We start from the raw sequence: 71,910 nt of genomic DNA on the forward strand, positions 1-71,910 counted from the left end.
TTTTACATACTTGAAGACTGTTATACCTCTCCCCCACCCCCAGTCTTGTTTTTTCAATCTTCCCTCATAGGTCATGTTTTCTAGACCTTTAATCATTTTTGTTGCTCTCCTCTGGACTTCCTCTAATTTGTTCACATCTTTCCCAATGTGAAGGGCACTAAACTGGACACAATACTGCAGCTGAGGCCTTATCAGTGCTGAGTAGAATGTGGGAATTGCTTCTCGTGTCTTCCTTGCAACATTTCTGCTAATAAATTCCAGGATGATGTTTGCCTTTTTTGCAGCAGTATTACATTGTTGACTCATATTTAGTTTGTTGATACACTACAAACTCCAGATCCTCTCTGCGGTACTCCTTCCTAGGCAGTCACTTCCCATTTTGTGCAATTGCTTCTTCCTTCTTAATTGGAGCACTTTTCCTTTGTCCTTACTGAATTTCATCTTGTTTATTTCAGACCATTTCTCCAGTTTGTCAAGATCATTTTGAATTCTAATCTTGTCCTCCAAAGTGCTTGCAACCCCAGCATGGTATAATCCGCAAATTTTGTAAGTGTATTCTCTATGCCATGATCCAAATAATTTATGAAGATATTGAATAGAACCTGACCCAGGACAGATCCCTGCAGGACCCTTCTTGATATGCCCTTCCAGCTCAACTGTGAATCATTGATAACTATTCTCTAGGTATTTATCAGGGCTTGCTTAGGGACCTCTTTGTGCAATATACTGACTCCTCCATTGTCCTTGTCTTCTAGAAATGAGAGTCAATTTCTGTACATCTGTTACAATGCTTTGAGTTATGGGTAGGGAGGAGCAGGAATCATGTTTAGGAGCATGACTTAGAAGAACTGTAAAAATTTTGGATGCTCTTATTTCTGTTGTCTAGCTGGTCTTTAAAAGCATGTGACAAGAGTTGGAGTGTCAATCTCGGCAAAGAGTGTTCTATCAGCCACGCTTTCTGCATTTTCTTGGAGTTTGTCTATTTTCTGAATAATGGACTTTTTCTTGTTTCGGTCCAATCCTCGACAGGTGAGAACAGCTTCAATATGTTCCTTTCTGTGAAAAACAAAACCAGTGTCATTCTTGGGGACAGGGCCGGCTCTGGCTTTTTTGCCGCCCCAGGCAAAAAAGCCTCCGGCCGCCCCCGCGGGTGGGGGGGGGAGGGCGGCCGGAGCCCCGGGGGGAGGGCGCCGGGGGGGGAGGGTGGCCGGAGCCCTGGGAGGAGGGTGGCGAGCCCCGGCGGGGGCTCGGCTCTCCCCCCGGCGGCCAGAGCGCCGGGGGCAGGGCGGCGAGAGGGCGGCGAGCCCCGGCTGGGGCTCGGCTCTCCCCCCGGCGGCCAGAGCGCAGGGGGCAGGGCGGCGAGCCCGGCTGTGGCCCCGCTCTCCCCCGCGGCCGGAGCGCTGCGCCGCCCCCCTCCAGGTGCTGCCCCAAGCACAAGCTTGGTGGGCTGGTGCCTGGAGCCGGCCCTGCTTGGGGAGTCCAAACAATGCAAATAAACAGCAAGCCACGCCCTAAGGTAAGGTAGAGCAGAAACAGCCAAACAGTTTCCATCCCTTAATATATCTCAGGTGTTCTCTGCCGATTATCCCATAGTCACCATGGGCTAATACAGAGCATTGCTGAGGGGCCTGGAGGCATAAAAACTCTGGGACAATCAGTGATGCTGGTGAATGGGATAGCTTAATGGTCTCTGATCCAGGCAGTTGTGGATAAAATACAACATAGCTGCAAGTGCCCAGGAATGTCTTTTTCACAGTCAGCTGGGAGACTTGCCTGTGTAAGGACTGCTGGGTCAGGGTACAATGTAAGTGTTAGTATAGAATCAAATTCTGCCACCTTTATGTTGATTAATACCTTATTCTGTGAGGAGTCTCATTATCTTCAATGGCCACTCGCCAGGTGGGTTACTACTTATTATGAGTAAGGCTGGCAGAACTGGGCCCCAAGATTTGCAAACACAAGATGGGAGTTAAGTGCCCATCTCCTGTCTGGTTTTCAAAACTTGCTTGGCCAAAGATTATAAGATTCAGCAAGTGCAAGCTAAGAAACAAAAGCCAAGTTGATGAACCTTGAAATCTACTTGTAGTTGAGTTTTAAGGCTAATTATTAAAATTGTCATTGACCCCAATCCAGCAGATTTAAGAGTGTCACATGCTTTAAAGTTAAGTATGTGCAGAAGTCCTTGGGGGCTTTTTTTTTTTTTTTTTTTTTTTAGGGTTAGATTGGTTAAATATTTTGGATTCAGTTTCTGTGTTCGGAGCAATCTGCTAAATTTAATGCTTAAATTAATCTGTGTGCAAATAACATCCAGTGGTCAGGGCCAGTACAAGGAAGTTTCGTGTCCTAGGCGAAACTTCCACCTTGCGCCGCCCCCGCCCCCCAGCCCTGCGGCAGCTCCCCGTCCCCCCTCCACCCTGAGGCGCCCCCCCCCCTCGCGGCAGCTCCCACCCCGGCCCGGGGAGCCATGCGGCAGTTCCCCCCCCGCCCTGAGGCACCCCCCCATGGCAGCTCCCCACCCCCCGGCCCGGGGATCCGTGCGGCAGCTCTGACCCAGGGGTTCCCCTGGGCTGCCGGCGGCGTGCTGACCCGGGGAACCCCTGGGCTGCCGGCGGCGCGCTGACCCAGGGGAGCCCCTGGGCTGCCTGCCGGCGGCTCAGACTCCCTCTCCCTCCCAGCATAGCGGCCGCTGTAAAAAAAAAAAAGGGGGCGCCGCTTTTTGGCGCCCCCAAATCTTGGCACCCTAGGCAATCGCCTAGTTGGCCTAAATGGTAGCACCGGTCCTGCCAGTGGTAACCACACAACATAGTGCAATCACCTGCATGTGCTTTACAAACTAACTTTTGTGAAACATACTTTAAGCTTTGCTGTTTAGTGGATATATTGATGTCATTAAACTCTATTGTTTTTGAAGTATGATAATACAACCAAAGTTCTAGTTCTAGAGAAACAATAACCTTACATGTATCAGACTGCTTATTGAGTCATGGAAAATCAATTGATAGTTTAGAGGGGCCTAAGGATATGAGATCATACCTGACTTGTAGGTACTGTGGACAAGCGCAGTGCTTCAGATTCACTTTGGTGTAAAAGGATGGCCCAAAAGCCCACAACAAAAGCTGAGAAATGTGTATCAGGTTCTGCTCTGTCTGATGTCGCTTTGCCACTGAAGGCTGGATTGTAACCTTACAATCCCCTGGCCAGGTTTGGAAATCTCAACCATAACTTCACTTTTTAAAAACAAAAGACTAAATTCTGCAGCAATCTGGGGCCCAGGAGAAATGCTCAATATGCACCTACCACTGTGTAGTCATAGCCATAGAGTTTAAGGCCAGGAGAGACCAGCAGATTCCAGTCTGATCTTCTATCACAGGTAACCAACACCACCCAGTCAGCCTAGCACCAAGTCCAACAACTAGCATTAGACCACATTATTGCAGCCCTGGCTCCATCCAACCCCTGTATCGATGTTATATTTATATTTCTAGTGTGCCAACCACCATGGCATCTAGTAGCCAAATTAGGATATTATTTATCCTATAATCCTGGAAGGATACATATTCTCTGCCTCACCCTCAGTAGGGTTGAAATCCATACAGGAGGTTTTAGAGAGGAATTCGCCCCCACTTAGAGAGGAAGATGCCCTTTCTTATCCAGCTGCCATTCCACACATGGGTTTTTAAAAACAGCCTCCAATTTTGCAGGTGCAATTTTGGAAGCACAATAAATTGAGGGCACAAAAGAGAGCATTTAGATGCCAAACTACTGGATTGTGCCAGCAAAATCAGGGTCTGGGATGCGGCCCCTTCAAAATACAGTTAAAATTTTCAAAAGCAGCAACTGACCTTGGAGGCCTCCGTTTTTGGGTGCTCATCTTAAGACCTAGACCAAACCCATTTCCTCCAACGTTGAGCCCTGCAAATTGGCTAGCACAGAGCCTTCAAATAAAACACAGTAAAACAATATGGGATCGGAAATAACTTCTGTGCACCATAAAGTTCAGCTGATTCTGCTGCTACCAACCTGGAAGCAAATTATATAAATATTCAGGGGCAAAAAACCTGAGCTTCACCCTGCTCACAGCACTTTCCATTGAGAAAACCTCTGATATTAACCCCACATACCTGACATCTGGATAAGCCTGACATATTTCCTCAATATATTCCTTGATTTTGTGTTTGTTCTTCTCGGAAATTATGTTTGCAATGTAATGAATGGCAGAATTAAGCCAATCCACATCAGAGCCCTAGAAATAAGTTAGAAGAGGTGAAGTCTGTGATCTGTATTTTAATGAGAAATGTCAACATGTATGATTCACATTTACAGAGAAGTTAACCAACTTGCTCAAGATCATGGCGTGAAGCCATGGCAGTCAGCCTCAAACCTTGTTCTTCTCCTGACTCCTAGTCTCTAACTTGTAGGCCATGCAGCCTCCCTGTGTGACTTTCTATAGAAACAATAACACATGGCAGTGGATGTTACACTGTAATATGATGTCTTGGGTGTATTGCAATGTTGCATAGAAAGGACCAACAGTGAGTCTGTGAAATGAAGGGGAACAGGGTCCCGAGGTTTTAGTTTTTCTGTTGCATTATCAACCGTTTTTAAGGCATTGTTAGTCTCAGTGGTTCACAAAGGGTTTTAAAAGCAAGCAGCTGCTTTCAGGCTCCTTCCTTGGAACTGGGAACAGTGGGGACGGAGCTCTTGTGTGCATGAAGGCCGCTTAGATCGTCCTACTGGAATTTCAGTAGGGGTCCAACTCTGCAGTCACGTGAGTAGGCCCAAGGGGACTGAGTGCATGAGTATGGCCCACTCATGTGAATAACAGTTTGTAGGTTCGTGCCTGGACTAGGGTGACCAGATAGAAATGTGAAAAATCGGGACAGGGGGTGGAGGGGTATATAAGGTGCCTATATAAGAAAAAGCCCCAAATATTGGGACTGTCCCTATAAAATTGCAACATCTGGTCACCCTAGCCTGGACCCTGCATGATAATATGGTAGATATCAAATGCCAACCTCTCGGAAAGCTGATTTGTCTGCATTGCCCTGAGTGGCTATTTCCTCTACCTCGCTTGCCAAAGAAGCACTACTCTTGGCTCACTAATGATCAAAGCTGGGAGGTTTGAAAAGAACCTAAAGCAGTTCGGTGCCCAAATCCCTTGAATTTCAATAGCAGTTGGGCACCCACCTCCCTCAGCCTGGGATATTCAACGGCATCGAAGTGCTTTGAACGTTGGTATCAATGACTACAAAGGGTGCAGTCGGCAGTAACTCAAGCCTGAAATATCACCCATCACAAAGCCCTGGCTTCTGCCTCTCTAGACCTTCTCTGGACGAGGACGGTTTTCCTAAAAATATCCCACCGTTGATCTCTCTGGTTTCTCTCCATCAGTTGTAGCAAAGGTGGGCGTAGTGCTAATGTAGACAAGCTTCAGGCAGCCCCTGGCATTTTAATCACTGCCACCTAAGCCTGTTGTGAGCAGGGTTCGGTGGGGCAGGGCCTGACCCATATTTTCATTTGAAGTCACTGGGAGCTTTTTGAAAATTAGGTCTGTGGTCCTTAAGCTACTAGTGACTGCAGACGCCTTGTCTACACCAGTTCTAGTACTGGTTGAGCTGAACCAGTGATTGCAACAGTGGGGGATTTTAGGAAAACTATGCTAGTGTAGTCACAGCCCTATCGATTGGCTGCTTCTCATGTTGGGTTTCACGCCAGCCCACCTTTCATTTTCTGTAATGCAGCTAAAAAGGCCTTGATGCAGTAGGAGGTTTTACATACCAGCTCTTCGAAGCGGTTATGTATGACAGTAGCTTCTTCCTTCATCTTTTTGCCAACCTTTTCCCGCTTGGCTCTCTTCATTCTCTTTCTCGGTTTGATAGCCTGTGTGATGTACTCTCTCACCATGTACTTGTGAGCATCCCCTAGAAAATCCTGTTTATTTGTTTTAAAAGAAAATATGGAGGGCAATGAGGTGTGAGAGCAGAGGAGCCTTGGAACTCCTTGGCAATGTCAGAAGAGGTAGATGAGAATCCTGGGCTGAGCATCTCTGGGCTAATGAGCACACGTGAAATGCCAGCCCAGGATTCTGTTCTGAATGCCACTTTTCGGAAGAGCACTCAGCGCAGTGCGTGGATGCTTCTGAGCAGGACACATGGCTCATGTTCCCTTCCATCCACCATCTGCCTAGACATGAAGTGAAGATAGTGAACAAAAAGAAGCCATATAATTACTCACTGTCTCTATCCAAAATTGATCCATGATTATATGTTGGTGATTTGGTTCTTCAGTAACTAATGGGGACATGTGGGACTGTTTAATAATAGGTTTGGATGCTGCCTGCAGACTTTAAATTTAGAGCTATTGTTACCTATCCTTGTATTTCGCGAGTGTATAGATCTGTGCAGAGTGTATATGACAGTAGCATGTTAAAGTAACTACTGCAATCTTCTTCGTATGGCAGATATAGATGTAAAGCAACAACTATAATTCTACATTTAGGTGGTTAAGCCAGATAATTGCGTCAGGAGTAGTAGAGTATATCACTGTGATGCCTCCTTTGTATTTGTGAATCGAGCATTGAGTCGTTTTATGTTTCATGATCTGTTCTGGGTGATCACAGTTGCACACTGGAGAGTTTTTTTGTTTTCCATTTGTGCAACAAGTATACACATCTGCCATGGTTTGCATGGATGTGGTTTAGGGTTGCCCATGAGCTTCCTGAAAGATTGAAACCAGGGGGTCTCCTACATTGGATCTTTCACAAGGTACTTGTGACTTCTTGTGAACTTCATTCATCTTTCCAAGCTTCATCAAAGTTGAAGTCACACTATTAAAGGTTAAGCACGTGGGTCCAAAAGGGCTCACATGCCTTCAAGTGGAGGTGGGGGATGTTGTTAAGGTCTTGGTGGATGTGGAGACATTTGCTTCCCTTGAGTCGCTGGACTTCCCAGAGGGTTGCAGCATTGCAGCGAACCGATGGAGGAACAATGTGCAACAGCACTGGCAGCCAGGGTGTTGCAATTGAACAGTAATACTAACCAATGCTTTTGGTTCCTCTTTGAGACCAATTCCCCTATTTCAGTTGTAGACAGGAAGCACTAAAAGGTTATTTCCATGAAAAAGTAAGGGACATACCTTGCAAACTTTCATTTAAGCAATTGTTAGTTATATCAATAGCTGCACTGACGGGAAGGGAGTGACCTTTGCAGGGTCAGCCCCTAGTCTGGAAATAAGATCACCACCTATACTGCTGTAACCTCATGCCAATTGCAATGCATAGGAAAAGGATACATACCTTGTTAACAGGCTGCTCTAAATGTTTTAGGTGTTGGCAAAATTGTACAGTTGCTGACATTATTGAGTCCAGTATTTCACTATTTAACATCCATGCGTTGGTCAGAATTTTCTTAAAGAGTGGCTGGAAAAAGACCAATTCGCCAGCGTTATTATAGTAACATCTTCCAAACCCAAATTACTCAGCAAGCTCTGTGTTTTGGGCACTGTACACAGCATACAGGAAGACCCAGACTAACTCATTCAGAAATATCTTAGGCACTAAGGGCCAGATAATTAAAGGGATTTAGGTACCTAACATGCAGATAGGTACCTAGTGTGATCTTCAAAAGCATCTAAGTGCCTAACTCCCATTGATTTCAACAAGTGCTAGGTGTGTAGGTGCTTTCGAAAATCTTACTAGGTGCCTAAGTACCTTTACCTTAGACTCTAAGTCCCATTGAATTTCAGTGAGACTCAAGCCCCTGAGTGCCTTTTACTTTTGAAAACATTACTCATATGTTTCTAAGTCCCTTAGGAGCATTTGAGAATATTACCCACAGCCAGTAACGTTGAGGCCACTCCTGCTTTCACTGCACACCCAAAGCTCTTACGGAATTCTGCTGGAGTTTTGGGCACACAAGGAATGCAGAAGTGCGTCCGAAGTTAGACATGACCACGGTTCAGAGAAAGACAGTGTGCAGCTGGAGCAGGGCTAACTCTGAAGTACAGCTATCCTGGGGGATCAGTGCTAGAGCAGTGATAAACGTCACGGCGAGCAGGCTCCCACTTACAGTACATGCTTTGTTTGATTAAGGGGATTAAGTGCAGATGCTGTGTTTTTCCTGCATTTTGGTTTTGTGTAATCCCCTGACTCTATTTCTTTAGATAAATAAAACCCTGTTGCATCAGCTGGCAAACCTTATGGGTAAGGAGAGAAATTGAAATGTTAATCATAGAAACCCGAAGTGGAATGTAAGAGCAACTCACTGAGCACTGTTGGAACACAGTGATACTTGTGGTCAGGCTGTTTTCTTGATATATTGTACAAGGTTCAGCTGGGGTCAGTCACCATAGCTCCCTTGCTTTCAGCTGAGCTACACAGATTTACACCAGCTGAGGATGTGACTCAATCCTTCAGCAGCAAACCTGTTGGAAGCTAGCTCCGAAACTAACCACCTCCAGTCTCAACTCTTATCCAGAAATAAATCAAAATGCGCTAGGGCAAATCCCTCCTTTTAGGGAGGCCGTCCCCAGTGTCTGTGGATCTCATGCTGAATCCTCCTCTGCTTGTCACTCTGATCTGGGTGTGGTGGATCTGGCTGTGGGAAAAGTTCCCAGATATACACGCCACCTGTTCATGGTAGAGGTTAAACCTGTAGTGACCCAGCCTGCTCATTAACTCCTTCACATCACCACCCAGGGTACATCTCTGCTGAAATCCTTATCCATGCCCTGCTCCTCTCTTTGACCATTGCAGGTCTCTTCCCTGTGGTCTGCCCATGGCTCTCCAGACACTAGCATCTCCAGAATTATGCTGCCTACGTGCAGTCGTACCAAGAGAAGCTCCGTCATAGCTTAAATGCCTCCACTGGCTCCCAGTGGGTATTCACTTGAGGTTCAAGTTCAGTTGCCCTCCTTCTGAAGATTCTCTTGCAATTTGCCCGAGCTCAGCTTTCTGTCTGCTTCTTTCTACATCTCTCTAAGCTCCTGACCATCTAACTCCTAACTGAGCCTTCCCCCAGTTGGTCCAAAAATCCCTTCCTCTGCATGCCCTGCCATCTGGAACAGTATTCCCATATCTCTCTGCCTCACCAACTCCATGCCTTTCCAATTCTATCTTTAAAACATGCCGCCTTCTCCTTTGCTGGGGCTCTTGGCTCTGCCCCACCCCTGCCTCTGTGTGACAGGCCTGAGACAAAGCTTACTGAAGCCAATGGAAAGACTCCCACTGACTCTAGTGAGCTTTGGATCATGTTGGAGCTGGGCTATGCCCGAATGCTTCCATTTGTTTGCCATGATGTGTCTTTGCACCACTGTTTCCTGTCGTTTATTCTCTGTAACTTACAGAGTGAAACTCCTATCTGACAAACTATAGGTAATTCATCAATGTGGGGCACAAGTCCCAAACTTTCCTCTCATTTCCCTCACACAACTCTGCTCCCTCCTGCCCCTCAGATCCCTGTACTCTCCTTCCAGGTCCATGTTCAATCCATAAACCATCTGTGGTATATCACCGCACAATCCTCTTTCTGTTTTAGCCACATTATGCCTTCTTGGGGGAGATCGCCTGGAGCCAGTGTGCACATAGCATGCAGGCTGTAGAAATCCCTATCAAAGCATCTGGAAAAGCCCTACTACAACAGAAATAACTTGTCATTTCAGCCTCTTATCCCAGATCTCCACTGTAGTGCTGACAGGAGGACTTTGCCCTTCCTGTGGTGAAAGATCTCTTCGGTTTTGCTATGACAACATACTTGAACAGAGCCCCGAGGCAGAATAAACTCATTTCATTGTCACTATGCTGTGATATGCCTTTAGATAGAAGTTGGTAATAGATCAGGGGTCGGCAACCTTTGGCACGCGGCTCGCCAGGGTAAGCACCCTGGCGGGCCGGGCCAGTTTATTTACCTGCTGACGTGGCAGGTTTGGTCGATCACAGCCCCCACTGGCCGCGGTTCGCCGTCCCGGGCCAATGGGGGTGGCGGGAAGCCGCAGCCAGCACATCCCTCGCCCGCGCCGCTTCCCGCCGCCCTCATTGGCCTGGGACGGCGAACCGCGGCCAGTGGGGGACGCGATCGGCCGAATCTGCCGCGTCAGCAGGTAAATAAACTGGCTCGGCCCGCCAGGGTGCTTACCCTGGCGAGCCGCGTGCCAAACATTGCCGACCCCTGTAATAGATCATGATGGCAGACTTGTGAATAAATTAGGCTAAACAAAACCCCTAGAAAGCTATTTTTTAATCAAACAGCCAAATTCATCTCTGGTGTAATCTCACTGCCTTCATTGGGGTTTCACCAGGAGTGAAATTCACCCAAGCTGTTTTAGGATATAGTATGCTAAGAAGCCCCCAAATATACATTTTTGTTTTGTTCCTGTGGCTTAACCAGTGCATCGATGTTTGTAACAAAAAGCCTTAAACCCTAGAAATCTGACTTGGGGTTGGAGAGGGTTAGTACCAAAACTAGACATGCCACATTTTGAAATGATCATGATCTCCTATCCATGGAAAATGGGATGTGTATTGGGGAAATGGCAATAAATCCTGAACTACCAGGTTCAGATCAAGTCCCACAAACATTCCGAACTCTTCTTACCTGCGTTTTTTGTTTTAATTTATCAAGAACATCCTTTCTGAAGCTCATTGTCACATCAGTCAGGACATTTTCCAGTTCTGTAGTGTCAGCGTTAAATGTTGTTTGTAAGCCTCTCCTAGAGAGAGAAGTAAAAGCAATGATTTAATGGTATGAATTCAGGCATAAATCTACTACTTGTGCAAGCACACAGATAAAGTGTGTGTGTGTCACTGCCATTCAGGCCCGACGAACACAGCACATAAGGCCTTGGGGGGTGTTTTTCTCCACCACTCCTGTGGCACATACACGGATTACGCACTGAGGGGCTCAAAGGAGGTGATTTTGAATGGGTTGGGATGCTGCTGAATTCCCCACCCAAGACACGGGGGGGTGGGGGGTGGGATGTCGTGCTCTAACTGCCTGGTGAGGACCGTGCTGGGCTATGTGAACACGCTCTGGGTCAGTGGTTCGCAACCTTTGCAGACTGCTTGGACCCCTTTCAGCAGTCTGATTTGTCTTGCCTACCCCAAGTTACACCTCACTTAAAAAAGTGCTTGCTTACAAAATCAGACATGAGTGTCACAGCACACTCTTACTGAAAATGCTTACGGGCTCATTTTGTCTGTATGGAATTTTAGTTTGTACTGACTTCACTAGTGCATTTTATGTAGCCTGTTGTAAAACTAGGTAACTATCTAGATGAGTTGATGTACCTCCTGGAAGACCTCTATGTACCCCAGGTATATGTACTTCTGCTTGAGAACCACTGCACAACACACACCACCTGTGGCCTGGGTGCTGCATTCACCACCCCAAACCTCACTGCCAGTCGCTGTGGCTTGCCTGCTCTCAGTCCCTCACTGCACAGCCTGCAGGGGAGGAGAAGCCGGAGGGACAAGAGGAGATGGGGGCAGAAGAAGAAGAGAGAAAGGGAATGTGACAGAGGAGAAGGATCATCCCAGGAAGGAGGTCCAGGCCTGGAACTGGCCCAGGTAATGAAGAGCCCAAGGCAGCATAGGAGGGCAACTTTCCTCAGAGCTGATCCTCTCCTTCTCCCTGTTTGGCAGTGGGGGTTGGTTGGGGCATTGCTCAGGCCCCACCCTGTTGGCCATAGATAGGGAGTGGAGGGGCAAAAGGTCCTGATTTTTACTAGGGTAGGGGAGATGGAGGGAGAGAGAACACGGATTCTGCAGGGTGGGGGAGGAGAGAGAAGTCCAAGCAACTTCCTTAATTTTTTTTCTGTAAACGTCCCTGAAAGTTTCCGAGCAAGATCGCTATCTCTGCAATAGCATCACTACTAGAGGTGAGCCAGAGATGAACAGTTCTGATCTGGAGCTAGATATTGGCCCCCTGCATTTCTGTAATCCGGGGAAGTTCAAATGCAGGGTTTTGATTCAGGTCCATTATGATTTATTTGCAGTAGAGCTCACTGACTGGTAAGTGCTTTCCAAGGACGTAAGGAGGACAGTCCCTGTTCTAAGGAGTGTATAGTCTGAGACAAGTAAACAGTGGTCAGGGGAAGGGCAATAACAATAAGCAATTTATGGTAATACAAAGAATACATTATGCAGAAGTCAATTTGATTCCCTATATGCAGCATCTCTTATCAATACGGAATTGAACAATGAAGTGTAAAAAGAGGTGTGCCTGTATGAAATTATGTGACTTTGTTTAAAACACATAAACTGTTAACTTTGGAATGTATTAACATGACCAGAATGGAATGAGTGACAAGTTCAAGGTCAAATGAAGTTTGGAAATTTTGGTGAAGTCCACAGCAGCTTAGACAGGACTTTCTTAACCCCAGACAGAGCCTCTTTATATTTCCCACATTACACAATAGCAATTGTGTAAAGCTCTCTTCAGCAAGTTGAAGCAGCAGCAATAAAATATTTGTGGCTAACCTTACAGCTGTGTTAGAAAGAATGCTTTTCATCTCAAGCCTTCTCTGCACACAGAGCTGTCCTAGTTTAATTTGTGGTGATTATCTTTTTTTTAAACCAACTTAACTGAACTGGTGCAAAGCCTGTGGGAACCCTCTTACTTAGGTTGAAACTGGGCTTTGTTTGTTGAGTTTAAGTTGATTAGGAACAGGGTAAAGCTAAACTAAACTAAGCCCCTCTGAAACTGAAGTTAAAGTGTCCACACAGGCGTTGGACCTTGTTTAACTAAACGGCTGCAAGTACCAGAGAGAGAAATGTGAGATGTAGAAACATATTTGTGGAAATGTGTATATGTATATTTGGGGTGGGAAAAGGCTAGTGTAGACACAGGCTAGGTGGAATGGTCAGCCTCTCATTTTTGTTTCTGCTCTGTAGTATTAAGGGCTGACCTGCTCCGAGCTAAGCCAATGACAAAACCCCTACCGAGTGGTTTTTCAGTGTGAGCAGGACTGAGCCATTAGTCCCAAAGTTTCGTATTTGGATGCATAAAGCTGGACACCTAAATCTAAATTTCAAAGCACCCAGACAAGTAGTCTGATACTTTACAGGTGCTGCGCACTTGCAGATTCTCACCTCCAGGTGCTCAATGTCTTTAAAATCATGCCACTTAAGTGCCCAAATGGGCAACCTGACTTTAGCAATCCGGCACCCCAGTCCTGCAAACACCTGTGCACATGTTTAACTTGATGCATGAATAGTCCTGCTGGCTCCAACTCCTCTATACAGGGGTGCTGGAACTAGGGGTGCTGCAGCATCCCCTGGCTTGAAGTGGTTTCCATCATATACAGGGTTTACAGTTTTGTTCAATGGCTCTCAGCACCTCCACTATACAAATTGTTCCAGCGCCACTGCATCTACATCAAGTTAAGCAGGTGCTTAAGTGCTTGCGGGATTGGGGCCCAACTTTGGAAATGCTGCCCTTCACTTCACTGTCATATGAAATCCTTAGCAAGGAATTCCTTAAGAGCTAGTATCACTTAGAAATAAGAATGAGGAGTACTTGTGGCACCTTAGCCCTGGTCTACACTACGAGTTTAGGTCGAATTTAGCAGCGTTAGGTCGATTTAACCCTGCACCTGTCCACACGACCAAGCCCGTTTTGTCGACTTAAAGGGCTCTTAAAATCGATTTCTGTACTCCTCCCCAGTGAGGGGATTATCGCTAAAATTGACCTCGCTGGGTCGAAATTGGGGTAGTGTGGACGCAATTTGACGGTATTGGCCTCCGGGATCTATCCCAGAGTGCTCCATTGTGACCGCTCTGGACAGCACTCTCAACTCAGATGCACTGGGCAAGTAGACAGGAAAAGCCTTGGGAACTTTTGAATTTCATTTCCAGTTTGGCCAGCGTGGCGAGCTAGTCAGCACAGGTGACCATGCAGAGCTCATCAGCACAGGGGACCATGGAGTCCCAGAATCGCAAAAGAGCTCCAGCATGGATCAAACAGGAGGTACTGGATTTGATCGCTGTATGGGGAGAAGCATCCGTGCAGGCAGAACTCCGTTCCAAAAGACGAAATGCCAATATATTTGCCAAAATCTCCAAGGGCATGATGGACAGAGGCTACAACAGGGACACATAGCAGTGCCGCGTGAAAATTAAGGTGCTCAGGCAAGCCTACCAAAAAACAAAGGATGCAAACGGTTGCTCCGGGTCAGAGCCCCATACATGCCGGTTCTATGATGAGCTGCTTGCAATTCTAAGGGTGGCCCCTACCACTACCCCACCACTGTCCGTGGACACCTGCAAGGGGGGAGTCTCACGCAACAGGGATGATGATGAGGAGGAGGTTGAGGATAGCGCACAGCAGGCAAGTGGAGAATCCCTTCTCCCTGGCAGCCAGGAACTGTTCATCACCCTGGAGCCAATACCCTCCCAACCCTCCCAAGGTGGGCTCCCGGACCATGAAGCCCGAGAAGGCACCTCTGGTGAGTGTACCTTTGTAAATATAATACAGGGCTTAAAAGCAAGCGTGTTTAATGATTAATTTACCATGCCAAGCCAGTAGCAAGTAGTCTGGAATCATTGCAGAACAAAACTTTGCAGCGAATGGGCCCGGGCTTTGGCTGTTTGCCTTTGGCTGAAAATAAATCATCCCGCTGTTAGCCACGCGGTGGGGGGAGGCCCGTTCATGCTGAGCTGTTCGCGTTTGGCTGTCAGGGATCTTCCCTGATACTAGCCACACGGTGGGGGGAGGGGGTGAAGCGATCATCTGAGAGAATTGGGTGGTGGTGGTGGGGGGGGTTGGGTTGTGCTGCACATTCACCCTAAAACCACAGCCCCTCCTTTTAAATGGCCAACCCAACGGGCTTTGCTTGGTATGGGAAAGGAGGGTGCTGCTGTTTGAAACCGTTCCCACATGTTATGAAGGTTGAAGAAGCCGAAACCCTTTGCCTTACCATGGCTGCCTGCAAGCCAAATTCTGTTGCCCCGCCGAGAGTGTGTGATGTCTCACACCAAACTGGCAGGTACTCAACATAAGAGGCAAAATGCGACCTTGTACCAAAAGCACATGTGCTATGTAATGTGAATTGCTTGATTCAGTGTGAAATAATCTTACATTTTAGAGAACAAAGGGATCTTTTTTTAAATACTACTCTCCCTTTCTTTCCTCCTGCAAATGTTTCTACGCCCCCCCCCCCCATCATCTCCGTCCCAGAGGCTTGCGCAGATTAGAAGGTGAAAAAAACGCACTCGCGACGAGATGTTCTCAGAGCTCATGCAGTCCTCCCACACTGAAAGAGCTCAGCAGAATGTGTGGCGGCAAACAATGGCAGAGTCCAGGAAAGTGTTAAATGAATGCAATGAGAGGAGGGAGGAGCACGCTGAAAGGAGGCAGGATGCAATGCTGAGGCTAATGGGGGAGCAAACTGACATGTTCAGGCGTCTGGTGGAGCTGCAGAAAAGGCAGCAGGAGCACAGACCACCACTGCAGCCCCTGTATAACCACCTGCCCTCCTCCCCAAGTTCCATATCCTCCTCACCCAGCCGCCCAAGAACGCAGGGGATGGGGGGAGGCTATGGGCACCCAGCCACTCCACCCCAGAGGATTGCCCAAGCAACAGAAGGCTGGCATTCAATAAGTTTTTTGAACTGTAGTATGGCCTTGTCCTTCCCTCCTCCCCTCATCCACCACCCCACCCGGGGCTTCCCTCCTCACCCACCCCTCCTGGGCTACCTTGCGAGTTTTCCCCCTATTTGTGTGGTGAATTAATAAAGAATGCATGATTTGAAAACAATAATAACTGTATTGCCTCTGAAACCGGTGACCGAAGGGGGGAGGTCGGTTGGCTTACAGGGAAGTAGAGTCAACCAAGGGGGTGGGTTTTGATCAAGGAGAAACAAAGAGAACTGTCACACCGTAGCCTGGCCAGTCATGAAACTGGTTTTCAAAGCTTCTCTGATTTGCAGGGCGCCCAGCTATGCTCTTCTAATCGCCCTGGTGTCTGGCTGTGCGTAATCAGCCACCAGGAGATTTGCCTCAACCTCCCACCCCAATATAAACGTCTCCCCCTTACTCTCACACAGATATTGTGGAGCACACAGCAAGCAGCAATAACAATGGGAATATTGGTTTCGCTGAGGTCTAACCTAGTCAGTAAACTGCGCCAGCGAGCTTTTAAACGTCTAAATGCACATTCTACCACCATTCTGCACTTGTTCAGCCTATAGTTGAACTGCTCCTTACTACTGTCCAGGGTGCCTGTGTATGGCTTCATGAGCCATGACATTAAGGGGTAGGCTGGGTTCCCAAGGATAACTATAGGCATTTCAACATCCCCAACGGTAATTTTCTGGTCTGGGAAGTAAATTCCTTCCTGCAACTGTTCAAACAGACCAAAGTTCCTGAAGATGCTAGCGTCATGCACCTTTCCCGGCCATCCCACGTTGATGTTGGTGAAACATCCCTTGTGATTCACCAGTGCTTGCAGCACCATTGAAAAGTACCCTGTGCGGTTTATGTATTGGCTGTCAAGGTGGTCCAGTCCCAAGATAGGGATATGCATTCCATCTATCGCCCCACCACAGTTAGGGAACCCCATTGCAGCAAAGCCATCCACTATGACCTGCACATTTCCCAGAGTCACTACCCTTGATAGCAGCAGCTCAGTGATTGCGTTGGCTACTTGTATCACAGCAGCCCCCACAGTAGATTTACGCACTCCAAATTGATTCCCGACTGACCGGTAGCTGTCTGGCGTTGCAAGCTTCCAGAGGGCTATCGCCACTCGCTTCTCAACTGTGAGGGCTGCTCTCATCTTGGTATTCCTGCGCTTCAGGGCAGGGGAAAGCAAGTCACAAAGTTCCATGGAAGTGACCTTACACATGAGAGAGTTTCACAGCCACTGGGAATCATCCCAGACCTGCAACTCTATGCGGTCCCACCAGTCTGTGCTTGTTTCCCAGGCCCAGAATCGGCATTCCATGGCATGAACCTGCCCCATTACCACCATGATGTCCAAATTGCTAGGGCCTGTGCTTTGAGAGAAGTCTGTATCCATGTCCTCATCGCTATCGTGATCGCGCTGTCGTCGGCTCCTCGCCTGCTTTTGCAGGTTCTGCACATACTGCAGGATAATGCATGAGGTGTTTACAATGCTCACAACAGCAGTGGTGAGCTGAGCGGGCTCCATGCTTGCCGTGGTATGGCGTCTGAAGGAGAGCAGGAAAGCAGAGCTGCAGCAGAATCGGTGGATGACGACGGATGCCACGAGAATAGATAGTTATACCGAACAACGAGAGGACCTGCGAGGTGGATTCATGGCACCAGGAGAGCAGAGTTGCAGTAGAAGCGGTGGAGGACGATGGTTTGCAGACCTACTGCACCGTCACAACAGCACCCAGGACACAACAGCGGCGGTGTCGGTGAGCTGAGCTGAGCGGGCTGCACACTTGCCGTGGTATGGCGTCTGCACGGAAAAAAGGCATGAAACGATTGTCTGACGCTGCTTTCACGGAGGGAGGGGCAACTGACTACATGTACCCAAAACCACCAGCGACAATGTTTTTGCCCCATCAGGCATTGGGAGCTCAACCCAGAATTCCAATGGGTGGTGGAGACTGTGGGATAGCTACCCACAGTGCACCGCTCTGTAAGTTGATGCTAGCCATGGTAGTGAGGACGCACTCCTCCAACTTAATGCACTTAGTGTAGACATACGCAATCGACTGTATAAAATCAATTTCTAAAAATCGACTTCTATAAAATCGACCTAATTTCGTAGTGTAGACATACCCTTAGAGACTAACAGATTTATTTAAGCATAAGCTTTTGTGGGCTAAAACCCACTTCATCGGATGCATGCAGTGGAAAATACAGTAGGAATATATATACACACACACACACACACACACACACACACACACACACACACACACACACAGAGAGAGAGAGAACATGAAAAAATGGGTGTTGCCATATCAACTATAACAAGAGTAATCAGTTAAGGTGGGCTATTGTCAGCAGGAGAAAAAAAACGTTTGTAGTGATCATCAGGATGGCCCATTTCCAACAATTGAGTAACAGTAGGGGGAATAGTTCTACCTTATGTAATGACCCATCCACTCCCAGTCTTTATTCAAGCCTAATTTAATGGTGTCTAGTTTGCAAATTAATTCCAATTCTGCAGTTTCTCGTTGGAGTCTTTCTGAAGTTTTTGTTGTTGTACTATTGCCACTTTTAGGTCTGTAATCGAGTGGCCAGGGAGATTGAAGTGTTTTCCGACTGGTTTTTGAATGTTATAATTCTTGACATCTGATTTGTGTCCATTTATTCTTTTGCGTAGAGACTGTTGGGTTTGGCCAATGTACGTGGCAGAGGGGCATTGCTGGCACATGATGGCATATATCACATTGATAGATGTGCAGGTGAATGAGCCCCTGATAGTGTGGCTGATGTGATTAGGTCCTATGATGGTGTCCCCTGAATAGATATGTGGACAGAGTTGGCAATGGGCTTTGTTGCAAGGATAGGTTCCTGGGTTAGTGTTTTTGTTGTGCAGTGTGTGGTTGCTGGTGAGTATTTGCTTCAGGTTGGGGGGTTGTCTGTAAGCGAGGACTGGCCTGTCTCCCAAGATCTGTGAGAGTGAGGGATCGTCCTTCAGGATAGGTTGTAGATCCTTGATGATGCGCTGGAGAGGTTTTAGTTGGGGGCTGAAGGTGACGGCTAGTGGTGTTCTGTTACTTTCTTTGTTGGGCCTGTCCTGAGGTAGGTGACTTCTGGGTACTCTTCTGGCTCTGTCAATCTGTTTCTTCACTTCAGCAGGTGGGTATTGTAGTTGTAAGAACGCTTGATAGAGATTTTGTAGGTGTTTGTCTCTGTCTGAGGGGTTGGAGCAAATGCGGTTGTATCTTAGAGCTTGGCTGTAGACAATGGATCGTGTGGTGTGGTCTGGATGAAAGCTGGAGGCATGTAGGTAAGTATAGCAGTCAGTAGGTTTCCGGTATAGGGTGGTGTTTATGTGACCATTGCTTATTAGCACAGTAGTGTCCAGGAAGTGGATCTCTTGTGTGGACTGGTCCAGGCTGAGGTTGATGGTGGGATGGAAATTGTTGAAATCATGGTGGAATTCCTCAAGGGCTTCTTTTCCATGGGTCCAGATGATAATAAATAATAATAATAAATAATAATTAATGGAGATATCCCATCTCCTAGAACTGGAAGGGACCTTGAAAGGTCATCGAGTCCAGCCCCCTGCCTTCACTAGCAGGACCAAGTACTGATTTTGCCCCAGATCCCCAAGTGGCCCCCTCAAGGATTGAACTCACAACCCTGGGTTTAGCAGGCCAATGCTCAAACCACTGAGCTATCCCTCCCCCCATGAAGATGTCATCAATGTAGCGCAAGTAGAGTAGGGGCGTTAGGGGATGAGAGCTGAGGAAGCGTTGTTCTACGTCAGCCATAAAAATGTTGGCATACTGTGGGGCCATGCGGGTACCCATAGCAGTGCCGCTGACTTGAAGGTATACATTGTCCCCAAATGTGAAATAGTTGTGGGTGAGGACAAAGTCACAAAGTTCAGCCACCAGGTTTGCCGTGACATTATCGGGGATGCTGTTCCTGACGGCTTGTAATCCATCTTTGTGTGGAATGTTGGTTTAGAGGGCTTCTACATCCATAGTGGCCAGGATGGTGTTTTCTGGAAGATCACCAATGGATTGTAGTTTCCCCAGGAAGTCAGTGGTGTCTCAAAGATAGCTAGGAGTGCTAGTAGTGTAGGGCCTGAGGAGAGAGTCTACATAGCCAGACAATCCTGCTGTCAGGGTGCCAATGCCTGAGATGATGGGGCGTCCAGGATTTCCAGGTTTATGGATCTTGGGTAGCAGATAGAATACCCCCGGTCGAAGTTCTAGGGGTGTGTCTGTGCAGATTTGTTCTTGTGCTTTTTCAGGGAGTTTCTTGAGCAAATGATGTAGTTTCTTTTGGTAACCCTCAGTGGGATCAGAGGGTAATACAGACTAACACGGCTACCACTTAGAAATAAGAGTACGGACAGAGCTGATTTTGTAAAAAACATAGCTCCTACTTTAAAGACCATGGCGTACGAGTAATTACTGGAGAGACCATGCCATCTAGAGGCTTTCTGATGTTAGTGCTTAATGTGGATTCTAACAAAAAATGCACTGGGGAGAATGGAAGCTGCTACAACTTAAAACTAGAGCTGTCAAGCGATTAAAAAAATTAAGTGTGATTAATCGTGCTGTTAAACAACAATAGACTACCATTTATTTTAAATATTTTTGGATGTTTACTACATTTTCAAATACACCTCTACCCTGATATAACGCGACCCGATATAACACGAATTCGGATATAACGCGGTAAAGCAGCGCTCCGGGGGGGCGGGGCTGCGCACTCCGGTGGATCAAAGCAAGTTCAATATAATGCGGCTTCACCTATAATGCGGTAAGATTTTTTTGGCTCCTGAGGACAGCGTTATATTGGGGTAGAGGTGTATATTAATTTCAGTTACAACACAGAATACAAAGTGTGCAGTGCTCACTTTATATTTTTTTTTATTACAAATATTTTCACTTTAAAAAACAAAAAAAAAATATTTTTCAATTCACCTCATACAAGTACTGTAGTGCAATCTCTTTATCGTGAAAGTTGAACTTACAAATGTAGACTTGTGTACAAAAAAACTGTATTCAAAAACAAAACGATGTAAAACTTTAGAGCCTGCAAGTCCACTCAGTCCTACTTCTTGGTCAGCCAATCACTCAGACAAACAAGGTTGGTTACAATTTTCAGCAGATAACGCTGCCTGCTTCTTGTTCACAATGTCACCTGAATGTGAGAACAGGCATTCGCATGGCACTGTTGTAATTGGTGTTGCAAGGTATTTATGTGCCAGATTGCTAAACATCCATATGCCCCTTCCATGTTTCGGCCACCATTCTAGAGGACATGCTTCCATGCTGATGTTGCTCATTAAAAAATAATGCGTCAATTAAATTTGTGACTGTACTCCTTGGGGGGAGAATTGTATGTCTCCTGCTCTGTTTTACCCACATTCTGCATATATTTCATGTTATAGCAGTCTCGGATGATGACCCAGCATATGTTTGTTTTAAGAACACTTTCACAGCAGATTTGACAAAATGCAAAGAAGGTACCAAGGTGAGATTTCTAAAAATAGCTACAGCACTCAACCCAAGGTTTAAGAATCTGAAGTGCTGTCCAAAATCTGAGAGGGGCGAGATATGAAGCATGCTTTCAGAAGTCTTAAAAGAGCAACACTCTGATGCGGAAACTACAGAACCCAAACCACCAAAAAAGAAAATCAACCTTCTGCTGGTGGCATCTGACTCATGATGATGAAAATGAACATGCGTCAGTCTGCACTGCTTTGGATTGTTATCAAGCAGAACCCATCATCAGCATGGAAGCATGTCCTCTGGAATGGTGGCTGAAACATGGAAGGGGCATACGAATGTTTAGCATATCTGACACGTAAATACCTTGCAACGCCAGCTACAAAAGTGCCACACGAAGGCCTGTTCTCACTTTCAGGTGACATTGTAAATAAGAAGCGGGCAGCAGTATCTCCCGTCAATGTTAACAAACTTGTTTGTCTTAGCGATTGGCAGAATAAGAAGTAGGGCTGAGTGGACTTGTAGGTTCTAAAGTTTTACATTGTTTTGTTTGAGTGCAGTTATGTAACCAAAAAAAAAATGTGCATTTGTAAGTTACACTTTCACGGTAAAGAGATTGCACTTCAGTACTTGTATGAGGTGAATTGAAAAATACTATTTCTTTTGTTTATCATTTTTACAGTGCATATATTTGTAATCAAAAATAATAATATAAAGTGAGCACTGTGCACTTTATATTCTGTGTTGTAACTGAAATCAATATTGAAAATGTAGAAAAACATCCAAAAATATTTAATAAATTTCAATTGGTATTCTATTGTTATAAGTGTGATTAATCATGATTAATTTGTTTTGAATTAATCGCGTGAATTAACTGAGATTAATTGACAGCCCTATTTAAAACCAGATTCTGGGGGCCTATTCTGACCTCACTCACTCACTACGGAGTGTGACTCGATTGATGCTATTAGTTACTCCTGATTTCCAATGGTGGGAGTGAGCTCAGCATTGATATGTGATACATCTCCCATCTCCCATTACCCTTACGGATGTGGAATTTGAGTTCTCTGAGCACCCGGGTAAATAATAAACACCGTGATATACCTGAAAGGGTTGTGTTTTCAAAGGACCCCAGATATGGGTATTTGCAAAAGTTGGCTGCACAAATCCGGTAGGATGAAATTCACCCCGCCTCACAGGGCCAGTGCAAAACCTCTTATGCATTGTGTGGGGTGGGTGGGTGTGGCCAGGCCATGCAGGAGAATCTTTGTACCATCTATGTGCTCGCAACTGACCTAGAAGCAGGGTGTGGGAGAGGCTGTAGATCCCCTGGTCCCAGTGCCTCATGGAAGCAGTAGCTGTTATTCCCGCCCAGACTGGCGTAGCAGCCCCAGAGTGTGAGGCAGCCCTGGTCCTGAGCTGGGGGGGTGGATTTCACCTCTGATGACCTCCATCCGCTTAGAGCCTGAACCCTCTGGCTTTCTACGTGTGGGGTGAATTTCAGCCAAACTGCAGCATGCTGATTCGGCAGTTAGACACGTGCTAATAGGCACATGCACTAATCAGGGGTTATTAGCTCCTTTGTAAAGTGTTTTGAGATCTGCTGATATAGAGCCCTATATAAAAGCTAGGCATTATTATTGATCTGAAAACCTGACTCTAAAGCTACCTTTGACATACACAAATCCCTAAAAATCACCACAGCCAGCAATTACGTTGAGAGTTTCTTTGCAGGCTAAATGTTTTCTATGGAGTTGTTCTAAGGCCAAAGGGGGCAACCATCAGATTATGCTGCTGTTTACATGCTCTTTTAACTTGTTTTTTAAACCATGACCATGTGTCTTTGAAATCTGCAAATGGGCTGGAATCTAAACCCCTCTTCTGAACACCAAACATTTCTGTTACTCCATCCCCATTTCCCAGACAAACTGAGCTTTTATCTGTGTCCCTAACTCTGAGCTAAATTTTACCCTGGGAAATAAGCACTGCTATGCAAATCAGGAGTAACTCATCCAAATCCATCCCTGGCATAACGCCATTGTTGCCCTGCAGTTACTCCGAGGATGATTCTGGCCCGTTGACTCTGGTGGGACATAATTTCTTCCTTGTTTCTTTGCTAAACCATAAGATCCAACAGACATCCTCCCCCCCCCCCCCCGCCTCCAAAATCATAAAGATGTTATAAGGGAAATGCAGACTTACATCAGATCACGGAAGCTGTTAACGTAGGCTACTAAATATGGCACAAACAACAAATCCTCTCTCTCTTTGTACCACTCCACAAATGCCTTCCTGAATCTGCAACAGAAATTTCAGAAGACGTCATTGCTGCTGGTTGTCAATAAAACAGGGTAGAGTTCTTAATGAACTCTTTAACTAATAGAGCTGCAGTGACCTTGCTGCATGTAATGGGGATAAAGAGACAAATTCACTGCTTGCCCATGCCGTTCTCAAAGTACTTGCATTTTTTATCTGCGCGTTATGTGCGTTAGAGGAAGATATACCATAGATAATAATTGTTTGGCTTACACCACACTGACAAAACATGGGGGAATCAGGTCTATATTTCCTATATAATGCACCTTTAAGGACACTGGTGTGTACAGAGACAAGCAGCCACTTTGCACTGAGGTCCATACAGACTTTGGGAGGAGACACACAATGCACACTCTCATGGAGACTTTACTTTTGTTCTTTCTTGTTTTATTGCTCTGTTAGTTTTAGATTAATTTATTCAGACTGACAACTTCCATTTGCATATGCTGTCTAAGAAAACACATAAATTGGGGAGCATATTCCAGTGAGTTATTCAGTCAGGTGCTTATCTTCCCTTGTGTGGGACTCACACTGGGACTCCATTTATAGGAAGGAAGTTTAAAAAAAAAATAAAAGGGAAAGGAACATCCTTAGCTCAATCACTTTTAATGGTGAAACCAAAATATTGTTCTTATTAAAAAAAATCTCAGACAAACTGCTAGTGTGAACTCCCCAGGATTTCCCTATGGTAACTGGGAGATTAGAGATGAGACTTGAGGGATAATTATTGTCTTTAACATATTTTAAATACCTGTCATGCATCACAAAATGCTACAGTTTCACATATTAGAACAGCAATTTTCAGTCTTCCACACTTGATTTTGTAAAATATTTAATAGCAAACTACCCATTTGGCTCATTCGTGAGGTGCTAAATTTCACCAGTTAATGCACAATTATTTTTAGTCTCTGTTTGAGTTGATTCATGCTGAAAGGTCCTTCTCTTTTTTGCAACTTCAGAGTGCTGATCTGAAAACTGGGAACACTTAAATACAACAAACCATGGGCCGTAGGAGGTTTAGACCTGTCCCAAGATGAGGAAATAACTTTTTCATCTATGGAACCCAAATCTTTCCAGGGAGTGTCCCAAATCCGTGTGATGATCTAGAGAACTGAAGAGGACACCGGGACTTGAACGTTAGAGGTATTAAAATATAGGCATTTAGCCATAACCCCAGTGGCTACTCCCATGCAGAAAGTACGTAATTCCACCTAAGAGGCAGAATAATCTCCACTGCTAGAACTGAGTGAAGTTAAGTGAGATTCAGAAGTCAGGCTAGAAATGAGTTGTGCATATTCTGGGCCTGATCCTTTGCCCATTCAAGTTAATGGCAAAGATCTCATTGGTTTAATAATGCAGGATTGAGGCCTGAGTCCCTTATTTGGGCATGCTCAGTACTACGTTTAATTGTTGTCCAGTACTTGCATACCACAGAGATAACTGGAAATCCAGTTAATACTGACAGATAGAAAACCCCTTTTCAGCCATCCCTGTTTACAGAGCTGACATCAGATGTATGGGAGACGTGCTGTATGGGAGACTCATGCACCCATCTGTCTATTTACTATTGTGTATGTTGATTGTTTTGGAAATCTCTCAGATCCTCTGTTAAGTTTGTCAGGCTCACAAGAATTCAGACGAATCCTAATTTTCCTAGAAGCAAGCACATGTGAGCTCGGTGCTAGTGTTTGGCCCACAGTATGAATACTACTACTGAGCGGTGGCACCAGGATACCCATTTTGGCAGGAATATGTTGCCAGAAACAGCACTGACCTTGGTATGAATTCTCTCAGTTCTCTTATGCTGATCTCAAGAGTTGCAGTTTCCAGACTTTCCAAGATTTTGCCAGATTCGTTCTTATGCTGTCCAATGAACTAGAAAAGAGTCAGACGAGAATCCAATGAATGGAAGAACAACAGCAGAAAAGCCTTTGTCCAATGAACTTGTGTAACTTGGGTCAGCACTAAAGTTAGTGATCTGCGTATCTAGGGGGAGAACCACCTGATATTTACCAGACTTATTTTGGCACTTTCTTTTTAAAACAATAATCCAGAATGGACCAAGAATTTATGGTGTGGTAATTCACGTCTAATGTTTCAATGTGCTGTCTAAGCAACCAAAGATGAATTATCAACAGCCCTGAACTGCCTTGATGCAAATCTCTCTCTTCTGAGCCCTTGTTTAAGGCCCAGTTCTCTGCCCAGCACCAGTGAGTAGCTGCTCTGAACACTGGGGAGATGTGCATGGAGCAGTGGAAGGTTTCCTCTCTCCCAGCCGGTGGAGAGCAGCTATGTAGCTCTAACAAGAGTCACAGCAGGGATCAGGGAGCTGCAAAAGTGGCTTGAAGCTGCCTTGACTCCAGCTCACACAAGCTGTACTGAGAGCAGCTCAGGTGCCTTTTTAACTCCAAAATGCTTATTTGTACTTGAATCACTTCCTGTACTGACTATTGTAATTCATTCTCTCTCTCTTCTCTCCCCTCCCCCCGTCATGGTCCCTCCTAATTCCTACTCGCACAACTTCAGCTGTGTCTGGAAAGTTAGACAAGCTACAATCTTGCTCAAATGCTGTCCACGACATCCTGCCCATCTGCTAATCCAATTCAAATCTGTCTTTCTGGTTATCAAAAATGTGCAATATTCTTCTATGGAAAGTGAGTCATGGCAGTGGAATAAAAATCTTTCGTTCTGTTTCCCCCCCAGTATTATTTAATTGAAATGATTCAACCCTTTGAAAGTCATGAAAATGAATCCAAAACCCTCCTGGCTTTATTATCCTGCAGCCCCTGATGCTAGTAGGAGCTTTTTGTTTTTTCTTACTGTTTAAATTGGAGTGGCTGTCACTCTACCAGCACCATTTCTGAGGTTGCAGCAGCCCTGGGACAAAGTAGCTCTTTCAGCAAAGAGGCTTTTCTAACAAACCATTTTAAATCTCTTTGATTAGAATTTTTTTTTTTAAGACTTTAAAATCAGTTGCCTATTATGTCTGTGACACAATTGACAGCAGGTTTAATTTGCAGCTAAGAGGCGAGTGGTAGAACTAAAAGGTGTAATAAACGGCATTTTTTCACCTCCTAATGTATTCTGTGAGCGTGTGACTAACATAAATTATCACAGGAGGCAGCACCTACATACCAGAATGTAATATTTAATAATGTACTTTATACAAGCTAATCAAATACCGTTTGAATATCCAAGGACAGCGATGAGTCGTACTCGGTTTGTGAGGTTTCTGGCTGCTTTTCCTCCTTCCACTTTTTTCTGGTCTCCAGCTTCAGAATGTTATCCAAATAGTGCTTTATTTTCTCCTAAATGTTAAAGGGAAGAGAGGGGAAAGGGATGGAAACTTACAGATCAGCATTAATAAAATAAACAGAGGTTAATAAATACACACTGTGTAGTGCACATCCTGGAAAAGCACAGGCATCCGTGCAAGGGGAGTTTGGAAAGGTTCAAGAAGAGCTCTGCAGCAGACGTTCCTGGGGCTAGACCTTGCCACTGTTGCTCGTGGTGGTGAGTGCTCACTCCCAGGATGGGTGCTGTTGCCTACTGTACATGAGACTCATGCTCACCAGTGTGAGTAGGGGAGGCACAATCTCTCCCTCCTGCTGGCTTTTATGTGGGGGCAGCAATTGAGACCTGGAATATTCACTACAAAGCACATTTTTCTTACCATCCTACAAATCACAGGCACCTAGCTGGTGTGCTGCATTTAGCTATTAGTAACCTGTATAAAACTGACATGTGCAATCAAAAAAAAAATCATATGTTCCAAACCCTTTACAATCTTTATAGAACCCCAATGGAAATCAGGAGACCGTTACTGTTTAAGGCTCGTATTCGGCACTCAGTTACTCCCAATCTGAAATCACTCCACTAATTAGAAAGAAGAGACAGATTTTCTGCAGTGAAGGTAATTAATCACTGGAATGGTTCACTTGGGGCTGTGGTAGATTCTCCATCACTTAGTCTATGAATCAAGACTGGATGTCTTTGTATGAGATATATTCTACTGCAAGTTATAGGCTTGATGTGGGATCAACTTGGTGAAATTCTATGGCCTGTATTATGCAAGAAGTCAGACTAGATGATCATAACAGTCCCTTCTGGCATTAACATTTGAGTTACTCCGGTTTGACACTGGGAGGACTGGACCAAATTCTGCTTCCTGAATATTAAATCTGTCCTCCAGCTGCTGGTGAAACAAAACAGTCCGTAGGAGAAAGGGTTGGAAATGCTGATTTTTAATCATAAAAAGCCACATTCTGATGCCCTGACTTGTACTGAATAATGCCTTGTTCCGTAAGCAGTCCCCCTGAAGTCAATCGGGCCCACTGATCAATTAAGATCCTGTTCAGTGCAAAGACATCAAAATCTGGTCCCCAAATGTTAATTTCAAAAGCATTTCACATTCTGACACGCTGGGGAGCCCTACATACCAAGTGAGCCAAGATACCTGACTGAGCAAAATAGGTGCAACTTTCTTGAAAGGCTTTGCAGCTACGCTGATATAGCTATACCAGCAGAGCCCCCTAGTGGTGGAGTTACAGCTTACACTGGCATAACGTGATCTTTTGCTGGTGCACTTACACCACCTCCCCAAACGACATAAACTATACTGGAAAAAGGACTCTTTGGCTGGCATAGTTGCATCTACACAAGAAGGGGAGGTGCTGGCATAGCTATATTGGTTAAGGGTGTGGATTTTTTCACACCCCTGACCAACACAGGGGTGTGAAAACTTTGTAGCATAGACCTGGCAGAGTTGAGCAGTCTGTAATGAAGCTTGTCACTGCAATAAATTCAAAGCACAAGTGGAATTTTAAAAAACATAAATAAGCAACATTCACTGATCATATTTTTGAAATATCTCATTTAAATGAGTCTATTATATTTTCTAGGGGGTTTCTCTTAAACTTGGCTAAGTATAGTTGTGAATTGTCCTTGTGTCTGTATAATGTATGACTTCACTGGAGTTACTCTGCGTTCACATCAGTGTAATAGATTGGAATCAAGCACCACATTTAGATAGCGCGCTTCCATTTCCTCTTTCTGTTCATTTAAGGCCAGGTTCTGCCTGGTGCTGAGTGCCCCGTATCAATAGGAGTCAAGGGCACTCAGCCTATTGCAGCATCAAACCCTGTAAGAGAGACTGTGATTGGAGGATGCAAACCCCACGCTGGAGAACAAGGGATTAAGGAGCAACTCTGGTCCCTGGCGACCCCACCCTACTGCACCTGCGAGGCCTGCATGAGAAGAGAGGTTTAAAAGGGGAAGCAGAGCCATTTAGAGGAAGTAGGCAGTGGAAGGGAGCCTCTCTGAGCCCTGGGGAAGTGCTGCCTAGGAGCTCTCGCTGCCTGAGACCTGGCAATGCAGATCTGACAAAGCCTGCAAAGGAGAGACTGGTGATGGATTGTGAAGGTCAAAAACTTTATTTGCCGTTCATTAATTTATCCCATGGAGAAAAGGGGGATTTATGTGATTCATGGAGGCAGCTGCTTAGCACCTCAAGGTGCAGAACTTAGCTGCCCACTACCGGGCCCTGGATTGGAGTCCAGTGGCAATGGTGGGCCCAGACTCCCCTACCAACTTCAAAAAACAGGACAACAATAGAAGCATTTACCTTGGTGGAGAATCCAGCTGGGGAAGACCCTGAATGTTCCCAGGCCCCAAGTCCCCAAACTAAGGTGAAAGCCCCGAAGCCCATGCGGGTGCTGAAAGACTTCTGCATGATCAGACTTTTTTTTTGGTATACCCCGAAAGGGCTGGACTGAGACGTTTGACCCAGCTGGAGGGCTGAGCCTCAAAAGACGGGACAGCCCTACAAGAGAGAGTTATAACTGACAAGGGGGCACATCAGGGAAGGAGACAACCTGCTGTACTCCCCCCTGACCACTAGGCAGCCCTGGTGGTGAGCGTTCCCCTTTGGAGACATCTGAATATTCTACGTAGGAGGCTGGAATTATTTGCTCCTGTATAAGCCAGACAACAGGGCCCAAAGTCTTACCGCTAGAGAATCCTTGTAGTCCTTTTTCAGTTTATTCCAAGTTTCTGATGGTAACAACTGAGGGAGATTCTCAGTCTTTACCTCCGCTTGGAGATCAGGGTGTCCCAGGAGAGTTTTGCTACAAAATTCAAATGAACACATTAGGTTGCCTTGGAGAGTAAGTAAATGGAATATTCATGTTGCATGAGCTACATAATTATTATCTTGTATGAAATTTACTTAAAGCTTAAACTATGTGGCATGCTTTCAGGCTTTAACAAGAAACCATTCCTCGCTATTTAAAATTGTAATTCTTCAAAATCGTAGTGGTTCTGAAGGCTAGGTTTCAGCCCAGTTTAGAAAGCATGAAACCCCTGTGTTGCTTGGACATGAAAAGTTTTAAATAAACAAAAAAAAACATGAAACTGATTCATTTAACAATGAGTTGCTGGGATTTTTCTAGAGCTTGTTCCAGTAACATTGTTTTTGTTTTCTTTGGCGTTTGCTGGTCACACTGTGTGTCTATTTCCTTGTGAAGATAACAATGAAAGATCACAGCTCAGCTCATCTGGGTGATATTCTGAAGGGCAGTGTCTGGAAATCATGCAAGGGTACAAACAAGTTTGGACATGAGAAACATTTCCTCGCCTACAGAAGAAGTAGGTGGATGCTGAACTAGAGGCCGATTTTAAAGGGAATTGAATTGATAAACTACTTTACTTTACCACTCATTTCTCCCATGAGTTACCATGCAATACATGACAGCTGATTAGTGGGAAGGTAGAGTACCACTTTGGGGTAGAAACAGATGTGCTGCTTACTCAATAGCAAAGAATCCATTATTGGGTGCCATTATGATTCAATATTGTACGATATTCAAATGTGCTATCCACCAACCCATCCATACTTTGCACAAGCAAGATCAATTTACAACTCTGTCTTCTAAATACGGGATGAGAAAGGAAGAGAAAATGTTTGTAAACTCCTTGAATGTGGAACATGAATTACTAACTATTCTCTAGAGCTATATCCGGAAGTCAGCTGCAATGACAACATCTCATAAGGGGCTTTATCTTGTACTCAAAACTCCCATAAATTGCAATTAGGTCTGAATACGGAGTGCAAGATCAGATCTAAGTTGAATGAAAACTGGATTCTGGCAGGCTAATGCAGAGGGAGCTTATTAGGAAAGAGTTGGTGGTGTTACCCTGTCATCTGGCCAAATTTGTGGGTTGGGAATGTATAAGATGTCATTAGCTGTACAAATAGTATGTACTCCAGCATGCTGCATGAATGTGTCATTCATTTAAAAGTACACCCAACCTAGATAGCGCCTTTCTGTCTGAATTATTTTTACCCACTGCTGTTGCAAGTAAAGACTCAGATGACTTTATATGAAAGAGAAATGTATTTTGCTTTTTGATTTTTAGTTTGTTTGCTTTAGTTTATTTTGACAGGATGTTTGGTATAATCAGCTTCAATCTCACTTCTGTGTAATCAGATTCCTCTGTTTATGTGGGTTTTACACACAGTAATGAGAGGGAAAATATTTCTTAAAATAAGAAAAATGCAATTGTAAAGTCACAAAAACTGGCAAGGGGACTCAGGCAGATGTAGTAGGAGGCGTGAGCCGGAGTGACATCGTTCTTCGACTAGGAGAAAGGGACTAAGAGACTTTCTCCATTGGATCATATGAACTGGAACCATAAACTCCCTGAACATTAAATTTCACCAAATGAGGGTCAATCCATCTTCATCATCATATCCACTCATTATACTCCACACCGGAACATAGCCATTATATGAACATCATACCCTCATATCTCAATGTCTGTACTTTGACCCATCAACCTTTTACTCCCAAGCGGGGATATTGCAGATTATGTATTCCTTATGACACCCGATCTTAAAGCGAACTTCACACCCCTCGATAATCTGTACGTTATTCCCTGATAACCAGAAACTTCTATGCTTAAACTTTGTACCATTCACTTTTTTTTAAACATCATCTTAATAAAAATTTTAAATCTGAAAGTGCTCGAAACTTATGGCTAGATTTCAAGTTGATGACATCTGTTTAAGTAAACAACTTCACATACAATGAAATTTAAATCACCATTTTCGAACAGGGATGCATAAAGCTAAGCTCCTCAATCAATAGTTAAGCACTTATATATAAGTGGCCCAATCTATCCACCTCTTTTGCAACTGCTTTTGTGTTTACTTCTGTGTCATTGGAATGCCCTTCATGTGCTGGTTGGCCTGTCTACTGCCCTCTCCTCATTCAGGTTCCCCCTTAAGACCCACCCACACCTGCAGTGATGCCGCTCTGAAATTAGCCAGCCACTAATATGTAGGTAGAGAATCTGTATAAACAAGCATATCATAAACAAGTCCAGCTGATTTGTATATTGTATCCTTTTTCCTCCACCCTTCATGTATTTCTATTGTCTTCGTAGGGCTTATCTACATGGAGTGGCAATGCGCACTAGAAAGGTGTGACTTCTAAAGTGCACCAATGTGTTGTGCACTAACTAGACGTGTGGACCCTGCTGGGACTCACTAAAAGTTCCCTCCTGTGTGCTAACGTTGAAACAGAACTTTTTCGTGTGCACCAGCCAGGTCCATGTGGGCCAGTTTGTCACACAACATGTTGGTGCGTTTTAGACATCTCACCCCTGTAGTGCACATTGCTGTACCATGTGGACAAGCCCTTAGACTCAGTAAGCTGGTAGTGCCAGCCCCAATGTCGTCTTGCGTATCTGTACTCTGTATACTACCAAACACAGTTGGGTTACTACTATGCTGTAAATAATTTTTAGAGGTTCTGAGACCCCACACCTCTAAAGTTATTTATTTGAGCCAATTCCTCTTTTTCTTTGGGCTAATGTCATCTAGTGGTGTCCCACATAGCCATGCTCAGGGGGAGGCCATCAGGTAGGATGACAATATTTCCCAAAGGGAAAATGGGACACCGTGTGGGGCTAGCCTGAGCCCCCCCTCTCGCCATGTGGGGCTGGCCTGAACTGATCACCCAAGCCCCCTTCCCCAGTGGGGCTGGCGTCGCTGCTTGCCCGAGCCCTGCCTGCCCCCCCGCCCAAGCCCTTCCTCTCCCCCTGCTCAGGGATGGTGTCACCATTCGCCCCCACACCCGCATGTTCCTCTGTACCCCACTTTTTGACAAAAGTGGGCATTTGTCCCGCTTGCTCTTGCCAACTGATCAAGTTGGCAAGAGCAAATGGGACAAATGCCCACTTTTGCCAAAAAGGTCGGGACGGCCAGGACAGAGCTTAAAAAAGGGACTGTCCCAGCCAAACTGGGACGTATGGTCACCCTACCAACAGGGACAGGTGGCAGTGTGGATTCTTTCCAACCTGCATCACAACTTAAACAGGTGCAGCCCAGAGCTCCTCCACGCACCATGCATTACGACTGGAAAGATCTGCTAATAGAGGCTGCGCTTTGCAAAATGTTTCCATGGGGGGGAACTGAGCTTTCTTAGAGCTGAAATATAACATTGGCAAGTGGAACTTATGGGTATCGTGAGCACTGCAAGTCAGTGACTAAGAGAAACAAGGCAATCTAAATGTACAGTGGATGCATGTGGTAAGCATTTTATGCACAAGCCTTTGCCACTATCTTTTATCAGATTGGTACATTCCGTTATAGTTCAAGTGGTTGCATCTGTCTTACTCACATGGGAACCCAAGAATAACTAAAAGTGTCTTGAAGCACCTTGCAGATTTTCAGAGCCAAATTATTATTTGGAGGAGAGAGAGTTGGCATGGGGAATAGTAGCTTACCTATAGTACGTGTTAACAACCCAATCAAGTAATGCGTAAAGTTCATTGAATTCCAAGGGTCTCTGCAAGAGATTTTGCAGGTGTGAAGAAATGGCACCGTGAAAGGACTCCACGTATCTTCCACAAACTTTATAGTCATCTGGGTAACACTTTTGTACTGACTGCTTGATTTTCAATAAATCTTCAGTAACAGATTTTCTGAGGAACCCTAAATGGATAGCGAGCCAAGAATCGTTGTCCTCCTTCAATGAAATAGGCACGTTACGGACTCTCTTTTCAGCACTCCCTCTGACAGCTTCCTTCCACACGTCTCGCCATTTTCTGGGTCTGCCAACCCAGTCCGATTCTGAAGAGCTGGGGCTCTGTACATCAGCATGAGCTTTTTCTTCCTTGGAGATTACGGTCACCATAGAAGTCAACAAACTTTCATCTATATCGAACTGATCAAGTGTTTCCTCCACAATGGATTTGATTGAGTTAGCAACAGAGTTACAAAGCAAATCCACATCCTTGGCTTTCCGGGCATATTCTGTAGGATTGTCTTCATATTTCTTGGCCTCTTTTTCAGTTATAACTTCTTTCTCCAAACACCTGATGCTTGCAAATGCCTCCAAAAGTTGCTTTTTCTGAATAAGTTCATTTATTTCCATGACTGCAGAGAGAACATGGGTGGGGGAGAGAGCAGATTATGAGTTTACTTTTAGATATTTTAATGTGCCTATTACAACAGTAAAGACCACAGGAGAGAGCAGTGTCTGAGTCAGGACTGTGGGGCTGCTTTGGCTCTCTACTGCATCCTGCGTGAAGAGTGGCATTCCAGCTGCACGTATGTGACAGGTCACCTTTAATCTCCCTAACTCATGTTTGACATAGAGGAGAAATACTGTTCAGATGAAATCACTGAAATATCAGAGCCATGTCTCACAGGGTATGTCTACACTGCAATGAAAGACCCGCGGCTGGCCCAGATCAGCTGACTGAGGCTCGCGGGGCTCGGGCTGTGGGGCTACGAAATTGCAGTGTAGATGTTTAGGCTGGAGCCTGGGCTCTGAGACCCTCCCCCATGGGATATGATCCAGTGGTCCTAGCCCCCCATGCTACTGGTGCACAGGGGTAGTGCCACTGTTCTAACCCAGATGTTGTGAGGGCTGGAGTGCAGCTCTGAGCTGGGGGCTGACTGCCTCTATCCATCGCCCCGTACTTTGCCTGCATGAACCTGATCTCTTGGGCTTTGTACCAGTGATGTGAATTTCACCGGAATGAAGAACCAACTTCTTCCAAAGCTCCTACCGTTCCAGCAGGTCTTGTGAGCTGTGGAAATGGCACTCGGGAATTAAAGTAGTACCTCTCTAGCATCTTGTGAGCAAGTCTTGTGAGCTATGGTGCGTTTTAGACATTCTGTGTCATTGGAATGCCCTTCATGTGCTGGTTGGCCTGTCTACTAACCTCTCCTCATTCAGGTTCCCCCTAAGACCCACCCACACCTGCTGCCTTAGACAGCACATTGAAACATTTGTAGCTCTAGCATCTCAAACTCCAAGATGGGACCGACCTAAAGCTCTTGCTCCGAACACCCCCAAACGGCCTGAATTTGGCAGCACAGGCCCATCTCTGCTTAAATATATTTCAGACGAGCGATCTTATTTGTGGTGCTATTTCTGGTTTGTACTGTGTATTTTAAAGCAAATATGGGTCATACGGCATTGTTCCTATAGTAGTCACTGTAAATCAGTCTTCCTGCGCAGATTTCACACTGAACATAAGACCACTGCATCAAGTCATCAGAGGAGGCAAGATCTACTGGAGAGAGCCCTGGACTGAGAGCTGGGATTAGATCCCTGTCTCCCAGCTCCACCAGTGCTATGCTTGTGACTTTGGGCAAATCATGGTCCCTGCGCCTCTGTTTTCCCCTTCTCTCCCTTTGTCTGTATTGTAACTTTTTTCTGGGCAAGTATTCTCCAACGTATGTTTGTACAATGCCTAGTACAATGGAGCCCTGATCTCAGTTGAGGCCCCTATATGCTATTGTAATAATAATAATAATAATAATAATATTTGCATGAGTCTACTAAAAAGATCTCAAAGAATGGGTGGGTCTGACTCATCCCCACCGTAACTTCCTTGAAGCCAAAGGAGCCCCACCATGGCTGGCACGACACAGTCATTTTGCAGACATGCACATAACTACTAGCTACTGACTATTCGCTGTAACGCTGGTTTCCAAGCACTGGATGCTGTTACCCAGTCTGGGAGGGATGGGGGAAATCCATTCTCAGTCTCCGGTCACTTTAGGAGTGGGGGCCTTCCTTTTGCACTCCCACTCAGCTGAGTTATCTACTGTGCAGATTTTGAAAAACGATGATAAAAGTGCCTTGAAAACACAGTTCTAAGGGACCACAAGCAGCCAGCATTATACCTCGCCACGCCATAGGAGTGAAGGTAGTTTGCTAGTAATAATTTGAACCAAATTTCTCTGGTTGATGCACCATTTGGACTATGATAATCATCAGGCCGGCTCCAGCTTTGTTGCCGCCCCAAGTGGCGAAAAAAAAAAAAGAGAAAAAAGAAAAACCCGATTGAGCTGCTGCCGAAATGCCGCCGAAGTGGAAGAGAGTGAGTGAAGCACCCGCCGCCGAATTGCCGCTGCAGACCCGGACGTGCTGCCGCGCTAATGGACGGAGTGCCGCCTCTTTCTATTGGCCGCCCCAGGCACCTGCTTCCTTTGCTGGTGCCTGGAGCCGGCCCTGATAATCATGGAACACTAGAGTCCAAAAAGGGGCTGATCCAATTAAATTTTCCATTTCCCACTGTCGCAGCAAGAACCACAGCTCAGTCATTAGTCTAATTTCACTTGCTAACCAGAAATAGAGAGCGTACAAAACTGCCTTTCTGGATGCAGCAGTGGTGTGACAGCAGAGATCCTTGCTGCTGTGTGAGAGACTCCTATTCTGGAGCATCTTCCAGCTGCCAGAGGTCACTGGGAACTTGAGCCCTCTAAACAGGAGCTCTGGGTGTGGTGATGTGGCTAAGGGAGTTCAGTCTAGTCAGTTTATCAAAGAGAAAGTTTAAGAGGCAATTTGATCACTGTAAGTACCTAGGCAGGAAAGAGAGCTCTGATACTAAATGGCTCGTTAATCTAGCAGCCAAAGGCCCAACACGATTGAATGGCTGGGGAAACTGAAGGTCGACAAATTCAAACTGGCAATAAAACCCACTTTTTAAAAACAATGAGGGCGATTAACCACTGGAACAGCTTACCACTGAGTGTGGGAGATTCTCCATCACTTGTCATCTTTAAATCAAGATTGGGTGTCTTTCTAAAGGAGATGCTCTGGTTCAGACACAAGTAATTGGACTCAGTGCAATGACACAAGTTTATGCAGGAGGGGAACCTAGATTATCATAATGGAGCCTTCTGGTCATGATCTGTGAATCTAGGCCATTAGGTATGCAAAGCTGACAAGATGGGCTCAGTTCCATTTTACAAAGCTCACGCTGTAACAATGTGAAGCAGTTTAAGCACCTTCACTGATATAGATCTCACAGTTGCCACTCTGCCCTTCTAACCAGTCCATACAGTGGCATCAACAATGGCCTCTGGGTCTTGCCTAGATTAGAAATGTGGGTCAAGGTTAGGTCAGGGTGTATTAATTCATCTCAACCTTTTTCCTAAGTGGAAACACTGTGATGCCTTTTACCTTGGCTAAGCAGTTAGAAGTGTTGCTTAGTCAGGTTGAAAGGCATTGCAATGTGACCACTCTAGGAAAGAGATATGGTTAGGTAAAGGTCAGTTAACATAGACCCATTTAGACATGGCCCATGTGAGTGCGCAGCCTTATGACTTGGCCTGGAAAAAAAAAGTGCAGCAGCATTACTGTAAGAAATAGCAAATTAAAGGGATGTATCAAGACAAGTGTCCCTCTTGAGGATCCTTCAATGCTAATAAAATACCATTTGAGGGGGGTGCAGAACATCCCATTCATGGGGTCTCCCTTGGTATCTGCGAGACCTGGTCTCTGTGCTCAGCCTTTAAAGACTCCAAAAAGACCTTGCAAGGGATCAGGCTATTCTCTACCCAGGCAAGTCCATTTCATTCAATGCTCTATTGCGCTGGGGCCCTGCAGAGTCTACTTTGATTGAATCTTATTAGAATCCTAGCAAGTGTTTTTACAGTGGGTTATATTTTCACCTCTTACCTGAGAGAATGGGCTCTGCCCCTGTATTCTCCCCACTCTTGTCCACACTGGTCATGTTTTTAGCACTGCTGCCCTCTTCATTTTGTTTGAAGCCTTTCAGTGTAAAACCTTTGTTTCGTCTCAGGGTGCCAGAGTCTTCGCTTGCTTTGTCTTTGGCTGGACTTCGTTTACTTCTCCTGAAGCTTAACATTCTTTTGAGAGCACTTTCGGGGCTCTTTGCCTCCAGATTATTCACGGGTGAGCTATTCAGTTCATCCTCAGTGCTTTCTACTGGGGAGGCTGGTTCTGCTGGAGACGCCATTTTTTCACTGAGCTCAGGTATCTGGTTTTCAGAAGGAGGAGGAGTAACTAGTCAAAGAAAAGAAACAGACAAGAGCAGAATTAAGCAGTAAGACTTACGTGGGATCTATGTAATGCTGGGATATTGCTGTGTCTCATGAGTCACCCTTAGGCAGCAACTCTTTGTATCTCCCCAGTCTGTCGAATTGACAGAGGAGGCAAGTCTGTAATAGCCTTTGTTGCACCCCAGCATAACCAGGGTTGTGAAGCATGAAGCAGTCTTGTCTACGCCTGCTGTGGATCAGGTCCCTGAAAACAAGAGCCCCTGGCAGGATGAGCATGGTGTGACGTTGCACTCTCTGATTTTATGAAAATATGCTAATGTGTGTGATATAATGTAACTGGAATATGCTTCATGCAAAAGGTCTCTTGTAATGTATCATCACAAAGCTTATAAGTGTCTCTCTTGAGGATCCTTCAATGCTAATAAAATACCATTTGAGGGGGCCGCAGAACATCCCATTCATGGGGTCTCCCTTGGTATCTGCGAGACCTGGTCTCTGTGCTCAGCCTTTAAAGACTCCAAAAAGACCTTGCAAGGGATCAGGCTATTTTCTACCCAGGCAAGTCCATTTCATTCAATGCTCTATTGCGCTGGGGCCCTGCAGAGTCTACTTTGATTGAATCTTATTAGAATCCTAGCAAGTGTTTTTACAGTGGGTTATATTTTCACCTCTTACCTGCGAGAATGGGATCTGCCCCTGTATTCTCCCCACTCTTGTCCACACTGGTGTCGGTCATGTTTTTAGCACTGCTGCCCTCTTCATTTTGTTTGAAGCCTTTCAGTGTAAAACCTTTGTTTCGTCTCAGGGTGCCAGAGTCTTCGCTTGCTTTGTCTTTGGCTGGACTTCGTTTACTTCTCCTGAAGCTTAACATTCTTTTGAGAGCACTTTCGGGGCTCTTTGCCTCCAGATTGTTCACGGGTGAGCTATTCAGTTCAGAAACAGAATCCGTTCCTTCATCCTCAGTGCTTTCTACTGGGGAGGCTGGTTCTGCTGGAGACGCCATTTTTTCACTGGGCTCAGGTATCTGGTTTTCAGAAGGAGGAGGAGTAACTAGTCAAAGAAAAGAAACAGACAAGAGCAAAATTAAGCAGTAAGACTTACGTGGGATCTATGTAATGCTGGGATATTGCTGTGTCTCATGAGTCACCCTTAGGCAGCAACTCTTTGTATCTCCCCAGTCTGTCGAATTGACAGAGGAGGCAAGTCTGTAATAACCTTTGTTGCACCCCAGCGTAACCAGGGTTGGGAGGCACCTCACCACCACCTGCCTCGTGCATGAAGCAGTCTTGTCTATACCTGCTGTAGATCAGGTCCCTAAAAACAAGAGCCCCTGGCAGCATGAGCATGGCCTTCCAGGCCTCCACAGACCGCCCCCTCTCTATACAAGTAGCGATAGGTACACACCAACCTCCAAATACTCTGAGCGTTCCCTGCATGAATAGCCCCTTGTCCACTAAACTCTCACAGAATTTAGAGTGAGGCCTGCTGCTCCCAAAGGAACAGGACACACAAGCTTATAAGAGACAACTCTGGACCAGCTCTTTGTTTACCACCACAGCACACTGATATATTTATAGTGAAAACAAGAATCAGTTTATTATCAGAGACGAGAGATTCAAGTGATAGTGAGTAAGAATATGAAAATGAATGGTGACACAAAAACAAAATCATAACAGGCTTTCTAGATACTAACCTTAACTGCCAAGTTACCCTGCTGTCTAAAGAAGCATATCTCACCCAAAGTTCTCTCCAGAGTTTTCAACCAAGCCTGGTTGAGACCCCTGTTTCACGATGCAAAAGCACTTCCTTCAATCCCTGATGGCAGCCCTTTTACTCCCCCAGTGAAGGGGGCCTTTGTTCCCTCCAATCCCCAATATACTCAAGCAAACTTTTGCTATGCGCCTCCAGAGAAGGCTCTCTTCTTTCCCCCTGTGCTTCACTTCCGGTTAGATTATATCTAAGGTTCTTTCTTACAATCCTTCATCGGCATTCAGTTCAGACTGGCGATAGGGGACCCACTGTGAATGAGACAATACTCAGTTTACATGTAAATGGATAGGCATCTCCTGTCTGACAGACAACCTGTTTGTCACTTTTCCTGTTGACTAATACCTGGATACAGACTTTAAAAACATATTTTCTGCATATATGCACAACTCCTTACAGAGTATCTGTACGTACCCATGTCACAAAGATATTGATGACCGGTGTGACGCCAGCTTTCATTTAAGGCTTCACATGACATTCTTTGGTGAACCAGAATGTACAGACCAGAATCAGGTGATTCCTGTAACCCTTCTGCACCCCCTTGCCACTTAGCATTCAGAGGTTCTTGGGTCCCCTAACCCTACCTTCAGAGCCTGGCTCTTTAGCACAGGTTGTGCACGTGCATGCTGTTAGTCTAGAGGGCCCCAGTTCAATGCCAGAGAGCAGGCCTCTTGCATACTTTCAGGTATGCTATGCACTCTCAGTACCTAAACTGGTACCATTAGTTTTCCCCTCCAGCTGAGTTTAAAGCAATTTAGGGCAGATCTATGCATTAGCCAGATCTGCGCATTCACAGCCTATAACCCAGACATGTTCGCTTTGGGCTTGGTTGCTGCCACCTTGTTTATGCACAGAGATCTGCAGACATTCAGCCCTGGAATCTGGCTCGAGATGTGGATGGTCAGTTATCGACATCACATAGCAGTGACTAAAGCACACTGAAAAGCCTCAGTTTTCGCCTCTAGTTCCTTAAATAAGAAATCAAAGCATAATGCTTTCTGTGCTCTGAATTGTCATGGTTACAGTTCTGCAGAGGCTACAAAATGCAATGAACATTTATATAGCACACACTGTCTGAAAGCACTTCAAAGTCAAACAAACCAAGGCCAGCCTGGGAACAGCTTGCAGATGGATCTGATTTTTTTTATTATTATTTTTTGGTCTCACAGGCCTTACCTACACTAGGAGCATTTAAAAACAGTTGCCCACAATTTCTAATATGTTAGGAGCCCGAGTGCAGGCAACGAGCCAGCTGCTGACATCTTTTTCAGTGCCATTTCATCTCATTTCTCTTTACGGTAAAGGGCTAAATTGTGATTATTATTTTTTTAAGTCCTATGCTGAGGAAGCCCTGGTGCAAGGGCAAGACACCGTGCCCCTGTGACGCCTCCTAGAGGCACAGTGTCTTCCCTGCTTTCTGAAGGGAGGTTTGACTTCCGTATCTGGATGATTACCAAAGCCTGTTTAGTGTTCCCATTACCCACCCTGGGAGGATCCCTAATTGCCTCCTCCGTGCAGACGGTGCCGCCACTGCCTCTGGGAGTCCGGATGGGGCTGTGATGTGAATCCCTGGGGCCTCAAGTCTCTGGCTGGCTAGGAAGGGAGGGTCCCGAATAAAGGTTTCTCCTTCCCACAGATGCTGCTGCTGCTTGAGATGGAGGCAGGGCCTGATATAAAAATTTTTATTAAGATGATGTTTAAAAAAAAGTGAACGGTACAGAGTTTAAGCATAGAAGTTTCTGATTATCAGGGAATAACGTACAGATTATCGAGGGGTGCGAAGTTCGGTTTAAGATCGGGTGTCGTAAGGAATATATAATCTGCAATATCCCTGATTGGGCCTAAAAGGATGATGGGTCAGAGTACAGACATTAAGATATGAGGGTCTGAAATTCATATAATGGCTATGTTCGGGTGTGGAGCAGAATGAGTGGATACAATGATGAGGATGGGTTGACCCTCATTTGGTGAGATTTAACGTTCAGGGAGTTTATGGTTCCAGTTCATATGGTCCAACGGACAAAGTCTCTTGGTCCTGTTCTAGTAGTCAAAGAGCGATGTCGCTACGGCTCACGCCTTCTGGTACTGTCGGTGGCCAGTGACGTGTTCGATGTAGATGTCCCTGGACCATCGGATGGTGTCTGAGACCATGAGGCGCCACATGAGCTGTGCGTAGCGTCAAACGATCCCACAGGTCCGCAGCACATGCTCGTTGCAGGGGTCCCAGGCGCCCAAGGCTCCGACGATCAGGGAATCCATCTGCACCTCGTAGCCCTTCACTCTCAGGGTGTCTACTAAGGTGGCTCCTTGGCGCTAAGTGCTTCTAAACTACCAGCAAATTACAGCACCGCTTCATGTCTGCAGAGCTGGGCTGGCCATGGAGTGAGGGGGTGGAGCCAGTGCTCCTCTCAGTCCCTGCCTGCTTGTTCGTGAGCCTGCAGCCCCAAGGGCCTGGTAGCTGGCATAGGTATGTAAGGAGAGTCCTTGCTTCCCCTTCCTCCTTTGCGCAGCACTGTAATCCCGACACCCCCCGTGGAGTGTCCTCTTTTTTGAATGTTCAAATATGATAACCCTATCACACCCAGACACCTCCACATGCTGTCCTGTGACTCGGGGTTCAACATGGGTTACATTGAGATGGCTTTTGAGAACATTAGAATTCTACGCAAAGGCTGGGGACAGTTATGGTTATGAAGTGTTTATACTGCAGTAGCCCTCAGCAGCCCTGATAAGGATCAGGTCCCCACTGTGCTAGAGGCTTTACAAACATATCGGAAGGCACCGTCCCTGCGCCAAAGAATGCAATATTTACAATCTATCAAATAATATTGTGCAAGAGGGTGAAAACGTAGCAACACTGCAGTGAGGCATCAGAATAAAATGGCAGCGTTTTACCAAGATGGTAGGAAACAATTTGCAGGTAAGTCCAGATCACAGCATTAAAGTTTCAATTTAAAAAAATAGGAGAGGTGAGATGACATTTTTTTGGTTTTGATTTGGAACCGTCAAGTTGTGCACTAGCTTAGCTAAATATTATTATTTATATTGTAGTCGCACCTATGTGCTCCAGTCATGGACCCCACTATGTTAAACACCATAAGAACACAGAATAAACCACAGGCCCTGCCCTAAAGAGATTAACATTTAAGTATAAAATAGGAAACCGAAGGTGGATACAGACCGAGGGGGGAGCACAAAGTGTTTCATGTAGCTAGGTTAGGGGTTCTTATAACAAAAATTTTGGTGGCCTCAGAGTGCGGCCACCAATTCTTGCTGGTGGCCACTGACAAATTTTCTTAAAATACTTAATTAACTTTAGGAAAAACAAATAAATATGCACATACACACATTGAAATCATTGTAATTGATTTATGTAGGGCGCCTTTTGCAGACTCAATAAAAATCATGCACAGTTGCATTTTGGCTTGCTGCGTCCCTCCTCAGTCCCCCACCCACCGCTCGCCTCCTCCCGCCTGCCACTCACCTCCTCACTCCCCTGCCAGAAACCCCCATACCCGAGAACCCCCGCCTGCCGCTGGCTCGCCGCTTCTTGCCTCCTCATCCCTGCCCACCCGCCGCTGGCTCCCTCGCCGCTCACCTCTTCAACCCCCCGCTGCCCGCCACTGGCCTTTTCACCCCCTCTACAATGGTGGGCCACCACAGGAAAAGCCAGAGGAGCGAAACCTGTCCGAGCAGGCCGTCTGGAGAGCACGTCTAATGGCTCCTTCCTGTGCTCTGCGGGTAGCTGGGAATGAACATGGAGGCCTCTTGCTGCTGTTAGGATCCATGCAGGGCACAGGGGGTTAGCAGTGGCTCCCAGAGAAACTCACCTGGTTTAGCTGGCAGCAGCAGTTCCTTGCTCTCCTGAGAGCCTGGCAGCTGATCCCTCTCCCTACAGTGAGGATCTCCTCCTCATCTTCTGGATTTCCAGGGGGCTTTATTGAAAACAGCCCGTACGAGGAAGAAAGGCGGTGTCTCCCAGGCAAAAGTCCCTGCAGCAGTTTGCTTCACCTGTTCCGGCGCGGAGACTGTTTTCGCTTTCACTCTTGCATTGATAACAGAAGAAAAGGGGAATAGGCCCTGGGGAAATTCCAGGAAAAGGAGAGTAATTGTTACCGCCCAAGTGCTCGAGGCGGACTTCAAATGGTCCGTTGCCCGGTGTGCTTGGCACCAATAAAGACACCGAGGGGAGAAAGCAAGCCAAGTTTATTTCAGAGCTCTGAAATGGCACTAGGAGACCAGCATGTCTCAAATCCAGTGCAACAAATACAAATAACTTTTACCTTTTATACTTCAAGCAGTCTCTGTGTAAGCCTTTGTCCTGTTACTCCCTCTTACACCTCCCACCCCTCCCTTCTCTAGCAGTTACAATTAGAAAAGTTCCCATACGCCTGCTTATCTTGTGGCCTTGCAAGGCCTGTTTACAGCAGTCTGCCTGCTAGAAAAGCTGACCCTTACATTTCTGCTTCAGCTTGCTACAAAGCCTGTAAGCAGCGAGCACAGAAGTAGGTGAGAGTTCACAAGATGGGGTTTGGGGGTACAGATAGGCCCAGAGCAAAAGAGCTTCATCGACACTTTGGTCTTCCACTCTCCCGAGTTACCTGGTAGCTATGCCTAGTGGTCCCCCAACATAATGATTTACAATGCCCTGGAGTGCATGAACCTATGTACCTGAGTCTGAAAACACTCAGCCGGCTGCTGCCAGGATTCTTTTGAAGGTCATTGTGTGCAGCAGGGAAAAGGGAATCTTCCCTTAGCCCCAAAATGATCTGTGCGAGTCTATTTCTCTGCCCGAGGCTTGTGTGGGCACTGGGCAACATTCTGACCTGTTACCACCGTGGCCGTGCAATCCCAGGCAAGTCTACAAGAGGACAAAAGAATTTGGCCCACTTGTCTTTGGTTTTGACCCTTGTGGAGTTGAACCCCAACAATATTTGCTTTGGGATCCAAATGCATGTCCAACCAAATCTCAGTTGCAACTGTTGTATTTAGCCAACTGTCCTGCATTCCCTGGAATGATTCACTGGCTTGGCTTGTGCAATGAAAGGATAAACCAGGAGAGCTGTGTGTGTGTTCAGGTGGTGGTGGTAATACTTTGTTCACCTCTTCTCTCTGTGCACCGGTCGTGGGTGTCTGCCTGTGTGTGCAATTCTGAATTCAGTTCTGGGTGCCTCAGTCCCAGGAATGTATTGACAAATGGGAAGGAGTTCAGACAAGAGCAGCAAAAGTATACCGGATTGCTTATGGGGACAGTTAGAAGAGCTAAGGATCAGTGAAGTTGCTTAGCTAGTTAGTGATTTTTAAGTGCTTTAACCCTTTCAAGCCTAGAATGGGCTGAGATCTGATCTTTCTCCCTATATGTGACGATTCTGTGGTTGCAATCAACAAAGTGTGGTGTTTAGATGCTGCTTGTAATTATTAGAACTGGCAGCACTGGCTGTTGGGAGTCTGAAAGGATAGGAAACAGGAAGGAGGGGGGAGGAGTTGAGGAGGCTGGGAGAGTTACAGGGTGTGCAGCTACAGCTTGGAAAAGAGACTTCCGCTGTAAATAAAGTTCTGTTAAAGTTTGTTAATACCTTGCGTGGTGGATACAACACAAAGCCACGGGTTATTTCTGCAGTGCCGTAGGTGTGGATGGTGAGTATTCACAGAGAAGAGAAGGTCTCCGCCCCGAGGAGGTCACAGTCTGCAACACGGTGGCCTGAGGTACCAGATCTAAATAATCTACTTGCTTATTTTACAATACGATATGGAACAGTTAAAATAATGGCACTAAGTCCAACACACCAGCAATGCTCTACAGCAGCTCCTACGCAGAAGCTGGGATGCGGTTTCCTCCTCAGTTGCATGGCAGATTTGGATGCTAATTTGAAGAGGAGTGAGTGAATGGCAAAGGAAAAGCAAACACTGGTGATGAGCCAGTGATGTGATGGAAGGATCCAAACTAGGCCTAATGGGAAAGCTCTACAGGTACAAATATAAAAATATTCCTTATCAGCACTTGGGATTATCCCTGATCAGCCTTTGGTGTCCAGAGACCCATATAGCTGCACCAGTGCAAACCCCCACTATAGACAGTGGGGTCTTTCAGTGTCCTTCTCATACCCTACTGAGCAGATGCTGGTGCACTCAATAAACTGTTGTTCAGCCCTGCAATCTTGCATCTGGAAAACACATACTCCTGAAAAGAGTTCACCATCCTGAGGAAGCATCACCACATTACCTTTCACACATCAGCCATGGCATAATTCCCTGTCTGCTCTCTGGGTGCAAATGGTGCAGGAGATTTATCATCAATATTATTTGTCTCTCTTTACGTGTGATTTCTGATCCTCCCAATCAAAGATATTATCAGGTTGCCTCTTACAGTGAAATGCAGTGATTGGATTTAAGCTGGGGCCTCCTTCCAACCAAACCAGTTCAGAAGGGAGAAAAGAAAAGAAAAGAAAAGCAAAAATGGTTTGAGAATAAAGGGCTGAGAGAAAATCCATGTGAATCTGTCAAGATAAAGCCTTTTCCTGTAGCCATAGTGTGAGGCCTAAGGCCTTTGTCTGCAGCCATATTAGGAGAGCAGCAGCCATTAGCTAAGAAGCCGGAAGTCACATCCTCACATTCCATCTAAATTACATTAAAACAATGTAATAGCAGGCTGTTAAGAAGGCGCTCCTGTCCTAATAGCACCCACCATCACCAGATAAAGAAACAGATCTTAAGATGGTTAAAGAAAACTTAGGGCATGGCTACACTTGCAAATGTAGAGCGCTTTGAATTAAACCAGCCTTCGTAGAGCACAGTAGGGAAAGCGCTGCAGTCTGTCCACACTGACAGCTGCAAGCTCACTGGCGTGGCCACATTTGCGGCACTTGCAGCGGCATTGGGAGCGGTGCATTATGGGCAGCTATCCCACAGAGCACCTCTTCCCATTCTGGCGCTGTGGCTTGTGGGAAGGGGGCGGGGGGTTCAGGGCATTCTGGGTCCTGTCCCAACGACCCGTGATGCATCAGTTCGCAGCCAGCAATCCCTGTGCTTCCGTCCACATTTGGCGCTAGGTGACCAGACGTCCCGATTTTATCGGGACTGTCCCGATATTTGCCTGTTTGTCCCGTGTCCCGACCAATATTAGGTCGGGACATTGGACAAACAAGCAAAGGCTCCGGAGCCCGGAAGGGCTCGCGCCCCCCCCGCCCCAACTCCGCCCCCTCCTTCCCCCATTGGCTCCCTCCCCAAATCCCCTCCTCTTCCCCAAGCTCGCCATTCCTCCTCCCTCCACAAGCGCTGGAAGGAGGCCCCGGAGATGCAGGGGGAGCGCGGGGCCAGGGTGAGTAAGAGTCCGGCCTGGCCCCGAGTGCAGGCAGGACTCAGTCGGGCGGTACCTGGAGGGAGAGTAGGGGGGCGGCCCGCGGGGCCAGGCGGCGGCTGTTCTCCCCACCTGGGCAGCAGGACTCGGGAGCAGCCGCTGCTGCAGCTGCCGCTGCGGGAGGAAGCGGCCAAGCATGTGGCGCTCGGCGGCTGCGGCTCTGGCGCCCGGGCCCGAATCCCCCGAGCCCGGGCCTGTTGCGGGGACCCAGCAGCGCGCACGCTGCGCCCAGCCCCTGGCCAGTCGCGTCTGGGCTGGCTGGCTGCCCAGCTGGTGCAATCCCCCGGGCGGCCCCAGAGTGGGGGCAGCAGGCCCCAGCCCCCCCGTCCCGCTTGGGTCCCGCAGGGGAACGAACGGGGCTGGCCTGCCGATGCCTCCGCCCCGGGGCCGCCACGGGATAGCACCAGCTGGGCAGCCAGCCAGCCCAGACGCGACTGGCCAGGGGCTGGGCGCAGCGTGCGCGCTGCTGGGTCCCCGCAACAGGCCCGGGCTCGGGGGGTTCGGGCCCGGGCGCCAGAGCCGCAGCCGCCGAGCACCACGTGCTTGGCCGCTTCCTCCCCCCGCGGCAGTGGGAGCTGCAGCAGCGGCTGCTCCCGAGTCCCGGCTGCCCAGGTGGGGAGAACGAACAGCCGCCGCCTGGCCCCGCGGGCCGCCCCCCTACTCTCCCTCCAGGTACCGCCCGACTGAGTCCTGCCTGCTCGGGGCCAGGCCGGACTCTCACTCACCCCAGCCCCACGCTCCCCCTGCGTCTCCAGGGCCTCCCTCCAGCGCTTGCGGAGGGAGGAGGAAGGGGGGGGTTGTTATTTTGCTCTGCCGCTGTTTTGGTTTTTTTCTCCGCCCCGCCCCGCCCCCCCCCCCCTGCCTCCTCCCCCGCCTCCTCCCCCGCGTCCCAATATTTGACCTGGGTGATCTGGTCACCCTATTTGGTGCCATCTTTCTACGTTTTTTGTACTGCGCACTCTGTCTTCCCTTTCGGTCTGTGGGAATGGAGCCCGAACCGCTGAGGAATTTGCTGACGAGTCTTGCCAGCACGTCACGTTTGGCAGTTGAGTTACTCCTTAAGATCCAAACTGACAGTGAGGACTCCGACGATGATATCGACTCGAGTAACGCATACGATAAGAGATTGCTTGTGGCATTCACGGACATGCTCACCACCGTGAAACGCCACTTTTGGGCTCGGGAAACAAGCACTGAGTGGTGGGATCACATCGTCATGCAAGTCTTGGATGATGAGCAGTGGCTGCGGAACTTTTGGATGAGAAAAGCCACTTTCATGGGACTGTGTGAGGAGCTCGCCCCCACCTTGCGGTGCAAGGACACGAGATTGAGAGTTGCCCTGACGGTGGAGAAGTGGGTGGCTATTGCAATCTGGAAGCTGGCAACTCCAGACAGCTACCGATCGGTCACTAACCAGTTTGGAGTGGGAAAGTCGACCGTTGGAATCGTGTTGATGCAAGTTTGCAGGGCCATTAACCACATCCTGCTCAGAAGAACCGTGACTCTGGGTAACGTGCATGGCATTGTGGCTGGCTTTGCACAAATGGGTTTCCCTAATGCGGAGGAGTGATAGATGGGACTCATATTCCAATTCTGGCACCAGCCCACCTAGCCTCCGAGTACGTTAAAGGGGTATTTCTCTATGGTTCTCCAGGTGCTTGTGGATCACCATCGGCGTTTCATTGACATTAACACAGGCCCGGAAAGGTGCGTGACGCCCGCATCTTTCGGAACACTGGCCTGTTCAGGAAGCTGCAGGCCGGGACTTTTTTCCCAGACCAGAAGCTCACCGTAGGGGAAGTCGAAATGCCCATTGTGATCCTTGGAGACCCTGCTTACCCTTTAATGCCGTGGCTCATGAAACCCTGCACAGGGAGCCTTGACAGCAGCAAGGAGCAGTTCAACAACAGGCTGAACCGGTGCAGAATGACTGTGGAGTGTGCTTTTGGCCATTTAAAGGGCTGCTGGCACTCTCTGTATGGGAAGCTGGACCTGGCCAATGACAGCATCCCTGCGGTTATATCCATGTGCTGTACCCTCCATAACATTTGTGAAGGGAAGGGTGAAAGATTCACTCAGGCATGGAACTCAAAGGTTCAACACCTGGAGGCTGAATTTGAACAGCCAGAGAGCAGGGCTATTAGAGGGGCCCAATGTGGGGCTGCAAGGATTAGGGATGCCTGGAGGGAGCAATTTGAGGCTGAAAGCCCCAAGCACCGGTCGCAGCGACTGGCTACCCTCCTCCTGGCTTGAGAACAGCTCTTGGCTCCATGCATCTAGGAATTCCAGGGTGTCTTCCTCCTCCTCAGCACCCTTGCTCCCGCTTTCCTCCTCCTCCTCCTCCTGCCTTGTTGAACTGGGCTCTGAAGTGTCCATGATGGTCCTCGGAGTGGAGGTGGGGTCACCCCCAAGTATCACATCCAGCTCTTTGTAGAAATGGCAGGTCGCGGGGGCACCACCGGAGTGGCGGTTTGCCTTGTGGACTTTGTGGTAGGCATTCCGCAGCTCCTTCACTTTAACCCTGCACTGCAGTGCATCCCGGTCATGGCCCCTTTCCATCATGTCCCTTGATATCTGCTCAAAGGTATCATAATTCCTATGGCTGGAGCGCAGCTGGGACTGGACAGCTTCCTCCCCCCAAACACTGATAAGATCCAGCACCTCGCCATTGCTCCAGACTGGGGATTGCCTGGCGCGTGGAGGCATGGTTACCTGGAAAGATTTCCTGAGAGCACTCTACGCCTGGCTGAGCAAACAGGAAGGGGATTTTCTAAATTCTCAGAGAATTTAAAGGGCGGGTCTGACAGTTAGTCACCTGAAGGCAGGGCAGTAGAGTTCAAAGTGATGACCAGAGTGGCTAAAACAGGCATTGTGGGACACTTTTGGAGGTCGATCAGAGCACATTAACAGACCAGGGCATCCACACTGGCGCTGCGACACTCTAGCGGAGACGCATCAAACGTTATTCCCCTTGCCAAGGTGGAGTACCAGGAGTGCTCTAGCCGCGGAGTCCGGACGCTCTACGTGCCTTGCCAGTGTGGATGCGTCGTGAGTTAGGGCGTGGGGCTGCTTTAATGTGCTCTAACTCACAAGTGTAGCCATGCCCTTAGTTTGATAGCATTCTGTCTGGTAAGAAATCAATTATCAATAGTTGTGGTTGTGAAATCCTCATTTCTTTATTGTTTTGTCTTTATGGTCCCCACTTCTCTATTGTTTGTCTGATCTCTGTTTGGTTCTTTGATTGTTTCTGTCTGTTATATAATTAATGTTGCTAGGTGTAAATTAATTAAGGCGGTGGGTCTGATTGGTTAGAGAATTTTGTTACAATATGTTAGGATTGGTTATTAAAATTTTAGTAAAATGATTGGTTAAGGTATAGCTAAGCAGGACTCAAGTTTCACTATATAAACTGGGGTCCAAGAAGGAGACCAGCAGAAGGAACAGAAGAATAAGAAGGAAAGACCTGAAGAAGAAGAAGAACTCACCTCTAAGACACAGCCTAAGATCAAAGTTGCTAGGTTTCCTCTGCACGAACGTGACGCACAGCAACTAGAATCCAGATGAGACTGGCCTTGCCTGGCCAACAGGGAAAGTCCGCCTGCATGATCAGGATTGGTGAGCATAGCATTGTATGCTTAGCATGTGTATTCTGTTTGGTAATTGTTAATAAATAGAGAATAAGGATATTACTGTGTTAGGCTCTTTCACTAGTAAAAGGTCCTGCAAACCCGCAAAGAGTAAGCTCTGAGCCCTAGGAATTGGGTAAAGGTGGGTGCCCGAAGAGTGTGTGAGTAACAGAGAATTTTGTGCAGGTAACAAATCCACCTCTATGCGGGGCTGTACTCAGGGACAGAGACTTTGTGCCAGTACAACCCCCCAGCTAACTACCTGCAGGAGCAGTTTTTATACCATGTGAGAATTCTGCAGAACGGCTTTGAATGAAGGGGAAACTATACATAGAGAACTGGCTTTTGGCTGCCACCCAGGAGCGTGAGCTTGAGTGCTTTGTTCAGATTCCGCCGTATTGTGCAAAAATACCAAGATTTTCTAATTCTCTCTCATCAGAAGGTGTGATTAGTGCAGGGTGCTACTGGCAAGGTGCTGCTGGTATCCATATAGCATAGTGGTGGGTGCATCAATGTTGTGGGAGATGACAGGACATATACAGACACAATGTGCTTCTGCAGAGTAAGGCTATGTCTACGCTTAAAATGCTACAGTAGCACAGCGGCACCACTGTAGTGCTTCAGTGTAGATACATACTACAGCGATGGGACGGGGGGCGGTTCTTCTGGCACTGTAGGTAACCCATCTCCCCAAGAAGAGGTAGCTAGGTCAGTGGAAGAGTTCTTCTGTTGACCTAGCACTGTCTACACCAGGGGTTAGCTCTGCTCAACCACATCTCTCAGGTATGTGGATTTTTCACCCCCTTGAGAGATGTAGCTGTGCAGATGTAACTCCGACAATGACCTCCAACCTGGAAGTCCTTCAATATCCAGATATGTAGAAGGGTGGCAGCCTGACAATGACACTGGGCAGAGTTGAGGTTGGTTACATGACCTTTTGCACTTTCATACTTTCTGATATTTGAGCTGGGTTTTCAAAGTGTAACCTTAACTCCCAGTTTCTAGGCTTTCCAACACTTGTGCCTTTCTGGAGGGTTTTGCCCTGAAAATGACTGTGGAAATGGCCTTGTGGGTTTCCATGGTGACTGTGCCTGACTCCAGATCAAATTGTTCAAGAGTACTAGTAAAGAAATGTGGTGGGAGGTAGGGTTTTTTTTTTTTTTTTCTAATTGCGAGTTCACCCTTGGATCTGAAAGCCCAGCTGTATTCTTCCTAGCTCATACATCTTCACTACCAAGAAGTGTTCTGCAGGTCAAATGCTGTTCTGCCTTACACCTGGGCAACCCCTTTCCCTTCACATGATGCCTTCACCTGTATCTTCAGTGGGGGTGGCAAAGGTATACGGTACTCTGTTAGTCCTGTAATTGAAAATTGGTGAACAGTTCTGTTCATGACTGACAAGATGGGCTAGCTACCAACACATTTTTTCTGAGGGTGTCTACACCGTAGTCCCGGGGTGTGATTGCAGCTCATGTAGACACACCTGAGTTAGCGTTAATCTAACTAGCTCAGGTGCCTGAGCAGTGACACTGTGGCAGCACGGGCTTCAGCATGGGCTGTACAAGCCTGCCTGAACCCTGGGCTAGCTGCAGCCCATGCTGCTGAGGTTTCACTGCTCCAGTACCCAAGCTAGCTAGATTGGGTAGGTGTACATGAACTGCAATCAGACCCTGTGATTGTAGAGTAGACATAACCTTAGTAGCTGTCCTGGCTCAACCAGGCCATCGGGAGCCCAAAGCACTATGAAACCGTTCTGTCCCTAAAGCAACTACATAAAAATAGCACTTTCTTTACTTGACAGATGTGCTCCATGAGCCTGATTCAAAGCTGGCTGAAGGCAATGGAAAGATGCCCATTGATTCAGTGGGCTTTGGAGTCAGTAGAACCATACTTGAAATAACTGATAGACATTTGCAGCTTTAACTCCCAACTGAACAAACTTTTTGGCTGGGATTTATTAGAGGAGAAGGATCCAGGCAACGCAAGAAAGCTGGTCATCTAGCAGACAGTGGCTGCTACACTACTTATCACTTACAACAGGCTAACTTGCTACACAGGGCTTTCAGGAACATTGTCTGAGATCAATACACAACACCTTGTTACCGTTTCATTATGATCTCTTCCTTTGTCCATAGTTGTTGACAGGGTATAAACACTTAGATCCATCTCAGTCTGTAACATTAGTTTCATTAGATGACAATGTGTGGACATGTCCACAAAACCTACCCTGTGAAGAGGAAGGTGGTCTTGAGGCTGCTGTGATCTGTAATTTGTTTGAATTTTTCAGAAGAATGCACATGCAAGACAGAAATAACGATTTTTACACTTCATGTTCTTTTCATCTGATGGTCCCTCCGCCGCCCCAAGTAAGTATATTTCAGAAATATCATTCTGAACACGTCTCTTGCAAAGAGCTTTGCAAAATTAAATGTGAAGGAACATAAATCCACACCGTGTAGAAGTCAAGCATAGGAGTTTATTACGTACAGCGCTGACGGAGTGTCATCTTGCTTATTAGGCTCAGAGACACTGTCAATCAATTGATTACAATGGAATATATGGATTTTCCATGGGCGGGGGAAGGTGACAGGGTAGGCAGTTCCAAGACCCTGGATAGGTCTAGCAGCAAGACAAGATAGCACAGTAGCCAATGGTTAAAAGGTTATATAATGTCTTCGCCCATGGTCTTAAGTTTACAAGTTAACATTTAATTAATACTTTGATAAAATGTATTAGTATAAAATATATATATATGTATGTTGAATTTTGATTTGGGGTTCATAGAAATGAAGTAGCTCCTTTGGTTGTTCAACAGGTACATTCCTAGGGGTTAAAGCAAAGAAACAGTGAAAGTATATGGCAATAAAGATTGTCTCCTTTGTGTTTTAAGGCAGGCATTGGTCCCCGGGAAAGGGAGGTGGGAGGAGGCCATATCTAATACTGACATGTTCCAATCGTTCATAAACTCAAGGTTGAATGTGTGGGAAAAACATCACCCTACAGAAAAAACTAACACAACAGAAACAGGGCTTCTTTGTTCAATTTGCAACTTGAATAAGACACAATTATTCAGTACTCAGCTTCAACACCTGTCAATTTGCTGATGAGGCTTATTTTAGCAAAGCAAGGTTATCTTTTGTTTATTCTGCTTCTCTTAGCTAATCACTATTTGTTAGGCCTCTGGTCTCTTGACCAAACTCTGAACTTTGGGCCTGGAAAAGAGCTAGCACAATCCATATACTAGGTTGTTATATAAAATTCACATGGATTTTAACCCTTCAAAATGTCATCCATACAAATAATTATAGAGCTGGCCAGAACTTTTTTTCCCCCTCAACAGAAAATTTTACATTTTCAGCAAAAAAACAAAAATCAAAATATTTTGACCAAAAAAAAAAAATGAAATATTTCATCCGAAAGCTGAAATACTTAAATTCAGAAATGCTGCCATAGTGCCTTATGAGAGTTGTAGTCTGGGTGCCTCATGCGCCTAATCCCTCTACAGGCCAGGCTCCCTGGTCAGACTACATCTCCCATGATGAACCAGGGTGTCCCCTCTTGATCAGTGCATTACTGAAGTCGCTGGCCATGGTACATACTGTAGTTTAGTTGGGGAGCCCTGCCCATAGAGGAGAATGGGGATATGAGGAAAACAAACTACAACTCCCATGAAGCACGGTGGCAATATTTCTGAATCAAAATATTTTGGGGCTTGGGAGTTGCTTTTATGACAAATTAATTTTCTGCAGAAAAACTTGTTTTTGTCAAAAACCCTATTTTCCATTGGAAAAACAGGTTTATTGATTGAATTTTGTGTTAACCAGCGCTCAGTATAGCCCCTACAAGCCATCTGCAATGTACTGCTTTACACAGAGCTAACCTCCAAAGAATCCCACAAACACCCATTGTACTACCTGTGTTGGCCTGCTAAACCCAGGGTTGTGAGTTCAATCCTTGAGGAGACCATTTAGGGATCTGGGGCAAAAATCTGTCTGGGGATTGGTCCTGCTTTGAGCAGGGGGTTGGACTAGATGATCTCCTGAGGTCCCTTCCAACCCTGATATTCTATGCTGAAGAAACGTGCTTCTCCCTAGAATAGAGAGGCTGGGGTATGATGGCTCCCAGCTGTTTTGAAGTCCATCATAAATTCTCTAGGCCAAATTCTGCCCTCACTTATCCCACTATCACCCCAGCTGGAGTTTAGTACTGCTCTGGCTTGTAGCGGTGTGCTGGCCTAGGTGTACCAGCAGGCAGAATCTGAACCTCCATTTGTTGTTTTATTCTTTGTGGCAACACACACAATTCTTCACTCCCAGATGTAAGAGAAAACAGCCACGTTTTTGAAAAGGTGTTAGAAATGTTACACGTTAAACCCCAGAAATAGGGACTGAGCTGAACATTTGCTCAAACCTGGGGCAGTTTAAGCAATTCTGACAAAAGCTGCTGCTCTGATGGTATGGGAGACTATGGAACTAAAAAGCCAGAGACCCCATGAGCGCCAGGATGGAACGCAGGCTTTCCACCTGACTCCACTGAACTGGTACCTACAGGAGGTTTTTATCTGAAACATTTCCCAGTGTTGCTAACCAAGGGTGTGGCTCTGGCTAGACCAGGATTTAAGGGTGCCTGGGATAAGGATGTAGTAGCTGACACATGCTAGCTAACCCCTTCTAAAACCCGCACGTAGACTTCAACACAGGCTAAGATGGGGGGGAATTAGGCTTTAATTCAACCAGCTAACTTGTTAAAGCCCAGTGTTCTGCACCAATGTGGCAGTGGTGGGAAGTTCTTCAGAAAAAGCCCAGTGTAAACACAAAGGCAATAAAAACAATGAGGAGCCTTGTGGCACCTCAGAGATTAACAAATTTGCCCAAATAAATTTGTTAGTCTCTAAGGTGCCACAAGGCTCCTCGTTGTTTTTGCTGATACAGACTAACATGGCTACCCCTCTGAAACCTGTCACAAAGGCAATAGCTATTTTTGAGAATTGTCTCTACTTAGGGACATTAATGTGTCTCCCATTGACCTTCTACCCACCAGTAATGGCTTTGTGTTACTCAAAGTCTTTTTCATGTACCAGGGGTGGCTGACAAAATGGATGGACAACACATGGCAAGTTGGTAATCTGCAAATAGGTTCTGTTGCTTAATGGCTTGAGCATCCTTTCCTCCATTATCTGAGACACAGGCAATATTCACCCCTTGCAAGGTGCCCTTTATTCATGGCTTCACTCCAGTGCTTATGGGGTGACTTATCAAGACATTTATTTTATTGTCAGCCATTCCCATGTTGCTCATCACTGGAGTTTCACAGCATCACACAAACATTAGTGAATTTATTCTCACAACACCCTGATGAGATAGGGAAGTACAGTAGAACTTCAGCGTTACGAACACCTCGAGAATGCAGGTTGTTCGTAACTCTGAAATGTTCGGCACTCTGAACAAAACGTTATGGTTGTTCTTTCAAAAGTTTACAACTGAACATTGGCTTAATACAGCTTTGAAACTTTACTATGCAGAAGAAAAATGCTGCTTTCCCTTGATTTTTTTAGTAGTTTACATTTAACACAGTACTCTACTTTTTTGTTGTTGTTATTGTTATTTTTTTGTCTCTGCTGCTGCCTGATTGTGTCCTTCTGGGTTCCAAATGAGGTTGACTGGTCAATTTGTAACTCTGGTGTTTGTAACTGTGACAGGGCAGAGTGGCCCTGCACTGGTACTGCACGGGTTAATCCTTCTTTCCTAGCAGAGGAAGCCACGCCCCAGAAGCTCTGCTGGGCATGCTCCAACTGGAGAACAGGTATAAAAGCCTGCAGGACAGCTCAGTCTGGGCTGACTGCAGGAGGAGATGGAGGCATGCTGCTAGCTCCTGAGGAGGGAGAGCCTGCGCACCAGGATCCGGAGGCCAACCAAGCTGGAACACTCCCTGATAGAGGATGTCACAGGAGAACAGACTGGAGGACCCCCCACAGCAGAGAACCTGGCATTTATGGTAGGAAGTGACCCAGGGGAACTTTAGAGGCAAACAGTGTTAGAGCTGCATAGGCGCTTGGCGTGTTGTGGGCGGATCCCTGCCGAGCGGGTGGCAAGGGGAGCTTGCCACTACAGGGCTCTGGGCCAGGATGTGGTGGAAAGGGTGGGCCCGGGTCCCCCTACCACCATTAACCCCGAATCGTGAGGAATCCTAGGGGCTCCGGCTGCTAGGCTGCGCTACCCTGCTTGTGAGGGGGTTTGCATGGACTCTGGCCATTAGGCTGCACTGCTCCCACGTGGGGGAGTGAGTTGTATGGACTCTGGCTGCTAGGCCGTGCTACCCTGCTTGTGAGGGGGATTGTATGGACTCTGGCCGCTAGGCTGTGCTACCCTGCTTGCGAGGGGGATTGCATGGACTCTGGCCATTAGGCCGCATGGCTTCCACGTGGGGGAGCGAGTTGTATGGACTCCAGCCGCTAGGCTGCACTATCCCGCCAGACAGGGGTGATTGTGTGGAAGGAGGCCAGTAGGCTGCAACCAGCCGCCCACAGAGAGGCGGGTGCAGGAACTTGAGTGGCGAGGTGCTGACACCCCATCGTACTCCTGCCACAAAGGGGCACTGCGGTGCCAGATCCGCCACAGTAACTGAGGTTCTACACTGTATTATTACTCCCATTTTACATGTAAGGAAACTGAGGCACATTCAAATGCCTTTCCCAAGGTCTCATGGGAAATTTGAGGCAAACCTAGATTTTCCCATTCCTAGTCTTGGCCCTTAATCCCAAGACCATTATTTTTCCAGTAAATAAAGCTGAATGCATAAAGTTAAGCACTTCATAAGTGTTTGCAAGACAAGGCGCAAATGAGCAGCCAGAGCAGAGTGGCTTCCAGTGTGTTGAGAGGCAGTATCATTACTCTGGCTCTAGTTACTGTGTCAAATTCTCACCAGCCATGTTGCTGAGCAGGGTATGAAAAGCAGGAGAGAGAGATGTGACCTTCGCCTTCTTGCACAAGTGTCATTGCAATGAGAGAGAGCAGTGTTAACGGTGGCCAGGGAAAGCTTTAGAAAGTGTAATGGATTTTCTTTGCTGTGTGTAGCTTCTGACCCCAGTGCGATCCTTACAAAGAAAAACTCAGTCTGCACTCTAATATGTGCTCCAGATTACAATCCAGTTAGTAAATCTGCCCATTGTCCCACCTTCTGTCCCCCAGGAACTGCTGGCCTTTGTTCCCTGCAATAAACTGATGGCACACATTTCTGTCAGACCTGTACAATGCGGAGAGCTTCCTGTTGCGAGAGGTCCAGGGTGTGCAAAGTCCAGACGTCTCTTGGCTCTGGTTACACAGTCATTGTTTGCTGCTGTTGCATAACATGGCAGAAGGAAAGAGGGATGGGAGCATCGGAAATGAGATGTAACACGAAGGGTTCTTTGAGACATTCAGTGTTTGCACTTACTCTCCCTGCTTGTGAATGGACAGTGGGGAAGGTTGACTGCTACTTTAGTGCTTCCCCCCCCCCCTTTTAATCTTGCAATAAACAGTCATGTGGCATATGGGGGGCATGGGAGAGGTAGTACCTTTGGCTGATTCGAAATGCCGCACTCCTTGAGTGATGATTCCTCTCTCGGGTCTTCACTGTACACCCAGCTCTCACAGCTACATGGAGCCACAGGTAAGTTTGCAACAGCGGCCACACCCCGGTAAACTGCCTCGGGAGGCGGGCTAAACCAGCTGAGGGTAACCGGAAGTGTGGAAACTGACGGTGATTTAGGAATTGCCCTCCCAAGCATACGAAGACTGTTCTGTGCAGCAATGCATTGTGGAAGGCAAAAGGCACGACGGGGCACTATAGAAGTCCTGGCTATCCACTGCAGCTAGAGAAGCCTCCAATTGTAACAGCCTGTGTGCCACTGGGGCAAGCTTCAGCAGCCGAGAGAATGGGATTGTCCCAGTGCAACGACTCTCCCATTTTAATCAACCTCACGCACACGTCCTTCATACACATCTCTCTTTCTCTCTAAAAGAGAGAGCATGAAAATGTCATTGTTGAACCGACGGACTATGTGAGAAACCGTCATAAAGTGCAAGACTTGGGAACTTAAATGGTTGGGATGTTTGAAAACAGGGATTCAGGCACGTTGGAAAAACCATATCAAGAGGGCAAAACCACAAAACATGGATGAACACGATTCTTTACGTATTCTGCATTTGCAAGATCTTTGGGGCCATTGATGCTTTTGCTAAAATAGCCTCTGCTTCCTAGAAGAGCCTTGCTTTCAAAAGGTGCGCTGAGCTGTTTTCAGTATTCCAGATGCAGCCTGTTCATTACAAAACAGAGACAGCATAGTCCAGTGCAAGGTGGTAGAACCTTTTCACTGCTGTGGACCGGATGCTAGTTTGAAGGCACCTCCGTGGCCACAGACAGAAACATAATTCCAGAGTCTAGAATCAGATCATTCTTGTAGGGTAGAGGATTTAGCCATTAAGGACTAGTTTTGTTTGAATCCAGCTCTTACTGTACAGTGGTTCCCCCAAAGGAGTAGATCAGCAGCTTGGGAGAATTCAGGCGAGTTCTCATTGTCGTGGAGGCCACTCTTACGGGTACCTCTACACTGCAGCTGGGCACGTGCTTCCTAGTGTGAGTAGACAGACGGCGCTAGCTCAAGGGGAGATAGCACACTAAAAGGAGCAGTGTAGCTGGGGGTAGCATGGGTGGCAGCTTGGTCTAGCTGCCTGCGTACAAACCCAGCTAGACTTACTTGGACAGTTAGCCCAGACACAGCCCAGGCTACATCATGCTATACGAGCTGCTTTTAGCACATTAGCTCTGCTCGAGCACACTCCCGGCTGCAGTGTAGACATACCCTTAAAGGCAAACTTCAAAGTAGGTCTCTGTGAGCAAAGGGTCTTACGGTAGCCTTACCTTTTCATGGGCTGAAATGTATCTTATGGTAGCCTTCCCTTTTCCGGGGTTGTTTGTTTGTTTGTTTTTTTTGATGTAATAAAATATTGAATATTTTCCACAAAATAAAATCGCTTGGCCGCACATTTTCTGGGCACATCCTGTCATATGGCTGTCATTCAAGAAGGTATTAGCTGGTTGGTTGGGAATAGGCTGGCCTTTCATGTGTGTGGTCTCCAATCCCTACATCAAAAGACAAGTCAGCGCTTTCAGACGGCGCGTTGCATCAAAGCAAACTGCAAAGGCTTGGTAAAAATGAAAGGGGTTTGTAAGGTTCCGAAAGAGGGGAAGAGTTTGCGGCTGTTTAGCAGCAGCGTTCGCCTTGGGCTTTATCAGAATTACTTCCCGGTGAGGCTGGGAAGTCTGCACTTTAGCATCTCTGGAAAAGCTGGCCTCTGGAGTTCAGGGGACCAATGGCCACAGCTAAACTCATCCATTTTTTCCCCACCAAAAAAGCAAGTCTGTTGTCCTTTGTGTTGTGGGCCCAGCCTTGAAAAGTGGACCCGCACTTGCCCGATCCCTCCTGCTGAAAGTCCACCAAGTAATCTCTTCCAGAAACTCACCTGATAGCCATAGTCCCCCAGCTCTGGCCTTTGTGGGCTGTGAAATCTGTGCTTACCATTCCCTCTAGTGTTTTGCGGGGGACCCCTAAACCAATTTGTGAGTGTGGGTAGTGAGGGCCAGAAGGCCTGCCACCAAGGCCTCGAAGACTAGCTCTGTCCTGGGGGCCAGTTAGCTGCTTGAACTTCAGTCAATTCTCTGCTGAGAAGCCAGTGTGGCCTCAGGATACCCTTGGAGCACTGTAATAGCTTGAGGAAGCACATGGTCTAATGGGTCAAGCATAGATCTCGTAGTAAGGCATGTCTGCATTCCAACCTTCTGTGCTCCTGGTCAAGTCACTCCCAGGTGGAGTTTTAAAATGTAGCCAGTGTTCTTTTGGTTTGGTTTGGTTGGGGGACAGGGGAGGGTTAGTTGTCCATGCACAAAAGCCTTAAACTTCTTAAGCAAAGTAAGTATCGCTCCTCTTCTTCCCCACCCAGCACTGTGATATGGTAACTGAACAAGGGCCAAAGGGAATGTTTTCAAACTTTCCAAATATATAAAGAAATGATCCATTTTCCCCCCGTGGCCTGAGTCAAAGTACAGAAAACTTCCACTGAGAGGGGAGACTGAGTGATCAATGGCTGCAGAAGGCATTCCATTGCAGCTTTAACTAGGGGTTTATCACAAAGGATAAGCTTTTATAGTATGGCAAGCACAAGCCAGTCAGATCACTTGGTTTGCCAAGCCAAGCACAGTAGCCAATGGTTAAAAGGTTATATAATGTCTTCGCCCATGGTCTTAAGTTTACAAGTTAACATTTAATTAATACTTTGATAAAATGTATTAGTATAAAATATATATATATGTATGTTGAATTTTGATTTGGGGTTCATAGAAATGAAGTAGCTCCTTTGGTTGTTCAACAGGTACATTCCTAGGGGTTAAAGCAAAGAAACAGTGAAAGTATATGGCAATAAACTTTTATTTAAGAAAATTTTATTTAAGTTTATTAAAGAAACTTCATACCAACTTTCCCAATAACTCGACTAGCAAAGTGGATTAGTACAATTACAGTGAAGCCTCTCTCAATCCTCCTAAAATAAATGGATAAAAACACTCCCTTGTGGCTACTCTATAAATGTTACTGAGGGCCAGATCCTCAAAGGTATTTAGGTGCCTAAATACCCATTATTGGGAATTAGGTACCTAAATATCTTCGAGGATCTGGGCCCGAATCTTTTGTAAGCTGCGTGCACTCGCCCAACCCCAGCTCCACTGGGGTTGAGTCACCTCCGCTGACGGAAGTATTCCTCTGGCTCATCATTCGCAGCACCGAGTGCTTTCATATAATGTTTGTTTTTAAGTTAGTTGATGAGTAAATGGACTATAATTGCTTTTCATGTGCTAGCACAAAAATGAGCGCTTTGAGTTTTGCTGTTGCTAGACCACTCATTTGTAGCTAAAATACCAGCCAGTCCAGTCCATGACCCCTTCCCCGTCTACCATCCTACAGATTTGAATGTGACTGTGTACACATTTTAGAAGAAAGCTGCTATCCTACTGTGTAAAGTGCCTTCATTACATCCATGTGAATAATTGCTGAAACGGATCTAAAAGCATATGCATTCTGCACATCACGGAACTTGCAGATTTTCTGAATGTAATGCACTTCCCTCAGTGGCTTGCGGTGTGCTTTGTAAAAACATTGGGTCTGATTCTCATCTCATTTGCACTGTTGTTGGGGGGGGGGGGGTGTTTGTTTTTCCTGGTGTGGCTTCATTGACTTCAAAGGGTTTCTCCTGATTTACACCAGTGCCAGAGGGAGGAGAATCAGGTACATTGGCTAGACACTGTGTGCTTCAGTTGACACTAAAAGGTTATTTCATAGAGGTGGCCACAGCCTGATTATTACTCGGCTGGAGCCAGCAATTTGGGGCGGGAATAAAGTTTGAGTTGAGTAAGGCAAGCAAATCTCTTCCACTCTGTTATTTAAATTCAGCTGCTAAGAGCAATAATTTCTTCAGCAACGGCATCCCACCTGCTGCAGACTTCACGGTATCTAGAGGTCTACTGTTGCAAATGGGTCACTTGGAAGATGAAAATTAAGGACTGTAAACGCAACGTGATACAAACAGTGCAGAGGCAAAATAGGTAGTTGACTGCATATATGCAGTATCTTTTGTCTTTTATACCTTAAGGTGCTTGGTTTATAACAGCAAATATTTCAGGTCTAGTATATCTAAAAACATACTATTGATATCTACTGAGGGAGGGGAGATTGTATCACTACACATTAGTTTTATTATGAGATTTTTTTTAGACTGGCTCTATTTAAAAAAAAATTATTAGGGCTTTTGTTTGTTTGTTACTATGTAAGTAAAAAACCGGATTAGTCAAATCTATGCACCTACTTGGTGTTTTAAGCCTACCATGTTAGTATTTAGAACAATAACGCTGTGATCTGTGCATTGCAATCATCCGGTGAAAGGTGTGACAGCACCTTTCGCTGGATTATCTCAATGGGCTTTCAAAAATAGGACCTTCTTCATGCTTCATAGAGGCGGCAGTAGAGGCCCAGGGAGGTTATGTGATTGGCCCAAGGTCACACACAGAGTGTGTGGCAAAAACAGGACTGGAATTGAGATCTCCTGGTTCCTAGCCCTTGTGACTAGCCAGTGCTGCTTTGAATTGCTTTTTAGAAAACGGTGTATAAGGAGTTTTTTAAAAAATCACCTTTTAGGAACCAGTCTCCTTCTCTGACTGAGTTTTTCCAGCTTTATACAAGGCTTGGTTTGGGGGATGGACCAAGGTGTAGACTAGTATTTATATTATTAATTAATAATTCATCTAGCATCACAGGTCTACATGGTGCTTTTCAGAACATCAAGGAAGATATGCTCCCTGCTACAAAGAGTTTTCAATGGTCCTCCAAACACTTATGGATGTGAGTAAGTTTACTCATACAAGTAGGACAATGTCGGTGAAATCACTGGGATTACTTGTATGAGTGAAGGTACGCACATAAATACTTGCAGGATCTGGCCCTAAGAGTGACAAGAGACGACACCAGAGAACAGTATGGGGAAGGCAGGATGTGGAGTCAAGGTGGGAAGGAACTGAAGTAGGACAGAGGGTACCTGAAAGATTAGAAGGCCTTGTCTGTTTAGGCACATATAGCCTATCTGTGACTGCTAGCAGTAAATATCTCCAATAGCTGGTGATGGGACACTAGATGGGGAGGGGTCTGAGTTACTACAGAGAATTCTTTCCCAGGTGTCTGCCGGGTGGGTCTTGCCCACATGCTCAGGGTCTAACTCATGGGTACCGGAACGGGGGGATTAGGGGGCCATGGCCCCATCACTTTTAAAAGTGGGAGGGTTATGCATTCCCACTTTTTACCAGCTGTAAGGGTGAGCGTCGGGGGGGGCAGAGAAGAGTGAGCTGGGGCAGCATCTTGGGGGGGGGAAGAGGCAGCCTGGGGGAGGGGCCTCAAGGGGAATGGGTGGTGTAAGGGTGTGGGTTTGGGGGAATGGGAGCTTGGGGGGGTAGGGCCACAGTTCAAGCACAGGTGCCCCCCCCCCCACTCCTAGGGAGCTTCTGCTGCTCCTGGTCTAATTGATCACCATATTTGGGGTTGAGAAGGAATTTTTCCCCCTGGGTCAGATTGGCAGAGACCCTGAGGGGGTTTCGCCTTCCTCTGCAGCATGGGGCACGGGTCATTTGCAGGTTTAAGCTAGTGTAAATGGTGGATTCTCTGTAACTTGAGGTCTTTAAATCATGAGTTGAGGACTTCAGAAACTCAGCCAGCGGTTAGAGGTCTATTACAGGAGTGGGTGGGTGAGGTTCTGTGGCCTGCAAGGTGCAGGAGGTCAGACTAGATGATCATGATGGTCCCTTCTGACCTTAAAGTCTATGAGTCTGTGTCCTGGAGAGTTTGCCCATTTGTAGTGCTGAATCGCTTGTAAGGATGAGAATCCTCCACTGTGAATTCCTCACCTTTTGTGGTTGCAAAGCTGATCACTCGCATTCTTTAAATATATATTTTTGTACTCATTTTTTTAAAATACGTATTTTTGGCGTTTCATGGAAGATATTGTCATTAAAATCAATAGATTGCTACTGAGATAATAATGATTCCTTTTGAAGAGTTAGTCTCTGTCAGTGCTTAATTCACATATCAATGACTCCATAAACCACAATGGCTCTTTTCAAGCTGTCAAAATCAATTGTATCAATGACTGTTTGTAAGGATTGTCAGCACAGAGAGAACTCACCTGATGAGCTGCCACAGTCCCGAAGGAGCAAACGGTTTATCATGTCCGTGGTGCCTTGTCCATACTTGAGAATGGAAGGGTTTGTAAATGAACCCTTGTAAACACAAATGGCTCAGCCCATGCACTCTAGCCAGGCTGAATTGTCCTGTGCCCATGTGTTGCAATGCCTTCTGGGTACCTATCCCACAGTTCTCAGCATGACTCCTAGGAGCAGTGCACTCTGGCTTATTTTCACCAGGCCAGGCCACGGGTGTACTGTCAGGCACTAATGGGAGGACTGAACCTTTTCAACTTGTCTGGGTGCACAATGGCATTAACTTTGTTAGAGTGAATTGGTTATATTTGAAGTGGTTATTAAACCTGTTGAAAGGCCGCTTGTTCTAAGTGGTTAGTAGATCACTTGTAAACCATTTAGTGTTTGGATGCAGAATGTTCTGTGAATGTTTTAGGGGCCGTAGCCAGTTTAATGTCTCTATTATAGAGCAGTTCTTGGAGTTTGCACTTTATTTGTTTGAACGGTACGCTATACCCCCTGCAGCATGCTGGGAACTGGTGTTAAATGGTTCCACAATCCATCTCTCACAGATCTTGGGAGACAGACCTGTCCTCGCTTACAGACAACCCCCCAACCTAAAGCAAATACTCACCAGCAACCACACATCACTGAACAAAAACACTGACCCAGGAACCTATCCTTGTAACAAAGCCCGATGCCAACTCTGTCCACATATCTATTCAAGTGACACCATCATAGGGCCTAATCACATCAGCCATACCATCTGTGGCTCGTTCACCTGCACATCTACCAATGTGATATATGCCATCATGTGCCAGCAATGCCCCTCTGCCATGTACATTGGCCAAACCGGACAGTCTCTACGCAAAAGAATTAATGGACACAAATCTGACATCAGGAATCATAATACTCAAAAACCAGTGGGAGAACACTTTAACCTGTCTGGCCATTCTTTGACAGACCTGCGGGTGGCTATCTTAAAACAGAAAAACTTCAAAAACAGACTCCAACGAGAGACTGCTGAGCTGGAATTGATATGCAAACTAGACACAATCAACTCAGGGCTAAATAGGGATTGGGAATGGCTGAGCCATTACAAACATTGAATCTATCTCCCCTTGTAAGTATTTTCACACTTGCTTCTTATCAAACTGTCTGTACTGAGCCATCTTGATTATCACTTCAAAAGTTTTTTTCCTCTTACTTAATTGGCCTCTCAGAGTTGGTAAGACAACTCCCACCTGTTCATGCTCTCTGTATGTGTGTGTATATATATCTCCTCAATATATGGTTCACTCTATATGCATCCGAAGAAGTGGGTTGTAGCCCACGAAAGCTTATGCTCTAATAAATTTGTTAGTCTCTAAGGTGCCACAAGTACTCCTGTTATTTTTGCGGATACAGACTAACACGGCTGCTACTCTGAAATCCATCTACAGAGTAACATACATGGATACTATTCTCAGGGAAGTCAATGGGAATTGTTCTTGTTTGCACCAAGGCTGAATTTGACCTTTCTGTTTGAATGGCTCAGGCCTGTAATTTCTAATGCCCAAAAGTGCTCCAGCATGAGAGGCCGCTGACATTTTGTGTTTGTTTCCAGACGTTTCAAAATGGACAAATCATCTGCCAAATTCTTAGAGAATTTATACAGTTGTGTTTGAAACCTTTTAATGTGTGGGGCTATAATGGAGCCCTAATTACAGGAGCATTAACAGGCAATTTCCCTTTTCAGAGACTTTAATTTGATTTAAAGAAGTGACAGGGACTCAATGAATCACTCACACATGGGTGCAGTCTGCCCCTCCCCCCACTGTCTCTTGAAAAAATACATGTGAAAGCTGAATTAAAAAAAAAAGTCTCTCAGACTCATCTAGGCAGTAGTTGTATTTTCCCCTCCCATCCAGCTACATCCATTAGCATCTAATGAATGTACAAATTAAAAATTCCAGGAAGCCGTTCTTAACAATCCTAGTAGGGAGACAGAGCTGTGGTCTAAGGGTATGTCTACACTACGGGATTAATCCGAATTTATATAATTCGAATTTGGGAAACAGATTGTATAAAGTCGAATGTATGCGGCCACACTAAGCACATTAATTCGGCGGTGTGCGTCCATGTACCGGGGCTAGTGTCGATTTCTGGAGCGTTGCACTGTGGGTAGCTATCCCATAGCTATCCCATAGTTCCCGCAGTCTCCCCCGCCCATTGGAATTCTGGGTTGAGATCCTAGTGCCTGATGGGACAAAAAACATTGTCGCAGGTGGTTCTGGGTACAGCCTCACCCCTCCCTCCCTCCCTCCCTGCATGAAAGCAACGGACGGCAGACAACCATTTTGCGCCTTTTTTCCTGGGTGAACACTGCAGACTCCATACCACAGCAAGCATGGAGCCCGCTCAGCTCCAGACAGCAGTCATGAACATTGTAAACACCTCGCGCGTTCTCGTGGAGTTTATGCTGAGCCAGGACCAGAAAAACGAGGTGAGGAGGCGGCGGCGGCAGCGCAGCGACAAGCGTGATGAGGACATGGACACGGACACGGACACAGAATTCTCTCAAACCGCGGGCCCCGGTGCTTTGGAGATCATGTTGTTAATGGGGCAGGTTCTATCCATGGAACGCCGATTCTGGGCAAGGGAAACAAGCACAGACTGGTGGGACCGCATAGTGTTGCAGGTGTGGGATGATTCCCAGTGGCTGCGGAACTTTCGCATGCGTAAGGGCACTTTCATGGAACTTTGTGACTTGCTGTCCCCTGCCCTGAAACGCCAGAATACCAAGATGAGAGCAGCCCTCAGTTGAGAAGCGAGTGGCGATAGCCCTGTGGAAGCTTGCAACGCCAGACAGCTACCGGTCAGTCGGGAATCAATTTGGAGTGGGCAAATCTACTGTGGAGGCTGCTGTGAGGCAAGTAGCCAAAGCAATCACTGAGGTGCTGCTACGAAAGGTAGTGACTCTGGGAAATGTGCAGGTCATAGTGGATGGCTTTGCTGCAATGGGATTCCCTAACTGTGGTGGGGCGATAGATGGAACCCATATCCCTATCTTGGCACCGGAGCACCAGGGTACCCAGTACATAAACCGCAAGGGGTACTTTTCAATGGTGCTGCAAGCACTTGTGGATCACAAGGGACGTTTCACCAACCTCAACGTGGGCTGGCCGGGAAGGGTTCATGACGCTCGCGTCTTCAGGAACACTACTCTGTTTAAAGGGCTGCAGCAAGGGACTTACTTCCCGGACCAGAAAATAACCGTTGGGGATGTTGAAATGCCAATAGTTATTCTTGGGGACCCAGCCTACCCCTTAATGCCATGGCTCATGAAGCCATACACAGGCAGCCTGGACAGGAGTCAGGAGCTGTTCAGCTACAGGCTGAGCAAGTGCAGAATGGTGGTAGAATGTGCATTTGGCCGTTTAAAAGGTCGCTGGCGATCGTTACTGACTCGCTCAGACCTCAGCCAAACCAATCTCCCCATTGTTACTTCTGCTTGCTGTGTGCTCCACAATCTCTGTGAAAGTAAGGGGGAGACCTTTATGGCGGGGTGGGAGGCTGAGGCAAATCGCCTGGCTGCTGATTACGCGCAGCCAGACACCAGGGCGATTAGAAGAGCACACCAGGAAGCACTGTGCATCAGAGAAGCTTTGAAAACCAGTTTCATGACTGGCCAGGCTACAGTGTGAAATATCTGTTTGTTTCTCCTTCATGAACATCCGCCCCCTTTATTGACTCATTCTCTGTAAGGAACCCACCCTTCCACTTCCCCCAGCTTGCTTTCAAACCAAATAAAGTCACTATCGTTTAAAAATCATTTATTCTTTATTCATAGATTATAAAAAGAGGGAGGGAACCCGGGTGGGGTTTGGGAGGAGGGAAGGAAAAGGCCACTAAAAAAAGGTTAAAAAAATGACAGCCTTTTGCTTGGGCTGTCCACTGGGGTGGAATGGGAAGGTGTACGGAGCCTCCCCCCCCGCATTCTTACACGTCTGGGTGAGGAGGCTATGGAACATGGTGAGGGGGGAGGGGGTTATACAGGGGCTGTAGCGGCACTCTGTTATCCTGCTGCCGTTCCTGAAGCTCCACCAGACGCCGGAGCATGTCTGTTTGCTCACGCAGCAGCCCCAGCGTTGCATCTTGCCTCCTCTGATCTTCCTGCCGCCACCTCTCATCTCGAGTGTCTCTCCTGTCCTCACGTTGGTCCCTCCTGTCCTCACGTTCACTGGCTTCTTTCCTATACTTTGATACCGTGTCCTTCCACTCATTCAGATGAGCTCTGTCACTGCGGGTGGATTCCATGATTTCTGCGAACATATCATCTCGCATCTTCTTTTTCCGACGCCTTATCTGTGATAGCCTTCGGGACGGAGGAGGGAGGCTTGAAGAATTTGCAGCTGCTGGAGGGAGGGAAAAAAGGAGAGAATGTTTTAAAAAGATACATTTTGCAGAACAATGCTTATACTCTTTCATGGTGACGAACACTATTCACATTACATAGCACATGTGATTTCTGTGCAAGGTCGCATTTTGCCTCTTAATATTGAGTGCCTGTGGCTTTGCTGCTAGAGATCACAGACGCAGGTCCGGGCAACAGAATTCGTCTTGCATGCGGCCATGGTAAGCCATTGTCTTTCGGCTTCTGCGCCCTCCTTTCCCACATACCAAGCAAAGCCCATTGAGTGCTGCGGTTTTCCTGTTAACCTTCAGCAGCAGAAAACAAACTACCCCCCCCATCCAATTCTCTGGATGATCGCTTTATCCCTCCCCTCACCGCGTGGCTGGTATCAGGGAAGATCCCTGCTAGCCAAATGCAAAAAGCTCTGGGCCAATTTCCCCCCCCCCCCCCCTGCGCTTGGCTAACTGCAGGGAAGGATTTCTTTTCAGCCACAGGCAAACAGCCCAGTAGGAATGGCCACCTCTGTCCCCTTAATTAAATTCCCGTATTTCAACCAGGTTACCATGAGCGATATCACTCTCCTGAGGATTACACAGCAAGATAAAGAACGGATGTTGCTTGAATGCCAGCAAACATCGGGACCATACGCTGCCAGGCTTTGTCATGCAATGATACCAGATTACTTGCTGCAAGCATGGCGCGGTCAAGTGTCCTACCATGGAGGACGGAATAAGGCTGCACTGCCCAGAAACCTTGTGGCAAGGCTTTTGGAGTACCTCCAGGAGAACTTCATGGAGATGTCCCTGGAGGATTTCCGCTCCATCCCCAGACACGTTAACAGACTTTTCCAGTAGCTGTACTGTCTGCGAATGCATCCCAAGTCCTCAGGGCAAACTAATCATTAAAAACCCTTGCTTTTAAAACAAGTTTTATATTTTAAAAGGTAAACTCACCTGAGGTCCCTTCCATGGGGTCGTGGTCTTGGATACTGGGTTGGGAGGGTACTTCAGTCAGGCTGAGAAAAAGATCCTGGCTGTTGGGGAGAACTGAGTGCTGGGTGCTCTCTGCAAGCTCGTCCTCCTCCTCCTCCTCCTCCTCTTCCCCGTCCACAGAATCCTCAGGTGTAGCTGATGAGATTATCCCCGCCTGGGAATCCACGGTCAGAGGTGGGGTAGTGGTGGCGGCCCCCCCCTAGAACTGCATGCAGCTCGGTGTAGAAGCGGCATGTCCGCGGCTCTGACCCGGAGCGACCGTTTGCCTCCTTTGTTTTTTGATAGGCTTGTCTGAGCTCCTTGTCTTTCACGCGGCACTGATCTGAGTCCCTATTGTGGCCTCTCTCCATCATGCCCTTGGAGATTTTTTTCAAAAGTTTTGGCATTTCGTCTTTTTGAACGAAGTTCTGCTAGCACTGAATCCTCTCCCCATATAGCAATCAGATCCAGTACCTCCCGTACGGTCCATGCTGGTGCTCTTTTTCGATTATCGGCCTGCATGGTTACCTGTGCTGATGAGCTATGTGTGGTCACCTGTGCTCTCCACGCTGGGCAAACAGGAAATGAAATTCAAATGTTTGCGGGGCTTTTCCTGTCTACCTGGCCAGTGCATCCGAGTTCAGATTGCTGTCCAGAGCGGACACAATGGTGCACTGTGGGATAGCTCCCGGAGGCCAATACCATCGAATTGCGGCCACACTACCCCTAATTTGAAATGACAAAATCGATTTTGGCGCTACTCCGCTCGTCGGGGTGGAGTACAGAAATCTATTTTAAGAGCCCTTTATTTCTAAATAAATGGCTTCGTTGTGTGGACGGGTGCAGGGTTAATTCGATTTAACGCTGCTAAATCCGAATTAAAGTCATAGTGTAGACCAGGCCAAAGCACCAGATTGGAGACTCCTGATTTTCAAACCTGGGTACCTATAGACAGGCACTTAACTCAATATTTAGGCATCTAAATAGCTGGCCTGAGGCTATACGGAGGCAGAGCACCCAGCACTAACTGGGCTCTAGAATAAAATCTGAATCCTCGGGCCTTTTTAATTGGCTTCTCTAGTTTCCATTGGTTTTCCTTCCACCAGGTGGTAGCATACTGCACTTTGTACTAAAATATTCAGCTAACAATTAAATTGTGCACTTTCAGTGCCATACCCTACATGCACAGCATAAACTAAAGACCTAAGAACCTGAGCATTATAAACGGGGTTTGCCTTCATAAGCACGATAAAAACTGACACACAGACACAAGGGTCTGTCCTCCTTTCTCTACTATAATCCATAGTTCAATATAACACACAACAATTATTTCCTCTACCGATGATGCATAATGCAGGCATTCAGAATATACAGCACAAAACCAGGCTAAGGGGCATGGATAAAGATGGTATTTGCATTCTCAATCGGGTCATTTAAGGAAGAGTAGACCTCAGATTTCCCCAGGAGAAAAAGGCAAAGAAGGCTAGTGTCGCAAATGTAACTAGGCAGTGCTTGAATTGAATTGTTACATGTGTTAGTGTGGATTTGTTTTTATTAGAGATGAGCCAAGGAGATGGTGTTTGGATTTCCATTAGCGTCAGCGTTGGGATTTGTGTTCCAGGCATGATCAGAGGTAGGGTTTACACTTGGGTTTGGATTTGGCCAAATCCAGCAAATAAGCTCTCTTTTCTCTAACCTGAAGCAAAACTCTGGCAGAGGGTAGGTTCAGACCCGTGGGTTTGAAAGTGAGTCTGGGCCTTCCCTTCTCCATCTTGGAAATTCAAAGGAATTCAGGTGTTGTATAGTTCTTATTGATCTCTGTCACTGTCTCTCTGTCGTTGTCCTCCTCTGGATTGCCCCCAAGCATTGAGTTACTGAAAGTAAAAGTGCAGATTATGGCTAGTATATCTGCAACAACTTCTTTATTAAAGAGCTCTTTGGTGTTACAATGAAGATATTGATACTGGATTTTAGCATGGTGGGACCTGGAGCCAAGATAACTATCCCAGGGAGCTTTGTCCTGTTGGTTTAGTGTAAACTATATATTGGTACATAGTAAAAGAGCACATGGAAAAAGTCTGCCCCTCTATTAACTATTTCTGTGAACATTTCCCCCTTCTCACATGCCTTTTTTGTCACCCTTCACTTTGTGATTGTACTGCACTGTGTAACAGGCTGGCATGCCCCCGGGAACTGGAGACCCTGGGGCTAACCTAGGGTTACCATCTGTCCGTATTTCCCTGGACATGTCCGGCTTTTGCGTCTCTAAATA

The 71,910-nt window shown here is 46.6% G+C and overlaps 1 protein-coding gene across 1 annotated transcript; it reads right to left on the bottom strand.

The window, feature by feature from the left end:
- Positions 1–893: 893 nt before the first annotated feature.
- Positions 894–38,757, bottom strand: EXOC3L4 (exocyst complex component 3 like 4). Its single transcript, XM_065402325.1, has 12 exons — positions 38,430–38,757; positions 37,411–37,758; positions 33,215–33,866; positions 29,433–29,550; positions 26,608–26,733; positions 25,200–25,300; positions 23,312–23,407; positions 10,590–10,704; positions 7,295–7,417; positions 5,779–5,931; positions 4,122–4,243; positions 894–1,056 (listed from the first exon to the last, which is right to left on the bottom strand). Exons 1-12 carry the CDS (start codon positions 38,755–38,757, stop codon positions 894–896), a joined length of 2,445 nt encoding a protein of 814 aa, XP_065258397.1.
- Between the last annotated feature and the right edge of the window lie 33,153 nt (positions 38,758–71,910).

The sequence above is a fragment of the Emys orbicularis genome, chromosome 4 (genome assembly GCF_028017835.1).
Source record: "Emys orbicularis isolate rEmyOrb1 chromosome 4, rEmyOrb1.hap1, whole genome shotgun sequence".
NCBI classification, from domain to species: domain Eukaryota; kingdom Metazoa; phylum Chordata; order Testudines; family Emydidae; genus Emys; species Emys orbicularis.

What these genes read in the sequence shown, in the direction of transcription:
- EXOC3L4 (XM_065402325.1), bottom strand. Translation starts at nt 38,757, where the DNA reads ATGGCGTCTCCAGCAGAACCAGCCTCCCCAGTAGAAAGCACTGAGGAT. An exon ending in ACTACAAGGATTCTCTAGCG is followed by an intron (nt 26,734 to 29,432) that starts GTAAGACTTTGG and finishes TTTAACATTTAG; the next exon opens with GAGAAAATAAAGCACTATTT. An exon ending in TGTCCTTGGATATTCAAACG is followed by an intron (nt 25,301 to 26,607) that starts GTATTTGATTAG and finishes ACTCTTTTCTAG; the next exon opens with TTCATTGGACAGCATAAGAA.